This window comes from Chiloscyllium punctatum, chromosome 6, assembly GCF_047496795.1.
Source record: "Chiloscyllium punctatum isolate Juve2018m chromosome 6, sChiPun1.3, whole genome shotgun sequence".
NCBI classification, from domain to species: domain Eukaryota; kingdom Metazoa; phylum Chordata; class Chondrichthyes; order Orectolobiformes; family Hemiscylliidae; genus Chiloscyllium; species Chiloscyllium punctatum.
In genome coordinates, this window is record NC_092744.1 from 84,934,401 (window position 1) to 85,006,489 (window position 72,089).

Below are 72,089 nucleotides of genomic sequence, written 5' to 3' on the forward strand. Positions count from 1 at the left end.
TTCCTGGCTGATACTCAGACCCTCCGTAGAGTAACCCACCCAGACCCATTCCCATACCCTGACTCATGTACCTGATTCTCAGACAATATGTCCCTCCAAAGTTGAGAGTGTTGAAATGTCCCCTATGGTAATCCCCTTCCCACTCCTCCAGGCTGATGTATCCATGGATATGGGACAGACAGTGTGTTTGATTGCTTACCCCCTCCTTGCAGGACATCATTACAAGACACGGATACAGTGGGGTCCAGGGCCCAGTCAGGTCACTGTCACCCCCACTAATCTCATGCTCAATGACCTACACTGTCTCCTGGTCCAGCACCCCCTAAAAATAAATTTCTTCTGTTTTCATTCCCCTGTGGCTTTGCTCTCTGTACCACTACAACCTCCTGCTGCACCTAAACCTTCCGGGGAATCCGTGCTTATCCACTCTGAACTCCTCCACATTTCTGATTGGAACTGCCCTGCCATTGGAGACCAAGCCTTTAGCTGCTCTGGAATTCCTGCAGTATTCCTCACTGTCACTCTTACTGGCTCTGGTCCTTGAAGACACTTGTGTAAATCTATTTCTTTCTAGACTAGTCTTAATATCTCCTTATGGGGTTTGGTGTCAAGGTTTGTTTGGTTTTGCTCCAGTGAAGAACATTGTGGGCAGCACGGTGGCACAGTGGTTAGCACTGCTGCCTCACAGCGCCAGAGACCTGGGTTCAATTCCCGCCTCAGGTGACTGACTGTGTGGAGTTTGCACGTTCTCCCCGTGTCTGCGTGGGTTTGCTCCGGGTGCTCCGGTTTCCTCCCACAGTCCAAAGATGTGCAGGTCAGGTGAATTGGCCATGCTAAATTGCCCGTAGTGTTAGGTAAGGGGTAGATGTAGATGTAGGGGTATGGGTGGGTTACGCTTCGGTGGGGCGGTGTGGACTTGTTGGGCCGAAGGGCCTGTTTCCACACTGTAAGTAATCTAATTGTGCAGTTTTTACTCTGTGTGAATCTCTCCATAAATGCCAAAGTCTTATTTTGGCCATTTTTTCACCTTAATTCCAGTTCAGTGGGTAATGGAGCAGAGTCAAGGGAACATTGGTCAGACCCTGGCCCCCAAGAATTCTGCAGGATCGTCCTGTGTTCAGTCCAAATCTTCCAGATTGTGTGATTGGTGGTGGTTTGGGAGTGAGGGGGACAGACAGGAACATAAGGTCTCTGGGAAACACCCAGTGATCGCGCGTCAGAGAACAGCCCTTTAAGAAAAACATGCGGGAAATGTTAACTCTCAGCTCGAACCCCCTGACTTAATCCAGTACAGAGACGAATAAAATCAGCAACAAATTCAACCCTTTCCAAACCAGGTTACTGTGTCAAAATCATCAGCAGAGATTTTTATGTACATACACACACCATCTAGAATATTGAAACCCTGCAGCGATTTAAAAATAGATCTATCTTGTTCTAACAGATTAATCAAAGTACACAGGGAGGAATCAAACTTTTACATCAGTTTTATGATCCATCAGGAAACAGAAATAAACTGTGAATGATTTCAACAAAAATAAACCCATCAAGATATACATGATTAAAATATACTAACAAAAAATATCTTACAAAGAATATGTCAGATCAAAGTGACTTTCAGATTCCCGTTTTCAGTGTCAGCTATAAAATTATTGCGCATATAGGTAGCATCACTGACATTAAAACCCTCACTAACCAGAGACAGGGTGATGGGGAACACAATGATTGAGAGAAAGAAAAAGGATTCCAGAAATATCCCTAGGATCTTAAAATATGGAGGATGAATGATTAATTATCCCTGAACCGAATACAGTAATCCCAGTTCCCAATATCCCCCCGACATCTCTCCCACTTTCCTATAGGACAGCTAGTTGCATGGAAACCCAGTCCTCACTGTGACCCAGCTGCCTCACAGAGAGCAGAAAGATACAGGGAAAGGTACAATGAGGTGGGCCAACTGGGACCAATTGGTACTAGCTGATGATCAGTTTGATTAACAATTATTTTGCCATTATTAATTTTCAATAGAAATTTTACACATCATCACTCAAATAAATATTAATTTGACAGAGTTCCATATGTGCTTGGACAATATTTCTGGTAGAAATATTCTATTAATGATTGGCTTCCTTTAATATCATATTTCTGACGACCACTCAGAAAATTCCAGACATGGACTGCATTTGACTTTGAGAATTCCTTTTCGACAGCATCATTACTATTGTTCCATCTGTATTTTTCAAAATACTGTTTCCAATCTGTGTGTGGGATTGGGAAGAACAAGTAGTTGGGCACGTACTCAATCCCTTTGCATTCTTTGTTAAGAAATTGATCGAGATTATCAGTCCCACACCACTTCTTCAAGTTTCTGGTTATCAGTGTAGGACCCTGTTGGCCCCAAACTGCTCCATTATATTTCTCAACAAAATCAGTCAGGCAGTTCTCCAAAAAGGGATGAGAACGGTTAAATCCTAAAATTCCGTTACTTGCATAGTTTGCTGACTGTGCAACAATGAAGTTTTGGAACTTCAAGGGTTTGAGTGAAATGGTATCCGTGTCCAGGTAGATGCCTCCATACTTCCACAGCAAGGCTAGCCGACAGCCGTCAGAGAGCACATGAATCCAATATTCTTCCTTGCTGGGATCCACCTGTAACAGAATAAAAGGTTTATCACTTATATCTTTTGATATTTTAAATGATCCTTCTCTCCAAATGCAGTCCGCTCCCTCCACACAATACTCATTGGTTGAGCACTAATTCCTGAGAGCACTTTGTAATGGGCTGCAAGGTGGGCCTTGAGGAGAGGAGAACCTGGGCTGGTTCAGTCGTAAACCAGCACGGTCTTTCAATGGACAAAAGCTGCAGCCAATTTCCCCATTGCCCCCAGCACAGTCTCCAACTTCAACCACAAGAGCCAGTGTCCTGGGAACCACACCACAGCATATGTCAAATGAAGCATTGAAACATACTCAAAAACAACCCTTCGTGTCTTCAAATCGAGAGAGTATTTCTGAACACATTCCTTACACTGTTCAGTGGCTCAAGTTGAAATATTGATGTGCAAAAGAAATGTAGATCTGTTTGAAATTGAAAGGTGAGTGATCACAAGACTGAGTCACTGGATGAGTTGTATATTACATGCTCAATCATTCAGCCTGCTTTCGTGCACCTGTCTGCCTTGGGGATATATCGTAAGTCACAAGAGACAACAGAGATGTTCAGCTACAACCTGATAGTTTTGTAACTATAAAGTTTGGAGTTTCCCATGGAGACCAATGCTTGGAAAACAATATTCAAACTTCAAGCTAAAACTGAAAGGATCAAGCTTTCATATTGTAAGACACTTACAGTAACAAATAATTGGAAGTATTATTCATTGAACAAATCTTTGATGACAAATTATACTATAAAAACACAGAATTGAATAGTATCTCTTCATTTTCTTGACACAACGGAAAATAAAACTACCCATTGTCCTTTGTGTGTAGATTTTCAATATTAGCGAGTTTTGGGGAGATTTGTAGCTCAGGTTGAGGTTCTGGATGTAGGTTTTGCTCGCTGAGCTGGAAGGTTCGTTTTCAGACATTTCTTCACCATACTAGGTAACATCGTCAGTGAGTCTTCGAATGAAGCACTGGTGGTGTAGCCCGCTTTCGATTTATGTGTTTGGGCTTCCTTGGTTTGGTTATGTCATTTCCTGTGATGACATCATTTCCAAAGGTGATGTCATTTCCTGTTCTTTTTCTCAGAGGGACGGTAAATAGGATCCAATTCAATGTGTTTGTTAATAAGAGTTCTGGTTGGAATGCCATGCTTCTCGGAATTCTCATACGTGTCTATGTTTGTCTTGCCCTAGGAGGGGATGTGTTGTCCCACTCAAAGTGGTGTCCTTTCTCATCTATGTGCAAAGATACTAGTGAGAGTGGGTCATGTCTTTTTGTGGTTAGTTGACGGTCATGTGGTCGTGTATCCTGGTGGCTAGACTTTAGCCTGTTTGTCAAATGTAGTGTTTGTTACAGTTCTTGCAAGGTATTTTGTAGATGACATTAGCTTTGCTTGTTGTCTGTATAGGGTCTTTCAAGTTCATTTGCTGCTGTTTTAGTGTGTTGGTGGGTTTGTGGGCTACCGTGATGCCAAGGGGTCTGAGTAGTCTGGCAGTCATTTCCAAGATGTCTTTGATGTAGAGGAGAGTGGTTAGGGTTTCTGAATGTGTTTTGCCTGCTTTTTGGGGTTTGTTGCTGAGAAATTGGTGGACTATGTTCATAAGGTACCCGTTCTTTTTGAATACAATGTAGAGGTGATTTTCCTCTGCTGTATGTAGTCCCTCTGTGCTGCAGTGTCTAGCGGCTCATTGAAATAATGTTCTAATGCAAACAAGCAGACAAAACACGTCCAGAAACCCTAGCCACTCTCCCCTACATCAATGACATCTTGGAAATGACTGCCAGACTACTCAGACCCCTTGGCATCATGATCCCATTGACCACCCAAAAAGAACAGGAATTAACTTCACCATAGGAAATTATGTCACCACAGGAAATGACAACACCAACCCAAGGAACCCCAAACACGTAAATAGAAAGTGGACTACACCACCACTGCTTCATCCGGTGGCTCTCTGATGGTGTTACCTAGTATGGTGACGAAACGTCTGAAACAAAATCTTCCAGCTCAGTGAACAAACCTATATCCAGACTTTCAATATTCCAATGTCAAACCAAAGTTATTCTTAGTTCCCAAAGCAGCTGATTTTTGTTCATTTCTTTTCCAAGGCTGGTAACCTTAAAGACGAGAACTATCTTTCCCAGTGAGATTTTCATTTTTGCCCCAGAGTGCCACCCTCCAGCTGAAGCTAAGTGACAGTTTGAGCCTTGTTTCAACTCCCCATAAATCTGGCCTTTCTGATGAGTGCACAGGCTTTCACCAACAGGCCTGCACATCTTGGTCTCAAGCTTCAGCCTCTCTTGGACCCAGACAGATTCAAAACTGTATTCATGATATTCTGTGATGTTTGGAAAATCCAGGAGATTTTCCAGGTGATCCTGAACCATAACAGTCTTGTATCCAGGTACAAACATGAAGTAATGTCCTGGAGAGCTGTACTCTCTTTTTCCTCGCAATGAAAAGGACAGTTTGAAACAACATTCTCAACTCTTTTGGAAACTCTGTCTCCACTCTTAAATAAAAAAAAGGTTCCTCCTATTGTCTAAAACCATTCCTCACTTTTAAGTTGCAATCTGCAGCCCCATGGTCCAGCATATTCCCCACTCAACTATTACCATCAAGCCAGGAGACCAACCCTGGTTCAATGGAGAGTGCAGGAGCAGCACGAAGGATACTTAAAAATGAGGGGTCAACCTGGTGAATCTACCAAACAGAACGACCTGCACGGCAAACATCATAAGCAGCAAGTGATGGACAGAGCTAAGTGATCCCTCAAGCAATGGATCATATCTAAGCTCTGCAGGACTGCCACATCTACATGTGAATTGTGGTGGATGATTAAATAACTCACTGGAGGAGGTGGTTCCACAAATATCCCGATCCCCAATAATGGAGGAGCCTAGCAACTCGGTGTAAAAGAAAATACTGAAGCATTTGAAACAAACTTCAGCTATCTTCAGCTAAATTCAACCAGAAATTCCAAGGGGATGATCCATTTTGGCCTCCTCCAGTGGTCCCTTGCTTCACAGATATCACGATTTAACCAATCCGATTCACTCCACGTGATATTAAGAAGCAGCAGGAGGCACTGGATGCTGTAATGGTTATGGGCACTGACAACATTCCCACAATAGGACTGAAGACCTGTGCTCCAGAGTTTGTTGCTCCTCTAGCCAAGCTGTCCAGTCCAGCTGCAACATTGGTATTTACCTGACAATGTGGAAAATTGCCCAGGTAGGATCATTAACAAAAACAGGACAAATCCAACCTGGTCAAACCTACTCCATCAGTCTATTCTCGACCTTCAGTAAAGTGATGTCAGGTGTGTTGCTGGAAAAGCACCGTAGGTCAGGCAGCATCTGAGGAACAGGAAAATTCCTCATGAAGGGCTCTGGCCCAAAACGTCGATTTTCTTGCTCCTCGGATGTTGCCTGACCTGCTGTACTTTTCCAGCAACACATTCTCAACTCTGATCTCCAGCATCTGCAGACTTCACTGTCTCCAAAGTGATGGCAGGTGTCAGCAACAGTGCTATTAAACAGCACCTGCTCAGCAATAACCTGCTCGGTGACGCCCAGTTTGGGTTCCACCAGGGCCACTCAGCTCCTGACCTCATCACACCCTTGTTTTGAAACATGGACAACAGAGCTCATTTCCAGAGGTGCGGTGGGAGTGACAGTCCTTGACATCAAGGTGGATTTCCACTGAGTGTGGCCTCAAGGAACCCAACCAAAACAGGAATCAATGGGAATAAGGGACTACACCCCTACCTCCCCACTGGTCAGAGTCATACCTGGAACACAGGAAGATGGTTATGGTTGTTTGAGGTCACTTGTCTCAGCTCCAGGGCAACTCTTTAGCAGTTTTTCAGGGTAATGTCCTGGGCCCAAGCATTTTCAGCTGCTTCATCAATGGCATTCTCAAAATCATAAGGTCAGTAATGGGGATGTTCATCAATGATTGCATCGTGTTCAGAACAATTCATAACACCTCAGATAATGAAGAAATCCATGGTCAAAAGCTGCAAGACCTGGACAATATTCAGTCTTTTGTTGAAAGCAACATTCACACCACACAAATGTTTGGCAATGACCATCTCCAATAAGAGACAATCTAACCACCATCCCTTGATGTGCAGTGGTGTTATCATCACTGAATCCTCTACTATCAATATCCTAGGGATTACCATTGACTAGAAAGTGCACGGATCGGCCAATGGTGTGAAATTGCTCCTGGCTGCATTTCCAAGCCCCTCACGTTTACAGCAGGGGGTAAGAAGCCAGTGTTTTGTCAGATTTACAGAACCTGAGAGTCTGGAGTCAATCGTCTATCCAAAGTATCATTCGCAATATCTCCAGGTGAACATCTTCCAGGTGTAAACCTGCCAAGCTTGAGGAACTGTTGGAAATGCTCCATATTACATGGGAAGGGGAAGTGGCATCAGAGCTCATCTTAGGACATGGTCATTGTGTTCCCAGGGAGAAAGAGTGAGGCTGAGAGATAAACCAGACAAATGAGATGGAATTCAATGGAGGCAGAGCAGGAACCTCCTGAGATATCCGAAATAATCCTGATGGATTTACAGGGAAAGATATCAATAATGGAGATGGCAGAGGTAACTTCCACAAAGAAGATCATGGGGAAAGTCACTGCATTGTGGTATAGCCAGATGGGAAACAGTCTCTACAGACAGAATTAAATAGAACTTCTGTTTGTACAAGAGACAATGTTCCTTGCAGCCACAACTGGCACCCAAATGGTATTTGGTTTTGCCAATTTGTATTCACTGAACTGACTGAGTCTCGAGCCCTCTCTCACTCATAAACTGACTGCAGACTTTGACTCTGTGTTCAACTGATAAAGAAAAGATTTGTTCATGGTTATCCTCCAGCCCTGTAACAGAGATTAACTAGTGAAGTCACCAAATAAAACTGCTGCCAGCCTCCTGGGAATGGTTTCTTGACATCTCCAGTCTAAGCCTCACCCTCTGGGCTTAAATGCATGAAATCATTTCAACATTGTACAGGTGTGAAATTGATTGGTATTTACAGACAATCCCCATTTTCTCAAAATAACATGTTAGAAACACAAAGCAAAATGTTAATCTAAGTTTTGCTGGATAAAGATTGAATTAATATTCTCTGGGATGTTTCCAAATTAATATCCCCATTCACAAATGGATAAAGTGTAGACTGAATAATTGAGATAAATTCTGATTTTGATCAAGAAAATAATTCTGATTTTCTTTCAGATTCTGCAAATGGTTTGTCTGGACCCGAAACTGAACTTCAATCCAAAACCCACAGGACTTCCAATTCAGCACGATCTGTCATTGTATACGTATCGAAACTGGGATTCAGCTTGTCAGTAAAGTTAATTATTTCATGTCAGACTAATGTCGAAAAGCAAGTTTAACCATACACAGTTCCTTACCTTCTCATACCATCCAGCCAAGGGCGTGTTGTTGAACAATTCATTAAAATTCAAGGGCAAGATGAACACATTCTTGAATGAAGAAAGCAGAGGGATGCCTTTGTACTCAGGTTCTCGATATGCAGATACATTCCCAGTGAATGCTTTCATGAAGAAATAAACAGGTTTATTTGGGTTTAGTCTTGCTGCTGATTCGATGCTGCACATGACCAATGGTTTAGGATTTAGTTCACTGGAACTCTGTAAAAAAATAATTCCGGGCTCTGTGGTTGGGTGTGGGCCTTTCGCAATCATTGTGTTTGCAGGGGAGACCTGGCCAGGTATCACCCATTTCAATTGGCCGTCATAGATTTGCAACATTTTTCTAAACTCAGGTAAGTTGAAGTATCCTTTATTCAAAGAGGAATTTAACAAAGTGTGGGTGACAATGATAGTTACTGAAATGAGGATAATTATGAATGTTTTGTGACTCCTGATCATGCTGGAGATTGTTGTTTGATGATTTCTATGAAAAGAAAGAATGATTAACATGAATATAAAACAGTCCCTTTATATTATCGTACAACTATACCTGTGCCAACACCAATTATGAGGTCAAATGCCAAGCATTAGTCACTGGAAATTGAAATAATAATAGAAAATGCTAGGACTACTCAGTAGGTTTGGTAGCATCAGTGGAGGGACAGGCAGAGTTAATGGGTGGAACATCCATTCGACAAGGTTATGGTGCATCAGAAACCCATCACCTCCAATCTCCACCATTGACAATCTGGGAGGTCAGGCCCAAGCTCATCTTTCCCACTCAGTTGACCCCCTCAAATTGGCAAATTAATAACTACCATGGGAACACTTCATGGCCTATTCCCAACTGGGCTGCAATTCTCTCAGTTGCAGGAGAAGACACTTAATGGGAAGATCAATGTAATCAAGCTTTCAGTTGTGGGCTGGACCCTTGGTCTACACTCATTTGTGGTCAGATTGGACGTAGAAAAGGGTTGGGTTGGGATGGTAGGGGAAGGTGGAATGGAGGGGGAGTGTCAGTCTGAGAGCCACACCCACTCTGAGCCACAGTGTCACAGAGGTCAACAGCATGAGAAAAGGCCCTTCGACCCAATTTATACATGTTGTCCAGTTTTCATAATTAATCTTGTCCCATTTGCCTGCATTTGCTCTGTGTCCCTCCATACCTATCCCATCCATGTACATGTCCAAATGTTTCTTAAATTACAAAATTGGATTCACTTCCATCACTACCTCTGTCAGCCTGTTCCAGACACTCACCAAGCTCTGTGTGATAAGTTGCCTCTCTGGACCCTCTCTCACCTTAAATCAATGGCTTCTTGTTTTAGACTCCCAAACCACAGGGAAAGGCTGACGGCTATCTACCTTATTTATGCCTCTCATGATTTTACAGACTCCTATAAGGTGACCCCTCAGTCTCTTCAGCTTCAAGGAAAAAGTCCCAGCGTATCTAACCTCTCAAACCTTCCAATCCTGGTAAACCTTTTTTGCACTCTTTCAAGTTTATTGATATCCTTTTGTTACAACACAAAGTAAACTCTCCTATCTAATTTAAAACTAGCAACACAGAAAAGACTTCTCCTGTACAATAATTTGTGAACATTTGATAGGGCAAGAGCTAGTTTAAGAAAAATTACCAGCTTTACTTCTTGAGGTATAACAGAGAATAATTAATTAACAACTATTTACAACTCCTTCCTCTAACCTATCTTTTACCTTCCCTTCTGCAAGATTAGTCGGATAAAAGTCCCAATTATGATTTAAAAACAACACTTCTTATCTCAAAACCAGGCAGCTTTAGCTTCTCCTCTGTATTTTGGTCTTTTCTTCTTCTTGGGTGTTCTGCTTCACAGGTTACTGATCGATAAAGGTACCTTTAAGAGAGCTATTTCTCATGCAGTCTTTTTACATGCTGGTAGCTTGGCAGTTCTCCTCTCAACTGTTCAATTTTCCCTAGCCTTATACCCCCCAGAGCATCAGATTGTGTCATTGGCTTTTAAGATTGTCAATATACTAAATTCAAACTGGATTGGAGTTTGGCATTTTTCAGGGTATAATTTAAACTGATTGGCCTAATTCAAATCTGTTTTGTCGTTTTCAGGCAACCAGATAATTTGGCTTTAACCAAGTGTTACATTGTTACCTTATTGAGAACACTTGGTGCTGTCAAGTAGCTGTACCAGCTTTTAACTCTCTTAAAGGTACAGTACACCTACAGCTTCAGAACACTTTCTCCATAGAGCAGCTGGAACTGTATACAGTACTCCAAATGAGGTTTACCTACATCTTGTACAGCTGCAACAAGATGTCCCATAGCCTATACTCAGTGCTCTGATGGATGGAAGCCAGCATGTCAAAAGCCTTCTACACCGCGCTGTCCATCTGTGACTCCCCTTTCATGGAGCTATGAATCTAGAACCTGTATCCCTAGATCTTTTGTTCTATAACACTCCCCAGGGCCTTACCATTGACTGTGTAAGTCCTGCCTTGGTTTGCCCTGCCAAGATTCAACACCTCGCAACTATCTAAATTAAACTCCATCTGCAGTTCCTCAGCTCATTGGTCTAGTTGGTCAAGAGCTCACTGTATTCCCAGATAACCTTCTTCACTGCCCACAAAACCACCAATCTTTGTGTCATCCACAAACTTACTAACCATGCCTCTTAAATTCTCATCTCAGTCATTTACATAAATGACAAGAAACAGTTGGACCAATCACTAATCCCTGGGGCACACCGCTGGTCACAGGCCTCCAGTCTGAAAAACAACCCTCTCCCACCACTCACTGTCCTCTACTGTCAAGCCAATTTTTTTATCCAACTGGTCAGCTCTCCTTGGATCCTGTGAGATTTAACCTTACTTAACAACCTACCATGTGGTACCTAGTCAAAAGCTTTGTGGATAATGTTTAATGCCCTCTTTTACTGCCTTGGTCACACCTTCAAAAACTCAATCAAATTCATGAGACATGATTTCCTAAGCACAAAGACATGCTGACAATCTGAAATGAATCCCTCCCTCTTCAAATGCCTGTAGATCCTGTCTCTCAGAATCCCCTCTAACAACTTACCCCCCAAGATGTTAGACTCACTGGTCTTTTGTTCCCAGCCATTTCCCTTTAGCCTTTTTTAAATAATGGCACAACATTAGCCATCCTCTAATCTTCAAGTATGTCACACACGGCTGTCGTGATACAAATTCCTCCAGTAGGGGCCCTGCAATTTCCTCTTGAACCTCCCACAAAGTCCTGGGAAACACTAAATCAGATCTTGGCAATTTTGCCCTCTGTGTGGAGAAATGCATTCATAATGTCATTGACATCTCATAGTCATATGACCTCTGGTGTAAATACTTTGTTTTTGACATTGTCACCATTAAAAGCTACACCTGAAATACAGTGAAGAGTGGGGTGCTGGAAATGCACAGCAGGTCAGGCAGCATCCAAGGAGCAGGAGAATCGACGTTTCGGGCATAAGCCCTTCACACGGTGTTCGATGTGTACAACTGAAATGATGTGGATTCTGAGAACTGCAAGAGAGACGGCTGCTGTAAGAAACAGCAAGGAGTAAGGAGGAATAAAGTCTACAACTTTACACCACTGGCTGAGACAGGATTGCTTTGAATGTGCCAGTCACTGTTGTCATCGAGATGAAAGGTGATAAGCAAAAGAATTCAGTCTCAGTGGCAAAATTATGAAGTGTCCACAAGGTGAAGCAGAAAACCCGAACAATGACAGGAGTAACTCTGCTGTTGACATCACCGTGGTAAGAGTTACAAGTAACACTGCAACCAAGAGCTCTCAGAGGAACATTAAATTCAGACTAAAGATAAACTGATGTCATAGAGTTGGAGTCATAGAGTTGTACACATGGAAACAGACCGGTCGGTCAAACTCGTCCATGTCGACCAGATATCCCAACCCAATCTAGTCCCACCTGCTAGCACCCGGCCCATATTGCTCCAAACCCTACCTATTCATATACCCATCCGAATGCCTTTTAAATGTTGCACTTAAGTAGCCTCCACCACTTCCTCTGGCAGCTAGCTCCATACACGTACTACCCTCTGTATGAAAAGGTTACCCTGATGTCTCTTTTATATCTTTCCCCTCTCACTCTAAACCAATGCCCTCTAGTTCTGGATTCCCCACTCAGGGAAATGACTTTGTCTATTTACCCTATCCATGCCCCTCACGATTTTATAAACCTGTATAAGGTCACACCTCAGCCTCTGACGCTCCAGGGAAACCATCCTTAGCCTATTCAACCTCTCCCTATAGCTCAAATCCTCCAACCCTGGTAACATCCTTGTAAGCTTTTCTGAACTCTTCAAGTTTCACAATATCTTTCCAATATGAAGGAGACCAGAATATTCCAACAGTGGCCTAACCAACGTCCTGTATAGATGCAACATGACTCCTGTCCTCAATATTCCGACCAATAAAGGAAAACATACCAAATGTCTCCTTCACTACCCTGTCAACCTACAACTTCACTTTTATGGAGCTATGAACCTGCACTCCAAGGTCTCTTTGTTCAGCAACACACCCTAGGACTTTACCTTTAAGTGTAGGAGTCCTGTTAAGATTTGCTTTCCCAAAATGCAGCACCTCACATTTATCTAAATTAGACACCATCTGCCACTTCTCAGCCCATTGGCCCATCTGATCAAGATCCTGTTGTAACCTGAGATAACCTTCTTTGCTGTCCACTATACCTCCAAATGTGGTGTTATCTGCAAATTTACTAACTATACTCTTTTGCTCACATCGAAATCATTTATATAAATGACAAAAAGTAGACGGCCCAGCACCGATCCTTGTGGCACACCACTGGTCACAGGCCTCCAGTCTGAAAAACAACCCTCCACCACCACCACCCTCTGTCTTCTACCTTTAAGCTAATTCTGGATCCAAATGGCTAGTTCTCTCTGTATTCCATGAGATCTAACCTTGCTTACCGGTCTCCCATGGGGAACCTTGTCAAACGCCTTACTGAAGTCACATCTACCACTCTGCCCTCATCAATCTTCTTTGTTACTTCTTCAAAAATGTAATCATGTTTGTGAGACATGATTTCCCACTCACAAAGCCATGTTGACTATCCCTAATCAGTCCTTGCCTTTCAAAATACATGTACATCCTCTCCCTCAGGATTCCCTCCAACAACTTGCCCACCACTGAGGTCACTCTCACCGGTCTATAGTTCCCTGGCTTGTCCTTATCACCCTTCTTAAACAGTGGCACCACCTTAACCAACCACCAGTCTTCTGGCACCTCACCTGTGACTATCAATGATACAAATATCTCAGCAAGAGGCCCAGCAATCACTTGCCTAGATTCCCACAGAGTTCTAGGGTACATCTGATCAGGTCCTGGGGATTTATCCACTTTTATGCATTTCAAGACAAGCACTTCCTCCTCTGTAATCTGGACATTTTTCAAGATGTCACCATCTATTTCCCTACATTCTCTATTTTCCATATCCTTTTTCCACAGTAAATACTGATGCAAAATATTCATTTAGTACCTCCCTGTCTCCTGCAGCTCCACACAAAGGCCACTTTGCTGATTTTTGAGGGGCCCTATTCTCTCCCTAGTTACCCTTTTGTCCTTAATATATTTGTAAAAACCCTTTGGATTCTCTTTAACTCTATTTGCCAAAGCTGTCTCATTGCCCTCCTGATTTCTCTCTTTAGTATCGTCCTAATGCCTTTATACTCTTCAAAGGATTCACTCGACCTGACATATGCTTCCTTATTTTTCTTAAACCCTCATCCAGCATTCCCAATACCTACCAGCCTTCCCTTTCACCCTGACAGGAATATGCTTTCTCTGGACTCTCATTATCTCATTTCTGAAGGCTTCCCATTTTCCTTTGCATGCAACATCTGCCCACAATCAGCTTTTGAAAGTTCTTGCCTAATACTGTCAAAATTGGCTTTTCTCTAATTTAGAACTTCAACTTTTAGATCTGGTCTATCCTTTTCCATCACTATTTTAAACTAATACAATTATGGTCGCTGGTCCCAAAGTTCTCCCCCACTGTCACCTCAGTCACTTGCCCTGTCACTCTTATTTCCCAAGAGTAGGTTAGGTTTTGTACCTTCTCCAGTAGGTACATCCACATACTGAATCAGAACATTTTCTTGTACGCACTTAACAAATTCCTCTCCATCTAAACCCTTAACACTATGGCAATCCCAGTCAATGTTTAGAAAGTTAAAATCCTCTGTCATAACCACCTTATTATTCTTACAGATAACTGATATCTTACAAGTTTGTTTCTCAATTTCCCTCTGACTATTTGGGAGTCTATAATACAATCCCAATAAGGTGATCGTCCCTTTCTTATTTCTCAGTTCCACCCAAATAATTTCCCTCGATGTATTTCGGGAATATCCTCCCTCAGTACAACTGTAATGCTATTCCTTATCAAAAACACCATTCCCCCTCCTCTCTTGCCTCCCTTTTTAACCTTCCTGTAGTGTTTGTATCCTGGAACATTAAGCTGCCAGCCCTGCCCATCCCTGAGCCATGTTTCTGTAATTGCTATGATATCCCAGTCCCATGTTCCTAACCATGCCCTGAGTTCATCTGCCTTCCCTGTTAGGCCCCTTGCTTTGAAATAAATGCAGTTTAATTTATTAGTCCTACCTTGTTCTCTGCTTTGTCCCTGCTTGCCCGGACTGTTTGACTCGCCTTTGTTCTCAACTGTACCAGTCTCAGATTGAAATCTTTCCTCACTACCTTCCTGAGTAACCCCGCCTCACGAGTTTAAATCCTCCCGAGCAGCTCTAGCAAATCTCCCTGCCAGTATATTATTTCTCTTCCAATTTAGATGCAATCCATCCTTCTTGAACAGATCACTTCTACCCCAAAAGAGCTTCCAATGATCCAAAAATGTGAATCCTTCTCCCATACACCAGCTCCTCAGCCATGCATTCATCTGCTCCATCCTCCTATTCTTACCCTCACTAGCTCGTAGCACTGGGAGTAATCCAGGTATTACTACTCTCGAGGACCTCCTTTTTCAATTTCTGCCTAACTCTGTAATCTCCCTTCAGAATCTCAACCTTTTCTCTTCCTGTGTGTCACTGGTTGCAATGTGTACCATGACCTCATGCTGGCCCCTCTCCCTCTTGAGAACATTTTGCACCCTCTCTGAGTTATCCTTGATCCTGGCACCAGGGAAGCAACACACCATTCTGATTTTTCGCTGCTGGCCACAAACGTCTGTCTGTGCCTCGGACTAGAGAGTCCCCTAACACAATCGATCTCATGAAACAGGATGTATGCCTCATTGCATTAGAACCAGTCTCAATACCAGAAACATAGCTGTTCATGCTACGATCACCTGGAAATCCATCACCCCCTACATTTTCCAAAACAGCATAATTGTTTGAAATGGAGATAGCCACAGAAGATCCCTGCATGAACTGTCTACCTCTCTCACCTTTCCTGGAGTTAACCCATCTCTGTGACTGTATCTGTGACTTTTCCCCCTTCTTATAACTGCCATCCATCACATCTCCTTATTCTTGTAACTACCTCTTTGCCTCGAACTGTCTCTCCAACCGATCCATTCGATATAATAGGATTTGCAACCAACAGCATTTATTGCAGATATAACCCTCTCCCTAAACTCCCACATCAGACAAGAAGAGCATATCACTCTACTAAAGGCTATTTTTGTTTCTTTCAGTCTACAGACCCAGAAAATAGCAGTGTCTTATTCCTCGACAAAACACTGCTCCAGGTTAAATTAATACTTATGGCTTATATTTTAAGTTTAATCAAGAGACATATCTCAATAAAACATATAATCAAGAACGAACCCAATCTGCTCACTACTGCAGACTTACTGTAAGGCCAAGCTTAAAATATCCACTTATCTGTTTCTGTGCTGTGACCTCTCCCAAACAGGTTCCTCCAATATCAGTTTTGAATTTCACTGTTTGCCAATATTCCCAGATGCACTCCGATGTCTAGCGATACATGAATCCAACAGCAACTGTGCAGGTTCACTGCCCTGTCAGTCAGCAATATGGGTTCTCTCTCTCTCTCTCTCTCTCTCTCCTGCACTGACCTCACCATGTGCTGCCTTTGTCTGTTTCTCTCCCTTTTAAAACTGTTGCTGTTTTGACTTTTTTTCTCCAATGTTCCAAACAATACAACAGCATATAAAACAGTAATTGCTGTTTCTGGAATTCGAGGAAATCATCTCCAACACATAAAATTCCTCAAAAAAGAAGCAGCTGTTACAGCCAGAAATGATTCCCGTCCTCCATCTTGAACTACCCAGAATCCTTTTGGCCAACAGGTTTATTTGGAAACCTGTTGCTCCTTCGTCAGGTTGTTGGAGCAGCGCTCTGAAAGCTAGCGCTTTCAAATAAACCTGTTGGACTATAACCTGGGGTGTGAGTTTTAACTTTGTACAAGTCAAGCAAGAACAATATCGTGGAGGAAAGGAAGAAATGTTTTCAAAAACGATCAATAACTAATTGAGGCCAGAGTGTAGGGTATAAAAATTATTGTGGAGGACACCACAAGAAAGAAATGTAAACATGCCCAGCCTGGGGAAAGCAATGCTCTTCTCCTTTGGTTCTCCTGTGGGATGTGGGCATCATTGGCAATGCCAGCAGTTTTTGCCCATCGCTAAATGCCTTGAACTGAGCGGCTGTTGGATCATTCCAGCAGCCATTTAAGAATTAACAACATTACAGTTGAGAGAAAGTGAGGACTGCAGATGCTAGAGATCAGAGTCAAGATCAGAGTGGTGATGGAAAAGGACAACAGGTCAGGCAGCATCTGAGGAGCAGGAAGATCGACGTTTCGGGCAGGAGCCCTTCATCAGGATTCATTCCAGTAGATCTCAAGTCACACATAGGCCAGACCAGGCAATCATGCAGAGCTGCCTTCCTTAATGTCACCAGTGAACCAGTGAGCTTTACAACAATCAGTTTTCATTTCATGGTCAAGAAGACGGAGATTAATTTTCAATTCCACACTTTAGTCATTGAATGTAAATTCCACCAGGTGTTGTGGTAAGATTTGAGCTGTGTCCCTACATTTCCCTGTGCTTCTCAATTACTAGTCCCCTGGCATTACTTCCACACCACGGAACTTGACCTACCCTTGAGAAATAATGCAGGACAGGGGATGGAGGTGGCAGTGGAGGAGCACTTTGGGACCAGTGACCATAGTTGAGTTACTTTTAAAATAGTTATGGAGAGGGACAAAACTGGTCCACAGATTCAAGTTCTAAACTGGGGCAAGACAAAGTTTTATGGAATTACCCAGCCTGTCATCAGAATGGAAAAACTCTGTTCCCAGCAAAATCCTGATAAATCTCTCCTGTGCCCTCTCCAGCTTAATAATATCCTTCCTATAACAGGGCAACTAGAACTGGATGCAGAAGAGGCCTCACCAACAAAGGAACAAATCCAGCAGATACATACAAGGTATTTCTCGGATGGAGGAGCAAAACTATTGAAGCATGGAGAATAGTCCAGTACAAAGACTGATATCATTCATGCACAAACAACTCTCCCAATAGCAAAAGGATGAGTGAACTCAGAAGTAGTGACAAAACCACGATGAAATGGCAGAAAATCACATTTCATTTTGATGTGAGCACTGCAGGAACTGAGCATCAGACAGTCAGTCAGGGTACAAATGCTGAGCACTCTCATTAAGAGTCAGCCCAAATGGCACTTTGGGACTTTATGGATCCATTGTCACCAAGATGATGAAATAATGGGATTCAACAACGAGATACACTGTCATATCTGCACTACTGGAGAAGCTGGTCTCAACTGGATGTGGCCAATCAGGGAGATATGAAGTCACCATTGGCACAGTCCACAGATCAACCAACAGGCTCCAAGGCCCACAACAACCCAACAAGAAATGGATAACCAAAAGCTGGCACAGCAACAAAGTAATATACATGGGAATGACACTCCATGTGGAACTCTAACACTAACCCTAATATTATCCCTAGCCTAACCCTAGCCCTAACCTTTATTACTAGGGAAGAGATTGAGGTGTCTTTGGCAATGATCTTCGCATCCTCACTGTCTGCTGGAGTAGTGCCAGATGATTGGAGAGTGGCAAATGTTAATCCCTTCTTCAAGAAAGAGATTAGGGATAATCCTGGGGATGACAGACCTGTCAGGCTTACATCTGTAGTGGGCAAAGTATTGGAGAGGATTCTGAGAGACAGGATTTATGATTACTTGGAAAACCACAGTTTGATTAGAGATAGTTCGATTGGTTTTGTTCAGGGCAGGTCATACCTCACAAACCTAATTGAATTCTTTGAGGATATGACAAAACACATTGATGAGGGTACAGCAGTGGATATGGTAGACATGGATTTTAGCAAGGCATTTGATAAGGTTCTCCATGATAGGCTCATTCAGAAAGTATGGAGGCATGGGGTAGAGAGACATCTGGCTGTCTGGATACAGAATTGGCTGGCTCATAGAAGACTGGGAGTAGTAGTAGATGGAAAATATCCAGTCTGGAGCTTGATGACCAGTGGTATTCCATAGGGATTGGTTCTGGGACCTCTGCTCTTTGTGATTTTTAGAAATGACTTGGATGAAGAAGTAGAAGGGTGGGTTAGCAAGTTTTCGGATGACATGAAGATTGGTGGAGTAGTGGATAATGTGGACCACTTTTGTAGATTGCAACTGGACATTGATAAGATGCAGAATTGGGCTGAGAAGTGGCAGATTGAGTTCAATCTGGAAAAGTGTCAGGTGATTCACTTTGGAAGTTCAAACTTGAATGCAGAATACAGGTTTCTTGGCAGTGTGGAGGAACAGAGGGATCTTGTGGTCCATGTCCATAGATCCCTCAACTTTGCTACCCAAGTTGATAGGTTTGGTAAGAAGGTGTATGGTGTGTTGACTCTCACTAGCAGGCAGATTGCATTCAAGAATTGTGAGGTTATGCTGCAGCTCTATGGAGTCCTGGGTAGACCACACTTGGAATATTGTGTTCAGTTCAGATCCTCTCATTATAGGTAAGATTTGGAAGCTTCAGAGAAGGTGCAGAGAAGATTACCAGGGTGCTGCCTGGACTGGAGTTTCTTCTGAAGCAAAGCTGAGGGAGCGAGGGCTTTTCTCATTGGTGTAAAGGAGAATTAACGGTGACTTGATAGAGGTGTACAAGATGCTGAGAGGCATTGATAGCCAGAGACGTTTCCCCATGACAGAAATATCTATCATGAGGGGGCATAACTTTAAGGTGATTGGAGGAAGGTTTAGGGGAAATATCAGAGGTAAGTTCTTTACACAGAGAGTGGTGGGTGCATGGAATGCACTGCCAGCAGTGGTAGCAGAATCAGATACTTGAGGGACACTTAAGTGACATAGGTGCATGGAAGATAGTAAAATGAAGGATATGTTGGTTAGTCTGATCATAGAGTGAATAAGGGATCAGCACAACACTGAGGACTGAAGGGCCTGTACTGTGCTGTACTGTACAGTTCTATGTTTGATTTCCTATTCTGAACTCTCCTGCATCTGAATGATGGAACCACATTCAACCCTGCTCATCTCCTCCTTTTTAAACATACTACAAAAGCTGGTACAGGTAGAAGATCCTTTATCCGAACATCCAAAAACCAAAAAACTCCGAAATCCAAAGGTTTTTTGTGAAGTTTTTGTCGTTAACAAGGTTAGCCCAAGTCAACACCCACTTGATGTGTGTCACTCACATGTGACATGGGGGGGGCGTGGCCAAGCATGTTCTTCGTTAGAAGTCTGCTTCTCTGGTAAGATTTTTAAAAATGTCACCATTAAACTGTCACTATTTTGAAAACCGAAAAATTCAGAATTCCGAAAAATAGCTGGTCCTGTGCATTTCGGATAAAGGATCTTCTACCTGTATAATCTACTTTTTATGTTACTTGCTATTTTAAATTCATATTACATTCTTTTTCTTCATCAATATATTCATGCTGGAGTCCTAGAGTCACCAAGTCAGACCTCTCAGTCCAACTCCTCAATTCTGACCAGGTTTCCCAAACTTAACTAATCCCATTTGCCTGCTTTTGGCCCAAATCTCTCTGAACCTTTCCTACCAATCTACCTGTCCAAATGTCTTTAAAATGTTGTATTTTTACTTGGCTCCACCACTTCCTCTGGTAGCTCTTTCCATATGTACCCCACCCTCTGTGTGAAAAGGTTGCCCCTCAGGTTCCTATTCAATCTTTCCTCTCTTATCTTAAACCAAATCCCCTGAGTTTTGAACTCCCCTACCCCAGGCAAAGACTATAGCTATTTGCTTTTTCTCTGCATGTCATGTTGTAAATCTGTATAAGGTCATCCCTCAGCCTCCTTAGCCTATCCCACTTCTCCTTGTAAGTCAACCCTTTCAGTCTCGGTGACATTTTTGTCAATCTGTTTGCACCCTTTCCAGTTTAATAACATCCTTCCTATTGCAGGGTGACCAGAATTGTACACAGAACTCCAAATGTGGCCTTACCAATGCCTTGTACTGCTGTAATAAGACATCCCAACCCTGTACAATGTTCTGATTGATGAAGGCAAGTGTGCCAAATGCCTTCTTGATATGGAGATGCTGGTGTTGGACTGGGATGGACAAAGGTAAAAATCACACCACACCAGGTAATAGTCCAATGGGTTTATTTGGAAGCACTAGCTTTCAGAGCGCTGCTCCTTCATCAGGTGGTTGTGGAGCAGGATCCTCAGACACAGAATTTCTAACAAAGATTAGTGTTACGCAACTGAAATGATATATTGACAAACAAATTGTTTCAGTTGCATGACACTATAATCTTTTGCTGTATCTTCTGTATGTTATGATCCTGCTCCACAGCTACTTGATGAAGGAGCAGCGCTCCGAAAACTAGTGCTTCCAAATAGACCTGTTGGACTATAACTTGGTGTTGCGTGATTTTTAAAAATGCCTTTGTCACCACCCTGTCTACCTGCGATGCCAATTTCCAAGAATTATATACCTGCACCCCTAGATCTCTCTCTGTTCAACAACATTCCACAGAGCACTACCATTAATTGTTTAAGTCCTGCCCTGGTCTGCCTTCCCAAAATGCAACACCGAGCTTTTATTGAAATTAAACTCCACCTGTCATTCCTTGGCACACTGGCCCAGTTGATCAAAGCTGCACTGTACTCTTAGTTAACCTTCTTCACTATCCACTGTACTATCAATTTTTGTGTCATTTGCAAACTTACTGATCATACCTCCTATATTCTCATTTAAATCATTTGTATAAATGATGAGCAACATTGCTCCCTGCACTAATCCTTGTGGCACACCACTGGTCACAGGCCTCCTGTTCGAAGAACAACCCTCTACCACAACCCTCTGTCTCCTACCGAAAGCCATTTTTGTATTCAATTGACAATCTCACTCTGGATCCAATGTGATCTAACCTTACTGAACAGTCTACCATGCAGAAGCCTGTGGAAGGCCTTATGAAAGTTCAAGGAGACAACGCCTACTACTCTACCTCTATCTGTCTTCTTGCTACCTCTTCAAAAAACTTAATCAAATTTGTGAGACATGATTTCCCATATACAAAGCCATGCAGACTATCCCAAATAAGCCCTTCCCTTTTGAAATGCATGTAGGTCCTGTCTCTCAGAATCCCTTCCAACAACTTGCCCATCATTGACATCAGGCCCACTGGTCTCTGGTTCCCTAGCTTTTCCACCCAGTCTTTCTTATAAATGGCACAAAATCAGCTACCCTCCAGTCTTCCTGCATCTCACCCATGGCTGTGGATATTACAAATATCTCTGCTTGATATCTCACCCCACAATTTCTTCCTTAGCCTCACACAATGTCCTCAGATACACTTAGAGTCACAGAGTCATAGAGATGTACAGCATCGAAACAGACCCTTCAGTCCAACCTGGCCACGCCGACCAGATATCCCAACTCAATCTAGTCCCACCTGCCAGCACCTGGCCCATATCCCTCCAAACCCTTCCTATTCATATACCCATCCAAATGCCTCTTAAATGTTGCAATTGTACCAGCCTCAACCTCATCCTCTAGCAGCTCATTCCATACACGTACCACCCTCTGTGTGAAAAACTTGCCCCTTAGGTCTCTTTTATATCTTTCCCCTCTCACCCTAAACCTATACCCTCTAGTTCTGGACTCCCCGACCCCAGGGAAAAGACTTTGTCTATTTGTCCTATCCATGCCCCTCATAATTTTGTAAACATCTATAAGGTCACCCCTCAGCCTCCGATGCTCCAGGGAAAACAGCCCCAGCCTGTTCAGCCTCTCCCTATAGCTCAAATCCTCCAACCCTGGCAACATCTTTGTAAATCTTTTCTTAACCCTTTCAAGTTTCACAAATTCTTTCTGACAGAAGGAGACCAGAATTACATGCAATATTCCAACAGTGGCCTCACTAATGTCCTGTACAGCTGCAACATGACCTCCCAACTCCTGTACTCAATACTCTGACCAATAAAGGAAAGCATACCAAACGCCTTCTTCAATATCCTATCTACCTGCGACAGAATCCCCTAACACAATTGGTCTCTTGGAAGCCGACATACCCCTCATTGCATTGGAGCCAGTCTCAATACCAGAAACTTGGCTGTTTGTGCTACGTTCCCCTGAGAATCCATCATCCCCACATTTTCCAAAACAGCATACTTGTTTGAAATTGGTATATCCACAAAAGACTCTGCACTCGCTACCTACCTGGAGATAACCCATCTATGTGACTGTATCTGAGACTTTTCCCCCTTCCTATAACTGCCATCCATCACATACTGTTGCTGTTGCAAATTCCTCATCGCTTCTATCTGTCTCTCCAACCGATCCACTCGATCTGATAAGATTCGCATCGAACAGCATTTATGGCAGATATAATCCGCAGTAACCCTTAAACTCTCTTTAAACTCCCACATCTGACAAGAAGTACATAGCACTGCAATGGCCATTTTTGCTCCTTCACAATCTACAGACCCAGAAAATAACACCATCTTATTCCTCTACAAAACACTGCCCCAGGTTAAATTAATAGTTATGGCTTATATGTTAAGTTTAATCAAGAGACTTACCTCTGAAAACATATAATCAAGAAAGAACCCACTGTACTCACTAATACAGCCTTTCTCTTGGACAGACTTAAAACAACAATTATCTGATTCTGTGCTGTGAACTTCGCCCAACAGTTCCTCCAAGATTAGTTGTGAATTTCACTGTTTGTTAATTTTTCCAGACGCACTCCGATGTCCAGTGACACATGAATTCAAAAACAGCAAAGGCAGTAACTGTGCAGGTTCTCTCTCTCTCTCTCTCTCTCTCTCCTGCACTGTTCTCACCATGTGCTTCCTTTGTCTGCTCTTCTCCCTTTTAAAACTGCTGTTGTTTTTGACTTTTTTTTCCAAAGTTCCAAAACAATGCAACAGCATATAAAACAGTAATTGCTGCTCCTGGACTTCGAGGAAATCACCTCCAATACCTTAAATACATAAAAAAAAGGAGCAGCTGTTACAGCCAGAAATTTTTCCCGTCCTCCATCTTGGATCACCCAGAATCATCAGGTTCTGGGGATTTATCTACCTTTAAGACCTCCTGCATCTCCTCTTCTATGATAGAGTCGCCTAGCGTCCATGTCTGTCACCACAGTAAATGCTAATGCAAAATAATCATTTGGGATCTCACCTATAGTTCCACGCATAGGTGGCCTCATTGACCTTTAAGGGGCCCTATTCTCTCCCTAGTTACTCTGTTGCCCTTAACAAACTTATAGAATCTCTTTGGATTTTCCTTAATCTTATTTGCCAAAGTTTTCTCATGTCCCCATTTTGCCCTCCTGATTTCCCTCTCAGTCTACTCGTACCTTCTCCTACTCCTCAAGGGATTCACTTGATCCCAGCTGTCTATACTTGATATATGCCTTCTTCTTTTTCTTGACCAGATTCTCAGTATCTTTAGTCATCCAGTGTTCCTTATTCCTGCCAGTTTTGCCCTTCACACTGATAGGAACATACTGTCCATTATCATTATGAAAGCCTCCCACTTGCCAGACAACCCTTTTCCTACAAACAGTCTCCCCAAGTCAACTTTTAAAAGTTCCTGTCTGATACCATCTAAATTGGCCTTTCCCCAGTTTGGAACATTTTTACTTACAGACCAGCCTTTCCCTTTTCCATAAACATTTTAAAACAAATAGAATTGTTGTCACTGGCCCTAAGGTGCTCCACCATTAACACCTCAGTCGCTTGCCCTGCCTTCTTTCCCAAGAGGAGATTGAGTTTTGCCCCTTCTCTGGCAGGGCAACCTACATATTCATAGAGGATATTTTCTTGAAAACACTTAAACTATGGCAGTGCCAGTCAATGTTTGTCAAGCTAACCTCACCGACTGTTCAAACTCTATTATTCTTACAGATGTCGTGATCTCACAAGAGGTTTGCTTCTCAATTATTGGGGTGGTTATAGTACAATACCTCCTTATTTTTCACGTCCACCCATACAGCCACACTAGATAATCCCATAGGAATGCCCCCTCAAAGTTCTGCTGCGATATTTTCTCTGATCAAAAACACCAGGCTCACTCATCCCCTTCTAGCCTTCCTCCAGCATCTGTCCCCTGGAACATTGAGCTTCCAATCCTGTCCCTCCCTCAGCCATGTGTCTCTAGTACTTATGATGTCATACTCCCATGTTCTCATCCATGCCCAGAATTCATCTATCTCACCTCAGGCCTCTTGCATTGAAATAAATTGATGTATTTGTCAGTCTTTCCACATTCCTTACTGTCCTCTTGCCTGCCTCATCTACTTAACTTGCTGTCTTTAACTTCCACACAGCCTCAACCTTCTCTCTTGTATAAGTTTTGCTTAAACTCTCACTCTTCTGCTAGTTTAGTTTGAACTGTCCAAAATAGCTCTGGAAAATCTTCCTCTCAGGATTTTGGTCCCCATCCAGTTCAGGTATAACCCATCCCCTTGTACACCTCTGGCCCAGCAGGAATCCCAATGATCTAAAGATCTGAATCCCTGTCCCCTGCACCAACCCCTCAGAAACATATTCATGTGTCCTATCCTCCTATTCCTACTCTCACTAGCACATGGCACCAGGAGTAATCCAGAGATTACCATCCTAAAGTCCTGCTTTTTAAACTCCTGCCTAACTCCCCCATATTCACTCTTCAGGACCTTATCCCTTTTCCTTCCTATGTCATTGGTACCAATCTGTACAATGACCTGTGGCTGCTCATGCACCCCTTTGAGAATTTGATGCAACCACTCTGAGACATCCTTGATTCTGGCAACAGGGAGGTAACATACCATCATAGATTCTCACTCACGACCATAGAAATACCTGTCTGTGCCCTTGACTAGAAAGTCCTCTAACACAATGGCTCACTTGGATTTTGCCATACCCTGTTTTACAGCTGAGCCAGTCACGGTGCCACAGACCTGGCTGCTGCTGCTGTTTTCCCCTGAGACTCCCACTCCCTCCCCCAACACTTATCCAAATTGGTTTACCTGTTTGAGAGGGGGATAGCCACAACAGACTCCTGCACTACCTGCCTGTACTCGCAGTCACCCATCTACCTGACTGTACCTGAGATGCACTTACCTGAAACTCCTATTTATCATAGTTGCTGTCTCCTTTATGCTCCTCAGTGCTTCCAACTCTCCCTCCAACTGATCCATGCAATCTGAGGGGAGCTGCAGCCATGTCTTGCAGATGCAGTCACCAGGGACAGTCGACTGCCCCTTAATCACCCACATTCAATGGGAGGAGCATTCCATTCCACTGACTGCCACCTGGGCACCTTGAATAACTACTGGACTTAGGGGAAAAACAGGTCTCGCACCTTACCTTGCTGCTGCTTGCCCTTTTTATCAAAGCTTGATATTCACCTCAGCTTGGTCTTTGATCTAGCCACTAGCACCTCGAGTACAAAGCAGTTCTTTACAAAGATGGGGCCGGAACTAGTCACAGCAATGCCTCCCCCTGCCACTTACAGGAATTCTCATACTTAGCTCAACTCCCAACATTTGCACACTCTCATTGGTTGCACTCTTTCAATACTATTTTATTGATCTCTGAAATTCTGACAATTCTTCAGCTTACACTTTTTAGCAACTTTACAAACCTTTCCTTTTATGTTAAACCTCTCTAACTCCCCTTGTTAGCTTTGGTTCTCTCACTTTTCATGTTGGGTATTTCTGCCTTACAGATGATGGATGTTTCTTTAAATCCAAACATTTAAATAGTAACTACTCCAGTTTTCTCCTCATCTTCATAATTGCCTTTGTTTAGATTTAACATCCTTGTTTCAGATTGAATTCCATCTTTTTTAAATTGAATGGAAAATGTTATCATGAAGGTTAATCTTAAAATGATGTTTAATTCATCCTTTTCTGTTACAGAAATCCAGATGTGGTATGGGCCCGTGTTGGTTCCTCAACATAACGGTGCAGAAAATTAGCTTGAACACATATCTAGAGATTTTCCTCCACAACATTGATGCTCAGTAGGTTTATCCAGTCATTATGTGGGCTGAAATCATCCATAATTACTGCAATGCCCTGGTTACATGCACCTTCAATTTCCTTATTTATTCCATACCCTACATTACCACTAATATTTGGAGACCGATAAAAATCACACTGGTCAATGTTTGATGTCCCTTGTTGTTTCTCCATCTGAACAAACGTTATATCACGGTCTTCTATTGAGAGCTTCTCTCACTTACACCATCCTTTAGTATCAGCAGTGTCACATCTCTTTTTCCTTTTGTCTATTCCTCCCTCAATGTCCCAGTCCTAGTCAAGTCTCCATCATGACAATGAAATCTACTCTTTTCCTCTCCATCACTGTCAATTCACCCACCTTGTTGCAATTGCTGTGCATATTCAGTTGGAGATTTTCTAACACTTTCCTGTAATTTGACCCTGGTCATGTTGTTTCTACTGCTTTCCACTTTCGTTTCCAGCTTTTCTACTTTCTGTCACCAGTGTGGTTTCTCTCATTCCTGAATTTCCTCTCAGATTCCTCTGATGACCACATTCAAACCCAGTCAACAGCAGAAGCAGATCCCCCCAAGAGCAAACCAGAACCAGCCAGATTTGTTCAAGGGAAACCTGAGCCCAGCTGGCACAGAACTGGTGCCAAAGCTCCAGAAATTTAAGGCCCTCTTCCTGTACCATTTTCGAGAAATGCATTCACATTTTCACACGAACCTGCAGAAACACTCTGTCTTTTAAAACACTGAAAGGACAAGTTTAATAAATACGATAAAGGGTGCTGAACACATTTTCCCCTGACTGCACATGTCCTGGGGACCAGAACAAACCCTTCAAAGTATTTTGTAGAGATAGTCTTGACCCTAACTTTTATGTTATATTAACAGACAAGTTCCAGATATGATTCTATTGGTCCAACACTAAGCTTTAATCTTAGGATCCAGTTAAAATATAAGAAAAAGAAGAATTGGCACAACATTCACTCTCTCAAAGTGCTTATCAAGATAATGTATCATTTCACCACTAATCATCAACCATTCCCAGTTAGGAAGGGGAGGAGAATATGCACTTCCTGGTAGTATCCTATTGGAGGTGGTGGAAAGGGCAGCTATTGCTTCTCTGGATGTGGCTAACGGTAGGTGAGGACCGGGGGTGTGTGTCCCTATCTGTGTTGTGGGAGGGGGGAAATGGGGGTGAGGGCTGAAGTGCGTGAGTTGGGTTGGACCTGGCTGAGGGCCCTGTCAACTACGGTGCTGAGCTCATCCTCACTCTGAGCAACCTCTCTTTAAATCCTTTCACTTTCTTCAGGTCCAAGGTGTCACCATGGGCGTACATATGGGCCCCAGGTTTGACTGTCACTTTGTGAGGAATGTGGAACATTCCTTGATCCAGTCCTACTCCTGCTTCTTAAGTATATCAATGACATCATCAATGCTGCCTCCTTCTCTCATCCTGAATTGGAAAAGTTTATCAATTTCAGTTCCAATTTCCACCTGCTCTCACCTTCACCCTGACTCCTCCCTTCTCTTCCTTGACATCTCTGTTTCCATTTCAGGGGATAGACTGACCATCAATATCCACTACAAACCCAACAACACCCAAAATTACTGGGATTATATATCCTCACACCATGTTTCCTGTAAAGACTCTCTTCCATTCTGCAAGGTGCTCTGTCTCCTGTTTTGATAGCTCCAACTTCGACAGGGGAGTCTCTGAAATATCCAACATCTTCCTCAACTGAGGATTCCCTCGCACTGTCAGTGACAGGGCCCTCAGCTGGGTCCCACAGTTGGCCTGTACTTCGGCCTTCATCCCCTCTTCCCTCCCACACAATACCGATATGCTCCCTTTTGTCCTCACATTTCATCCGTGAGGCTAGGAACAGAGATCGAGTGCAGGTGAGCACGTGGCTACGGGGCTGCTTCTGATATAGAATCAGAGAGTCATAGATGTACAGCACGGAAGTAGATTCTTTGCTCCAACTCGTCAATGTCGACTAGATAGCCCAACCCAATCCAGTCTTACCTGCCAGTACTCGGCCCATATCCCTCCAAACCCTTCCTATTCATATACCCATCCAGATGCCAGATGTTGTAATTGTACCAGCCTCCACCACATCCTCTGGCAGCTCATTCCATACACGTACCACCCACTGTGTGAAAAGGCTGCCCCTTAGGTCTCTTTTATATCTTTCCCCTCTCACCCTGAACCTAAGCCCTCTAGTTCTGGACTCCCCGACCCTATCCATGCCCCTCATGATTTTGTAAATCTCTATAAAGTCATGCCTCAGCCTCCGACGCTCCAGGGAAAACAGCCCCAGCCTGCTCAGCCTCTCCCTGTAGCTCAAATCCTCCAACCCTGGCAACATCCTTGTAAATCTTTTCTTAATCCTTCCAAGTTTCACAACATCCTTTTGATAGGAAAGAGACCAGAATTGCACACAGTATTCTAATAGTGGCCTCACCAATGTCCTGTACAGCCGCAACATGACCTCCCAACCTCTGTACTCAATACTCTGACCAGTAAAAGAAAGCATACCAAACACCTTCTTCACTATCCTATCTACCTGCGACTCTACTTTCAAGGAGCTATGAACCTGCACTCCAAGGTCTCTTTGTTTAGTAACACTCCCTAGGACCTTACCATTAAGTGTATAAGTCCTGCTAAGATTTGCTTTCCCAAAATGCAGCACCTTGCATTTATCTGAATTAAACTTCATCTACTACTTCTCAGCCCATTGGCCCATCTGGTCCAGATCCTGTTTTAATCTGAGGTAACCTTCTTCGCTGTCCACTACACCTACAATTTTGCTGTCACCTGCAAACTTACTAACTGTACCTCATGCTCACATCCAACCTCCGCTCCCTTGTTAGCCTTTCGCAGGGATTGTTCCCTCTGGGATACCCTAATCCATTCCTCATTCACTTCCAACTACCCCCTACAACCTCATGGCAGCTATCCCTGCAACCACAGAAGGTGTAACAACTTCCTGTTTACGAGCTCCCTCCTCACTATCCAAGGGCCCAAACACGCCTTCCTGCAGTCCACACAATCTAGTCTCCCGCATTCACTGTTCACAGTGTAGTCTCCTGTACATTGAGTAGACAAAGCATAGACTGGGTGTCCGCTTCACAGAACACCTATGTTCTGCTGCAAAATTGACCCTGAGCTTCCAGTTGCCTGTCACTTCAACAAACCATCGTGTTCCCTGGCCAACATCTCTGTCAGGCTTGCTATAGCGCTCCAGCACAAGCTGGAAGAACAGCACCTCATTTTGCACTTGGGGATATTGAAGCTTTCTGGACTTAATACCAAATTCAAACATTTTGAGGCCATGTCCTTACTCCCACATCCCCTAAACCATCTCCTCCAACCCCCCGACACCCACAACACACAGACACACACCTACACACATGTACACACACACGTACGCGCGCACACACGTGTACACACACGTATATACGCATGCACACACACATGTATACACGCAAACACGTACACACACACATACGCACACGTACGCACACACACGCACACGTACGTACACACACATATATACACACACATGTATATACACCCACATGTATATACACACACACGTACACACACACATACGCACACGTACGCACACACACGCACACGTACGTACACACACATATATACACACACATGTATATACACACACACGCACACTCACCCAGCCTTGTCATCAGGGTCTGCTCCCACACACAGTCCATTTGGGACACTCTCCCTCTCTCTCCCTCACCTCGCTCCCTCACCTCCTCACCTCCCCACCCAATCTTCTGTACAAATGCCAACCCTTATCAAGCTACCTTCAATTCCAAAGGAGGATCACTGGACCTGAAACATTAACTCTGGTTTCTCTCCATGGATGTTGCTGGAGCTGCACAGTTTTTCCAACAGTTTCTTTTTTTTTCAGTTTGTGACCAAATCCAAACCTGACGATTGATATGAAATTCTTCAACCCACATTGTCACCATCCAGAGTGATGTGGGAAAAACTGAAATGGGAAGAAAAGATCCTAATGTTTGGAATGGATTTTATACATTGTTGTCAACTCTCCTGTGGGAACAGATCTGTGATCCAAGGTTGTACACAGTGAGTAAAGATGGCTGGGTCAGGTGTTGTTTGTTTCCACATTCAGGATACACAGGATCTGTGAGCAATGAGGCAAACAGCAAAGTCCAACAGAGGACCCAAAGGTCAATCATAATGTAAATACAAACAGGAAGACCAATCTTCATGAATTTGTTGGAAATGCAAAGGGATTGACAAAGCAGGCGCAGGTGCCTATGATGAGAAATCACAGTCTAACATTCCAGAATTACAGCTAATGTTGCAAATCCTTCAAAAAAGTTGTAATGAGGAGAAATGAAAATTGACCAGTTTGGAAGATAATATGAGGGAAGGTTATAACCAGAAATGCTTGGATAGGCAATTGAGATTAGGAAGAAAGTTCTTGTGAGACAGAGACAAAGCGAGAGAGAGAGTCAGAGAGGGGGGTCAGAGACAGAGACAAAGAGAGTCAGTGGCAGAGAGATGGATGGACAGAGAGAAGAGAAAGACAGGCAGAGATAGTCCCAAGACAGAAAAACAGAGACAGTGTGAGAGAAAGTCAAAGACGAAGAGAGATTGAAACAAAATGAGCTTGGGATAGAGAGAGAATCCAACAGAATTCAGAGAGTCAGAGAGCTAGACAGAGAGTCAGAGACAGAGAGTGAGTCAGAGAGCCAGACAGAGAGTCAGAGACAGAGAGAGAGTCAGAGCCAGACAGAGAGTCAGAGGCAGAGAGAGAGAGTCAGAGAGCCAGACAGAGAGTCAGAGAAAGAGAGTGAGTCAGAGCCAGACAGAGAGTCAGAGGCAGAGAGAGAGAGTCAGAGAGCCAGACAGAGAGTCAGAGACAGAGAGAGAGTCAGAGAACCAGACAGAGAGTCAGAGACAGAGAGAGAGTCAGAGAGGCGGGTCAGAGACAGAGACAAAGAGACCATAAGACCATAAGACCAGAAGACATAGGAGTGGAAGTAAGGCCATTCGGCCCATCGAGTCCACTCCGCCATTCAATCATGGCTGATGGGCACTTCAACTCCATTTACCCGCATTCTCCCCGTAGCCCCTTAATTCCCCGAGACAACAAGAATCTATCAATCTCTGCCTTGAAGACATTTAGCATCCCGGCCTCCACTGCACTCTGCGGCAATGAATTCCACAGGCCCACCACTCTCTGGTTGAAGAAATGTCTCCGCATTTCTGTTCTGAATTTACCCCCTCTAATTCTAAGGTTGTGTCCACGGGTCCTAGTCTCCTCACCTAACAGAAACAATTTCCTAGCATCCACCCTTTCCAAGCCATGTATTACCTTGTACGTCTCTATTAAGTCTCCCTTTAATCTTCTAAAGTCCAATGAATACAATCCCAGGATCCTCAGCCGTTCCTCATATGTTAGACCTACCATTCCAGGAATCATCCGTGTGAATCTCCGCTGGACACGTTCCAGTGCCAGTATGTCCTTCCAGAGGTGTGGGGACCAAAACTGGACACAGTACTCCAAATGGGGCCTAACCAGAGCTTTATAAAGTCTCAGTAGCACAATGGTGTTTTTATATTCCAACCCTCTTGAGATAAGTGACAACAGACAGAGAGTCAGAGAAACAGAGAGAGTCAGAGACAGACAGAGAATCAGAGAACGAGACAGAGAGTCAGAGACAGAGAGAGAGTCAGAGCACCAGACAGAGAGTCAGAGGCAGAGAGAGAGTCAGAGAACCAGATAGAGAGACAGAGGCAGAGAGAGAGTCAGAGAGACAGAGAGAGAGTCAGAGAGCGAGTCAGAGAACCAGACGGAGAGTCAGAGAGCCAGACAGAAAGTCAGAGACAGAGAGAGAGTCAGAGAACCAGATAGAGAGTCAGAGGTAGACAGAGAGTCAGAGAACCAGACAGAGTCAGAGACAGAGAGAGAGTCAGAGAACCAGACAGAGAGTCAGAGGCAGAGAGAGAGTCAGAGAAACAGACAGAGAGTCAGAGGCAGAGAGAGAGTCAGAGAAACAGACAGAGAGTCAGAGGCAGACAGAGAGTCAGAGAACCAGACAGAGAGTCAGAGACAGAGAGAGAGTCAGAGACAGAGAGAGAGTGAGAGAAACAGACAGAGAGTCAGAGACAGACAGAGTCAGAGAGCCAGACAGAGAGTCAGAGACAGAGCGAGAGTCAGAGAGCGAGTCAAAGAACCAGATAGAGAGTCAGAGGCAGAGAGAGAGTCAGACAAACAGACAGAGATCAGAGGCAGAGAGAGTCAGGGAAACAGACAGTCAGAGACAGAGAGAGAGTCAGAGAACCAGACAAGGTCAGAGACAGAGAGAGAGTCAGAGAACCAGATAGAGAGTCAGAGAGCCAGACAGAGAGTCAGAGACAGACAGAGAGTCAGAGAGCCAGACAGAGAGTCAAAGGCAGAGAGAGAGTCAGAGAAACAGACAGAGAGTCAGAGACAGACAGTCAGAGAACCAGACAGAGAGTCAGAGGCAGACAGAGAGTCAGAGAACCAGACAGAGTCAGAGACAGAGAGAGAGTCAGAGAACCAGACAGAGAGTCAGAGACAGAGAGAGAGTCAGAGAAACAGACAGAGAGTCAGAGACAGAGAGTGAGTCAGAGAACCAGACAGAGAGTCAGAGACAGAGAGAGAGTCAGAGAGCGAGTCAGAGAGTCAGAGGCAGAGAGAGAGTAAGAGAAACAGACAGAGTCAGAGGCAGAGTGAGAGTCAGAGAGCCAGACAGAGAGTCAGAGATAGAGAGAGAGTCAGAAAAACAGTCAGAGTCAGAGACAGAGATAGAGTCAGAGGCAGAGGGAGAGTCAGAGGCAGACAGAGAGTCAGAGAACCAGACAGAGAGTCAGAGGCAGAGAGAGAATCAGAGGACCAGACAGAGAGTCAGAGACAGACAGAGAGTCAGAGAGCCAGACAGAGAGTCAGAGACAGACAGAGAATCAGAGACAGAGAGAGAGTCAGAGAGCCAGACAGAGAGTCAGAGACAGAGAGAGAGTCAGAGAACCAGACAGAGAATCAGAGGCAGAGAGAGAGAGTCAGAGAAACAGACAGAGTAGAAGACAGAGAGACTCAGAGACCCAAACAGACAGTCAAAGACAGAGACAGAGTCAGAGAGCCAGACAGAGAGTCAGAGACCGAGAGTCCGAGAGCCAGACAGAGAGTCAGAGGCAGGGAGAGAGTCAGAGAACCAGACAGAGAGTCAGAGACAGAGAGAGAGTCAGAGAGCCAGACAGAGAGTCAGAGGCAGAGAGAGATTCAGAGACCGAGAGAGAGTCAGAGACAGAGAGAGAGTCAGAGAACCAGATAGAGAGTCAGAGAGCCAGACAGAGAGTCAGAGGCAGAGAGAGATTCAGAGACCGAGAGAGAGTCAGAGACAGAGAGAGAGTCAGAGAACCAGACAGAGAGTCAGAGATGGAGAGAGAGTCAGAGACAGACAGAGAATCGGAGAACAAGACAGAGTCAGAGACAGAGAGAGAGTCAGAGAACCGGATAGAGAGTCAGAGGCAGACAGAGAATCACAGAACCAGACAGAGAGTCAGAGACAGAGAGAGAGTCAGAGAGCCAGACAGAGAGTCAGAGGCAGAGAGAGAGTCAGAGAGCCAGACAGAGAGTCAGAGACAGAGAGAGAGTCAGAGAGCCAGACAGAGAGTCAGAGGCAGAGAGAGAGTCAGAGAGCCAGACAGAGAGTCAGAGACAGGGAGAGAGTCAGAGAAACAGACAGAGAGTCACAGACAGAGAGAGTCAGAGAAACAGACAGAGAGTCAGAGGCAGAGAGAGAATCAGAGAAACAGACAGAGTGTCAGAGGAAGACATAGAGTCAGGGAGCCAGACAGAGAGTCAGAGACAGAGAGAGAGTTAGAGAACCGGATAGAGAGTCAGAGGCAGACAGAGAATCACAGAACCAGACAGAGAGTCAGAGGCAGACAGAGAATCACAGAACCAGACAGAGAGTCAGAGGCAGAGTGAGAGTCAGAGAGCCAGACAGAGAGTCAGAGACAGAGAGAGAGTCAGAGAGTGGGTCAGAGAGACAGAGAGAGTCAGAGAGCGAGTCAGAGAATCAGACAGAGAGTCAGGGACAGAGAGAGAGTCAGAGAGCCAGACAGAGAGTCAGAGACAGACAGAGAATCAGAGACAGAGAGAGAGTGAGAGAAACAGACAGAGAGTCAGAGACAGAGAGAGTCAGAGAGCGAGTCAGAGAACCAGACAGAGAGTCAGAGACAGAGAGAGAGTCAGAGAGCCAGACAGAGAGTTAGAGACAGAGAGAGAGTCAGAGAGCCAGACAGAGAGTCAGAGACAGAGAGAGAGTAAGAGAAACAGACAGAGAGTCAGAGACAGAGAGAGAGTAAGAGAAACAGACAGAGAGAGAGTCAGAGAAACAGACAGAGAGTCAGAGGCAGAGAGAGAATCAGAGAAACAGACAGAGAGTCAGAGGCAGACAGAGAGTCAGAGAGCCAGACAGAGAGTCAGAGACAGAGAGAGAGTTAGAGAACCAGACAGAGAGACAGAGGCAGACAGAGAGCCAGAGAGTCAGAGAGTCAGACAGAGAGTCAGGGACTGAGGGAGAGTCAGAATGCCAGACAGCGAGTCAGCGACAGAGAGAGTCAGAGAGCCAGACAGAGAGTCAGAGACAGAGAGAGAGAGAGTCAGAGAACCAGACAGACAGACAGAGACATAGAGAGAGTCAGAGAGCCAGACAGAGAGTCAGAGAACCAGACAGAGAGTCAGAGAGAGACAGAGAGTCAGAGAAGCAGACAGAGTGTCAGAGACAGAGAGAGAGTCAGAGAGCCAGACAGAGAGTCAGAGACAGAGAGAGAGTCAGAGAAACAGAGAGTCAGAGACAGACAGAGAGTCAGAGACAGAGAGAGTCAGAGAGCCAGACAGAGAGTCAGAGACAGAGACAGAGTCTGAGAAACAGACAGAGAGTCAGAGACAGACAGAGAGTCAGAGACAGAGAGAGAGTCAGAGAGCGAGTCAGAGAACCAGACAGAGAGTCAGAGACAGAGAGAGAGTCAGAGAAACAGACAGAGAGTCAGAGGCAGAGAGAGAGTCAGAGAAACAGACAGTCAGAGAGAGAGAGAGAGTCAGAGACCCAGAGAATCAGAGACAGAGAGAGAGTCAGAGAGACAGACAGAGAGTCAGAGACAGAGAAAGAGTCAGAGAGCCAGACAGAGAGTCAGAGACAGAGAGAGAGTCAGAGAACCAGACAGAGAATCAGAGGCAGAGAGAGAGTCAGAGAAACAGATAGAGTCAGAGACAGAGAGACTCAGAGACCCAAACAGACAGTCAAAGACAGAGAGAGAGTCAGAGAGCCAGACAGAGAGTCAGAGACCGAGAGAGAGTCAGAGAGCGAGTCAGAGAGTCAGGGGTAGAGAGAGAGTCAGAGAAACAGACACAGTCAGAGGCAGAGAGAGAGTCAGAGAGCCAGACAGAGTGTCAGAGACAGAGAGAGAGTCAGAGAGCCAGACAGAGAGTCAGAGATAGAGAGAGAGTCAGAGACAGAGAGAGAGTCAGAAAAACAGTCAGAGTCAGAGACAGAGATAGAGTCAGAGGCAGAGGGAGAGTCAGAGGCAGACAGAGAGTCAGAGAACCAGACAGAGAGTCAGAGGCAGAGAGAGAATCAGAGGACCAGACAGAGAGTCAGAGGCAGAGAGAGAGTCAGAGAGCCAGACAGAGTCAAAGACAGAGAGAGAGTCAGAGAGCCAGACAGAGAGTCAGAGACAGAGAGAGAGAGTCAGAGAACCAGACAGAGAGTCAGAGACAGACAGAGAGTCAGAGAGCCAGACAGAGAATCAGAGACAGAGAGTGAGTCAGAGACAGAGAGAGAGTCAGAGACAGACAGAGAGTCAGAGAACCAGACAGAGAGTCAGAGACAGAGAGAGAGTCAGAGAGCGAGTCAGAGAGTCAGGGGTAGAGAGAGAGTCAGAGAAACAGACACAGTCAGAGGCAGAGAGAGAGTCAGAGAGCCAGACAGAGAGTCAGAGACAGAGAGAGAGTCAGAGAGCCAGACAGAGAGCCAGAGATAGAGAGAGAGTCAGAGACAGAGATAGAGTCAGAGGCAGAGGGAGAGTCAGAGGCAGAGAGAGAATCAGAGGACCAGAGAGAGAGTCAGAGGCAGAGAGAGAGTCAGAGAGCCAGACAGAGAGTCAGAGGCAGAGAGAGAGTCAGAGAGCGAGTCAGAGAGTCAGAGACAGACAGAGAATCAGAGACAGAGAGAGAGTGAGAGAAACAGACAGAGAGTCAGAGACAGAGAGAGTCAGAGAGCGAGTCAGAGAACCAGACAGAGAGTCAGAGACAGAGAGAGAGTCAGAGAGCCAGACAGAGTCAGAGACAGAGAGAGAGTCAGAGAGCCAGACAGAGAGTCAGAGGCAGACAGAGAGTCAGAGAGCCAGACAGAGAGTCAGAGACAGAGAGAGTCAGAGAGCCAGACAGAGAGTCAGAGACAGAGAGAGAGTCAGAGAACCAGACAGACAGACAGAGACATAGAGAGAGTCAGAGAGCCAGACAGAGAGTCAGAGAACCAGACAGAGAGTCAGAGAGAGACAGAGAGTCAGAGAACCAGACAGAGTGTCAGAGACAGAGAGAGAGTCAGAGAGCCAGACAGAGAATCAGAGACAGAGAGAGAGTCAGAGAAACAGACAGAGTGTCAGAGACAATGACAGAGTCTGAGAACCAGACAGAGAGTCAGAGACAGACAGAGAGTCAGAGACAGAGAGAGAGTCAGAGAGCCAGACAGAGAGTCAGAGACAGAGAGAGAGAGTCAGAGAGCGAGTCAGAGAACCAGACAGAGAGTCAGAGACAGAGAGAGAGTCAGAGAAACAGACAGAGAGTCAGAGGCAGAGAGAGAGTCAGAGAAACAGACAGTCAGAGAGAGAGAGAGAGTCAGAGACCCAGAGAATCAGAGACAGAGAGAGATTCAGAGAGACAGACAGAGAGTCAGAGACAGAGAGAGAGTCAGAGAAACAGACAGAGAGTCAGAGACAGAGAAAGAGTCAGAGAGCCAGACAGAGAGTCAGAGACAGAGAGAGAGTCAGAGAACCAGACAGAGAATCAGAGGCAGAGAGAGAGTCAGAGAAACAGATAGAGTCAGAGACAGACAGAGAGACTCAGAGACCCAAACAGACAGTCAAAGACAGAGAGAGAGTCAGAGAGCCAGACAGAGAGTCAGAGACCGAGAGTCCGAGAGCCAGACAGAGAGTCAGAGGCAGGGAGAGAGTCAGAGAACCAGACAGAGAGTCACAGACAGAGAGAGAGTCAGAGATCCAGACAGAGAGTCAGAGACAGAGAGAGAGTCAGAGAGCCAGACAGAGAGTCAGAGGCAGAGAGAGAGTCAGAGAGCCAGACAGAGAGTCAGAGGCAGAGAGAGATTCAGAGACCGAGAGAGAGTCAGAGACAGAGAGAGAGTCAGAGAACCAGATAGAGAGTCAGAGGCAGAGAGAGAGTCAGAGACAGACAGAGAGTCAGAGAACCAGACAAGGTCAGAGACAGAGAGAGAGTCAGAGAACCAGATAGAGAGTCAGAGGCAGAGAGAGAATCAGAGACAGAGAGTCAGAGAAACAGACAGAGTCAGAGACAGAGAGAGAGTCAGAGGCAGAGGGAGAGTCAGACATCCAGACAGAGAGTCAGAGGCAGAGAGAGAGTCAGAGAGCCAGCCAGAGAGTCAGAGACAGAGAGAGAGTCAGAGAGCCAGACAGAGAGTCAGAGACAGAGAGTCCAAGAGCCAGACAGAGTCAGAGGCAGAGAGAGAGTCAGACATCCAGACAGAGAGTCAGAGGCAGAGAGAGAGTCAGAGAAACAGATAGAGAGTCAGAGACAGAGAGAGAGTCAGAGAGCCAGACAGAGAGTCAGAGACAGACAGAGAGTCAGAGAGCCAGACAGAGAGTCAGAGACAGAGAGAGAGTCAGAGAAAGAGAGAGAGTCAGAGAAACAGACAGAGAGTCAGAGACAGAGAGAGAGTCAGAGAGCCAGACAGAGAGTCAGAGACAGAGAGAGTCAGAGAAAGAGAGAGAGTCAGAGAGCCAGACATAGAGTCTGAGACAGACAGAGAGTCAGAGAGCGAGTCAGAGGATCAGACAGAGAGTCAGAGACAGAGAGAGAGTCAGAGAGCCAGACAGAGAGTCAGAGACAGAGAGAGTCAGAGAAAGAGAGAGAGTCAGAGAGCCAGACAGAGAGTCAGAGACAGACAGAGAGTCAGAGAGCAAGTCAGAGGATCAGACAGAGAGTCAGAGACAGAGAGAGAGTCAGAGAACCACACAGACAGAGACAGAGAGAGATTCAGAGAGCCAGATAGAGAGTCAGAGACAGACAGAGAGTTAGAGAGACAGACAGAGAGTCAGAGGCAGAGAGAGAGTCAGAGAACCAGACAGAGAGTCAGAGACAGAGAGAGAGTCAGAGACATAGAGAGAATCAGAGAACCACACAGACAGACAGAGAGAGAGAGAGAGTCAGAGAGCCAGACAGAGAGTCAGAGACACAGAGAGAGTCAGAGAACCAGACAGAGAGTCAGAGACAGAGAGAGAGTCAGAGACATAGAGAGAATCAGAGAACCACACAGACAGACAGAGAGAGAGAGAGAGTCAGAGAGCCAGACAGAGAGTCAGAGACACAGAGAGAGTCAGAGAACCAGACAGAGAGTCAGAGGCAGAGAGAGAGTCAGAGAGTCAGACAGAGAGTCAGAGACAGACAGAGAGTCAGAGAGCCAGACAGAGAGTCAGAGGCAGACAGAGAGAGTCAGAGAATGAGACAGAGAGTCAGAGACAGACAGAGAGTCAGAGAGCCAGACAGAGAGTGAGAGACAGAGAGAAGGTTAGAGACAGAGAGAGAGTCAGAGAACCAGACAGAGAGTCGGAGAGACAGAGAGAGCGACAGAGAGCCAGACAGAGAGTCAGAGACAGAGAGAGAGTCAGAGAACCAGATAGAGAGTCAGAGACAATGAGAGAGTCCGAGAACCATACAGAGAGTCAGAGATAGACAGAGAGAGAGTCAGAGAGCCAGACAGAGAGTCAGAGACAGAGAGAGAGTCAGAGAAACAGACAGAGAGTCAGAGACAGAGAGAGAGTCAGAGGGCCAGACAGAGAGTCAGGGACAGAGAGAGAGTCAGAGAGCCAGACAGAGTGTCAGAGACAGAGAGTCCGAGAGCCAGACAGAGAGTCAGAGGCAGAGAGAGAGTCAGACATCCAGACAGAGAGTCAGAGACAGAGAGAGAGTCAGAGACAGAGAGTCAGAGAAACAGACAGAGTCAGAGACAGAGAGAGAGTCAGAGGCAGAGAGAGAGTCAGACATCCAGACAGAGAGTCAGAGGCAGAGAGAGAGTCAGAGAGCCAGCCAGAGAGTCAGAGACAGAGAGAGAGTCAGAGAGCCAGACAGAGAGTCAGAGACAGAGAGTCCAAGAGCCAGACAGAGTCAGAGGCAGAGAGAGAGTCAGACATCCAGACAGAGAGTCAGAGACAGAGAGAGAGTCAGAGACAGAGAGTCAGAGAAACAGACAGAGTCAGAGACAGAGAGAGAGTCAGAGGCAGAGAGAGAGTCAGACATCCAGACAGAGAGTCAGAGGCAGAGAGAGAGTCAGAGGCAGAGAGAGAGTCAGAGAAACAGACAGAGAGTCAGAGAAAGAGAGAGAGTCAGAGACAGACAGAGAGACAGAGAACCAGACAGAGAGTCAGAGGCAGAGAGAGAGTCAGACATCCAGACAGAAAGTCAGAGGCAGAGAGAGAGTCAGAGACAGAGAGTCAGAGAAACAGACAGAGTCAGAGACAGAGAGAGAGTCAGAGGCAGAGAGAGTGTCAGACATGCAGACAGAGAGTCAGAGGCAGAGAGAGAGTCAGAGGCAGAGAGAGAGTCAGAGAAACAGACAGAGAGTCAGAGAAAGAGAGAGAGTCAGAGACAGACAGAGAGACAGAGAACCAGACAGAGAGTCAGAGACAGAGCGAGAGTCAGACAACCAGATAGAGAGTCACAGGCAAAGAGAGAGTCAGAGAAACAGACAGAAAGTCAGAGACAGACAGTGAGGCAGAGACAGAGAGAGAGTGACAGACAGAGAGAGAGTCAGAACCAGACAGAGAGTCAGAGGCAGAGAGAGAGTCAGAGAGCCAGACAGAGAGTGACAGACAGAGAGAGAGTCAGAACCAGACAGAGAGTCAGAGGCAGAGAGAGACTCAGAGACAGACAGAGAGTCAGAGAAACAGACAGAGTCAGAGACAGAGAGAGAGTCAGAGAAACAGACAGAGTCAGAGACAGAGAGACTCAGAGACCCAAACAGAGAGTCAAAGACAGAGAGAGAGTCAGAGAGCCAGACGGAGAGTCAGAGACAGAGAGAGAGAGAGAGTCGGAGAACCAGACAGAGTCAGAGACAGAGACAGAGTCAGAGAACCAGATAGAGAGTCAGAGACAGAGAGAGAGTCAGAGAAACAGATAGAGAGTCAGAGACAGAGAGAGAGTCAGAGGACCAGACAGAGAGTCAGAGAGCCAGACCGAGATTCAGAGAGCAAGACAGAGTCAGAGACAGGGAGAGAGTCAGAATCAAAGACGCAAAGAGAAAGAAAGTCAGACAGATAGAGGGAGAGTGAAAGAGAGGGACAGACACAGAGTCAGAAACAGGCAAACAGAGATGGCAGGATTGATGTATGAGGATTGTTAGGACTATATTCACTGAAGTTCTGACAAATGAGCAGGGAATCTCACTGAAACCTCAAAAATGCTAACAGAAATAGACAGGGAAATTGAAGGAAGGATGTTCCTGAAGACCAGGGAATGCAGACGTGGCAGTCACAGTCTAAAGATATGGGATAAACCATTTAGGACTGAGGTGAAGAGACATTTCTTGACCCAGAGAACAGTAAGCCTGTGAAATTCTCTGCTACAGACAATTATTGTCGTCAAAACATTGAATATTTCAAAGAAAGAGTCCTGAGTTTTATAGGACTAAAGGGATTAATGGAAAGCAGGAACAGGGTATGGAATTGTATGATCAGCTGTGATCACACTGAATGGCAGAGCAGGATTGATGGGCTGAATGGCCTGTTCCTGTTCCTATTTCCCATGTTTCTCTGTTTAACCAATCTGTTGTCGATGTGTCTGTCCATGACAGTATTGGTAGGAGGAAACAGTGGAAACAGCCTGTGAGAGAGAATAGACGATCCCACAGCCAACTATCTGAAATGTCACATTGCTCCCATGAATGGTGGTGGCCAGTTGAACAAGTAATTCGAGGAGGAATCTCCAGTACTCAACACAAAGGTCAATGATGGGTGAGCCCAGCACATCAATGCACAGGACAAAGTGAAAGCATTCATCACCATCTACAGCCTGAGGTTTCGAGTGAATGATCCATTTCAGCCTCCTCCTGAAGAATTCAGACTCACAGCTTCCAGTCTTCAGCCATTTGCGATCACTCCACAGGATCTCGACAAACAGCCGAGTGCACTGGCCACAGCAAGGCGCTCTATGCCATCCCGAACAAACTAACTGGTACCAACTTGAACTCTCTGACAACACCTCTATCGGTGTGCCTTGGCTGCTGTACCATTTACAAACTATGCCGCAGCAATATACGAAGCTTCCAAATCTGTGACCACAACCAACACAAAGGACATGGGAACTCCACCAGCTGCACGTTTCTCACCAATAGACACCGTCCCAACTTGGAATCCTCTGGCAGCATCTGTGAAGAGAAATTAAAGTTAACATTTTGGGTTCGGTGACTGGGGTCGTTGTCAGCAAGAGTCACCACACCCGAAATGTTAGCTCTGATTTCTCCTCACATATGCTATTAGACCTGCTGAGCTTTTCCAGCAACTTCTGTTTTTGGTTCTGATTGAGAGCATTCACAGTTCTTTTGGTTTTTATTTGGACCCCTCACTGTTCCTTTGTTGGTTCAAAATACCGGAGTCCCTTCCTCCCAGGACTCCAGCACACAGACTGCAGCTGACCATAAAGCAAGAGCAAAGATGCTAGACTCATAATCCAGAACCCCAGGTTAATGTTGTGGGGTCATGGGTTCAAAACCCATCAAAGCAGATACTGAAATTTGAATTCAATAAAAAAAAGGAATTAAAAACTAGCCAAATGACAACCATGTAAACATTGTCAATTGTCATAAGGATTACTTGGTTCATTAATGTCTTTCAGTGCTGCCCTTCCCAGATCTGGCCTGTGTGTGACTCCAGAGCCACAGCAATGTATTTGACTCTTACCTGCCCTCTGAAGTGGCTCTAACAAGCCACTCAAAGAACAATTAGGAGTGGGCAATAAATGCTGGCCCAACCAGCAACTCCGCCAATCCATGAATGAACAGACAAAAGATCAAAAATCATTCCAGCAACATTACAATTCCTGATACGGGTGAATGGATATAAAATAAACCATTCACTTCAGCAGCTGAAAGCTGCTTTTCAAATACAATCCTCAAATATAAGTAAAGTACAGCAGATGGTGAAGATTGCAAATCAAAACCGGAAGTGACAGAGAAACTCAGCAGGTCAGGCAGCAACATGGAAGATACAGAGTTAATGTTTGTAGTCCGGTCTGACTCTTGTTCAGAGCTGCAAAAGGCTGGAAAGTGCTGCGGTATTTAATTGACTGACAAAGGGGAGAGAGGCCCACTCTGTGACCCCCTCAGCACCTCGCCCACTCGCCCCTCCTTCCCTTTGCCAACAACAGAATTCCATCATTTCTCAACCCCCTTCAGTTCCAAAGAAGGGTCACGGGACTCAGTGCCTCTCTCGTCATGAGAAGCTGTTTGACTTGCTGGGTTTCTTCAGCACTTTTTATTTTAATTTTAAATGGAATCCTTCCATTCTCCTTTTCTTTTGTGATCAGTCAACGACTGGAAATGCCAGATTCTCCCATCTCCTGCAGTTTCTCAGCCTGTGCTGTTCCCTTCTACTCTGCCTAAATCAGTTTCACTTTCAGGGAAATCTCAGTCAGAAATTAATTGTTTAGTTTTAAAGAAAACAACATTGAAAACTGTTCTCTGTTTCTCTAATCAAATCACACGCATTTAACACGACGTTGTACTGACTCAACAATCAGTGTGATGATGATCTTATGGTTCTGACCAGTTGAACAACACCTACCATTTACATTTAGTGAAAGGCTGAAAGAACAATCACACCAATATTGGTAAAGACATTTTCTCTGCCTGAACGCATCTAATCTATATTGATCCCATTATTAATCTGAATAAAAAATAAAAAGGGACAATTCCCTTTCCAATATAACAGGAATATCCTGACGATGTGACAGAGGAAGAATTTTAAAGCCATTCTCACCTATCGGATGAATCCAATCTGTGAACCAGACAATGAGCTGATTTGTGTCATGAACTGATCAGCAATAAATTGCTTTCACAATCAGGAGCCGAATGGGTGTGCAGGTGTAGATGGAAAGGTTCACATCAGATGTGTCACGATATCAGGAAGTTCTGCAGTAAAAGCTTTTCAGATTAAAGGAACAGCAGAACTTTGGACAGTTTTTTTTTCACTTTTGCGATGCAGTGACGGCAAATTTTTTCATTCATTCATGGGATGAGAGCACCACTGGCCTGCATTTATGAGGGAGGCACTGACCAGGCCAGCATTTATTGCCCATCCTTAATTGCCCAGAGGGCAGTTTAGAGGCTACCAAATTTCTGTGGGTCTGGAGTCACATATAGGCCAGACCAGGGAAAAATGGCATTTTCTCTCCCTCAGGGATATTAGTGAAACAGATGGGCTTTTCCCTCAATAATTGACAATGGATTCATGGTCATCATTAGAGTCTTAATTTTCGAGTTTTATTGAAGGTACATTTCACCGTTACCATGGCAAGACACAAATCGAGGTTGCCAGAATATTATTGGGGTCTCTTGTTTAACAGTTGAAAAGTGTGGCGCTGGGAAAGCACAGCAGGTCAGGCAACATTCGAGGAGCTAGAGTGTTGACATTTTGGGCAGAAGCCCTTCATCAGGAATGTCGGGGCGGATAAAGAGGGCTGAGAGGTAAATAGGATAGTGGGGGTAGGGGTGAGGGGAAGGTAGCTGGAAGGTCTAAGGTAAATTCAGATGGGGTATGATGTGACAGGTTAGAGTGGAGGGTGGAGCGAATAGGTGGGGAGGAAGGTGGGCAGCTAGGACATTTCAAGATGGCAGTGCCAAGTTAGAGAGTTGGTTCTCAAATGAGGTGGGGGAGGGGGGGGGAGAGATAAGGAAACTGATGAACAAGATGTTGATGTCATGTGGCTGAACAGTCCCAAGGCGGAAGATGAGGTGTTCTTCCTCCAGGCGTCGGGTGGTCTGGATTTGGCGGCGGAGAGGGCCCAGGACTTGCATGTCCTCTGCAGAGTGGGAGAGAGAGTCAAAGTGGTTGGTCACAGGGCAGTGGGGTTATTTGGTGCGTGTGTCCCACAGATGTTCCCTGAAAGGCGAGTTGGCGTCCTGTCTCCCCAATGAAGAGGAGACCACATCAAGAGCAACAGACACAATAGATAAGGTGTTGGATGTGCACGAAAATCTCTGCCGATGTGAAAAAATCCTTTGGGGCCTTGGATGGAGGTGAGGGGCGAGGTTTGGGCACAGGTTTTACACCTCTTGTGGTGGCAATGGAAGGTGCTGGGAGTGGAGGGTGGTTTGGTGGATGGTGTGGACCAATGACGGAGTCACATAGGGAATGGTTTCTGCGGAATGCCGATAGAGATGGGGTGGGAAAAATATCTCTGGTCTGACTGTAGGTGGTGGAAATGGGAGAGGATGATGCATTGTATCTGGAGATTAGTGGGGTTCAAGGTGAGGTGTAGGGGAGTTCTATCCTTGTTGCGGTTGGAGGGGTGGGGTTCAAAGGTGAAGGTGCGGAAGTAGAGGAGATGCACTGAAGAGCTTTGTTGACCACGTGGGAAGGAAAATTGTGGTTGTTGTAAAAGGAGACCATCTGGGATGTCTTGGAGTGGAATTGCACTCCCTGGGAGCAGGTATGGCAGAGGCAGAGGAATTGGGAGAAAGGACTGTGTTTTTACAAGAGGGAGTGTGGGACGAGGAGTAATCCAGGTAGTTGTGGGAGTGGGTGGGTTTGAAGTGAATGTCCATGTTGAGATGGTATTCGGAGATGGAGATGGAGAGGTCCAGGAAGGGGAGGGAGGTGTCTGAGATGGTCCAGGTGAACTTAAGGTCAGTGTGGAAGGTGTTAGTGAAGTTGATGAACTGTTCAATCTCCTTGTGGGAACATGAGTTGGCCCCAATTCATGAACAGTTCATCAACTTCACTTTGACCTTTCCACCTGGATCTACCTATTGCCTTCCCAGTTACCATGCCCCCAGCCTCATCCCACCCTCCTATTTATCTCTCAGCCCCCTCTCCCCCGCCAACATTCCTGATGAACGGTGTATAAAATCAAAAATCACACAACACCAGGTTATAGTCCAACAGGTTTAATCGGAAGCACTGGCTTTCGGAGCGCCGCTCCTTCATCAGGTGGTTGTGTGATTTGCTGCAGGAATTTGGAATAGCATCATTAGGTTGTGATAGTCTGTTGGGTTTTCAGATAGGTTAAGTTATTCAGTATTCGGATTCCTTTTGTTTGTGTTTCATTCGGTAATCTTATGAATAAATTCTGTTTTGTTTAAAACTAAGTGTTTTGACCAACTGCATCTCTCCTGGAATATCCACTGTACACCTACTTAAAACAACTCGGAAAGTTAGGGCCTGGGCTATTTTCTTGAAATGTTTTGAAGGGGCCTGGTCTGGTCCATAACAAGTATTCCCCCATCTCCTGCCGTTCCACACAAAGGCTGCCTTGCTGATCTCTGAGGGATCCTATTCTCTCCTTCGTTACCTTTTTGTCCTTAATATTTTTAATAAAATCCGATGGAATCTCCTTAAACCTATTTGCCAAAGTTATCTCATGTCCTCTTTCTGCTGTTCTGATTTCCTTCCTCAGTATACTCCTACTGCCTTTATACTCTTCAAAGGATTCACTCGATCTCTGCTATCTCTACCCAACATATGCTTCCTTCATTTCCTTGACCAAAACCTCAATTTCTCTAGTCATCCAGCATTCCCTACAACTACCAGACTTGCCTTTTATCCTAACAGGAACATCCTGTCTCTGGACTCTCATTATCTCATTTGAAAGCTTCCCATTTTCCATCTATCCCTTTTCCTGCAAACATCTTCACCCAATCAACCTTTAAAGTTCTTGTCTAATTCCGTCAAAATTAGCCTTCCTCCAATTTAGAACTTTAGCGTAGAGATTCTGTCTATCCTTTTCCATCACTATTTTAAAACTAATAGAGGTTGCACTCATGGACCCCTTGCAGTCCTCAGTCAGGCACCCCTCCTGTTTGCAGTTCCTGCACAGGGTCACTTTTCAGTCCACCGTCATGTCCCCTGACCTCCCCAGGTTTGGCACTCTCTTGGCTGCCCCACATATTTCAGGTGGTCACGGCTCCCTCCGATCGCATAACTATTGTCCACCTTCAGCATCACCCTGACCTGCTGCTTGCTGGTCCAGATTCTGAAGGGGTTCACTACATCGATGTTGCCTCCTTTATGTTGTATGTACCTTTGCAGGAAGGTCAGGTCAACTGCAGTCGGGATGGTGGAGTTGTACAACTGGGCTCCTCTGTGCCGGGAGAATGAGCAAAGGTGCTGCAGGCAGAATGGAGAGGATACCCTCACCTCCTTTCTCCTTCAGGAGACACTCACATTGCTTCATCCTGAAGGTCATGTCCCCTCTGGGTATATACATCTTAGACACATTATCTTCAAGAATGGCTGGGCTGTGTTGGACATGGCATGCTTCCTGAGGCTGGTCACTGTCAGAATTGTGATAATGGTCTCTGAGACTGATCCCACAGGTTAGGGACTGAAATGAAACTCACACTGTGTCAGTAACTTTTGTATGGTTCTCCTGCACCTTTCCCCAACCCCTCCCCCCACCCCACCCACCCCCGATCCCCAACAATCCCCAGCGTTGGGAACGAGTTACAGCGACATGGCGATTGTTGCTGCAATGTGCACATCTCATTGGTATCGAGTGTCAGATGTCTGTCCCACTCCATATTTGGATCTGTTTTTACCATGTTCAGTTATGTGGGTGTTTTAACGTCTGCAATCATCTGTGTGAAATGTTCATGCAAGATGTCAGTCCATTAGCATTCCTTTGCAATGCATTTAGCTCTCATAAAATACAATGTCAAACTCGCCTAATGTCGTCATTCTAGAGATTGACATTTGCTCCTGCTCACACCCCCAGTATTTGCTGAATGGGAAACTGTATAACACCTGATCTAGCCATTATCACACACACAGCTCATGATTCCTGGATCCCGGACGTATTCCAACAAGTAGCTGATGGCGATTTTTAAATCCCTACCCTTGCCAAATTGGGAATGATCTTTGCTCAGTCTCATCCCATTTGTAATGTTCCTCTTACTGGAGACTGTCTTTGAATAATGAGAAACAGATTTGTTCTGATTGGTGAGACAGCAGTAATTATATTTCTCAGACTTATTCTTTCCGTTTTTAAGAAGATATGAAGTAAGCATCTCTTGGACAGGTCAGAACAAGTCATAAACTTATCCAAGAGTCTAGCCAGAGGGAGGAACTGAAATAAATTAGGTAGGAGGTAAAAACAATGACTGCGGATGCTGGAAACCAGATTCTGGATTAGTGGTGCTGGAAGAGCACAGCAGTTCAGGCAGCATCCAAGTAGCTTCGAAATCGACTTTTTGGTCCTGATGAAATAAATTAGTCCCAGTCAGTGAGCTGTTTTGGAGAAATTAATGGGACAGAAAACTGACAAACCCCAGGAACCTGATAACATCTCCTCTTGAGTTTTGAAGGAGATTGCTATAGAGGTATTGAAAGTATTGGTGATCAGCTTTAAAACCTCTGTTCCTGTTGAATGAGTGGGCAATAATCTGGCAGAGTATAACATAACGTATAACGAGTGAAGCTGTTCCCTTGGCAGGCAGAATGATAAGTATTAATTAAGAAGAGAAGGATGCTGAAATCTGAGGTAACAATGCTTTGTCTTCAATCAGACCTTGACAATGCTTTGTGGTAAAGAATTGCACAGATTCATTGCCCAGTGACAGAAGAAAGTTACTCTCCATCTCTGTTTCCAATGGGAGCTGTATGAAGGATACAGAGATTGCTGTGATTTTAGAGAGGCATAATCTAATTAAAGATAGTCTGCATATTTTTGTGCATAGGAAACTGTGTCTCACAAACTTGAAGATAAGACTAAAAAGATGGATGAGGGCAGAGCGGCATGTACTTTTGTGAAACTTTTGACAAGATTTTGCATGGTAGACGGATTAGCAAAGCTAGATCATGTGGGACACAGGGAGAGCTTGACAATTGGATAAAAAAATTAGCTTGGTAATAGGAGGCAGAGGATAGTGGTGGAGGGTTGTTTTTCAGACTGGAGGCCTGTGTACAGGGTAGGTACTGGGTCCACTGTTGTTTGTCATTTATAAAAACAATTTGAATGAGATTTTAGGAGGCATGGTTTGTAAGTTTTCAGATGACACCAAAATTGGTGGCATGGTCGAGAGTAAAGAAGCTTATCTAAGATTACAAAGGAATCTTGATCAAATGGGCCAATGGGTTGAGGTGTTTAATTTTGATAAATGCAGGTTATTACATTTATGAATGTAAAATGAATAAGGGCAGGGCTTGCACAGTTAATGGTATGGCCCTGGGTAGAGGTGTCAGACAGACTGACCGAGGCATTCAGGTATAAAGTTCTTTTAATGTTGCCTCACAGATAGACAGTGTGCTTATGAAGGCGTATAGCATATTTGCCTTCATTGCTCAAGCCACTGAATACAGGTGTTGGGACATTATCTTAAGTTGTACAAGACATTTGTAAGGCTACGTTTTGATTTTTTTGTACAGTTCTGATCACCGTATTGTAGGAAGAATATTATTAAATTGGAGAGGGTTTAGAAACGATTTACTGCGATGTTGCTGTGAGTGGAGGGTTTGAGTTATAAGGAGAGCCTGTTTGGATGGGTCATTTTCACTAGAGCATAAAGGGCTGATGGGGGACCTTACAGAGGTTTATAAAATCATGAAAGGCATAGATAAGGTAAGTAGCAAAGGTCCTTTCTCTAGGCTGGGAGTGTTTAAAACTAGAGGGTATATTTTTAATGTGAGAAGTGAAAGATTTTAAAGGTGCAAAGTTTTCACACATTGGATGGAATGAACTGCCAGAGGAAATGGTAGGTGCATGGACAGCAACAGCATTTAAATGATAACTAGACAGGTGTATGAATAGGAAAGGTTTACAAGGATATGGGCAAAATGAAGGCAAGTGGGACTAGTTTAGTTTAGGGAACTTGGTCAGCATGGACAAGTTGGACCAAAAGGTCTGTTTCTGTGCTGTACGACTCAATGACTCAAAATTTATTTCCTCACTTTTTATTATTTTTTGGTCATCTTTTATTGACTTTAAAAACTCTTCCAATCTTCTTGCTTATCACTAATCCTTGTCATATTGTACATTCTTTTTCATTCAATCTAATGCCTTAATATGTCTGTGAACCATAGTTGGGTTACCCCCTTCCTAAAATAGAACATAGAACATAGAACATAGAAAATGCTACTTTCTTACTGGAATCTTTGCTATGAATCATGAACTATTTTCGTAAACATCTGCCATTGTTCTTCAACCATCTTTGTTGCTAAACTCCTTTCCAAGTCCATTCCAGCTAGTCCTACACTCTCCTGCATAGGGGAAACAACCTCAGTGCATCTACCCTGTCAAGTCCCCTCAGAATCTTATATATTCAATAAGGTTGCCTCTAAATGTTCTCCAATAAGTACAGGGACAATTGACTTGATGCTTTCTCGTAGAAAATCAAGCTGATAAATAATTTCTACTCTCTTGCTGACGTGACTATATCGTTCCTTAAATGAGGGAATCAAGATTGTTCAATGTATTCTAGGTGTAGTCTAATTTGTGTCTTGGTTTAGTTTTTGTGCCCAGAGCTGTGCCTAAGTTGAAGTAACATCTTTTAATTAAATTTATCTTCTAAATTGGCCAACTTTCCATTTGTCTTTCCTGTTACCTGCTGAACTTGTACACTCGCTGTTTCTGTCCTAAACACAAGGACCTGCAAATACATCCACGTGCAGCTTTTAGGAGTCCTTCCCCATATAAACAGTACACAGCTCTATGTTGTTCCTGCTAAAGTGCACAACCTCACATTTCCCCACATTAAATTCCATCTGTCAAGTTTTTGCCCACTCCATCAGCTGTCTGTATCCCTCTGTAGAGTCTATCTACCTTCCTCACCATTAGCCTTCTCATCTATCATAATGTCATCACAAACTTGGCTTTGTTCATTCAAAACTACTCACACAAGCCATTGATATATCCTGCAAAGAGTTGTGGCCAGAGCACTGGGGCCTGTGGTACTGCACTATTCAGAGGTTTCCATCCTGAAAATACCCCTTATCACAACTCTCTCCCTTCTATTCGTTATCCAAGCTGACAGACCATTTCCAACACCGTGGGTTCTTATCATCATAAGTAACCTAATGTGTGGTACCTTATCAAATGCCTTCTGAATATCCAGTTATATTACATCTACTGCTTCCCCTTTATCTATCCTGCTTGTCACCTTCTGAAAAAGTTCTAGTAAATAGTCAGTTAGACTCGAAACGTTAGCTCTTTTCTCTCCTTACAGAAGCTGCCAGACCTCCTGAGATTTTCCAGCATTTTCTCTTTTGGTCTCTTCGTCTCTACCTCTGGTGACTGACTAACCACAGACATCTGCTACAAACCCACAGACTCCCACAGCTACCTTGATTACCTCTCCTCCTATCATGCCTCCTGTAAAAATGCCATCCCTTATTCCCAATTCCACCGTAGAAAATCTCAGATTGCCTCCTTCTTCAAAGACGGCAATTTCTCCAACACATCTCCTCTAATTCCCACACCTCTGCCCTCGAACCCCACTTCTCCCAATACAACAAGGACAGAACCACTCTGGTCCTCACCTTCCACACCCCACCAACGATGCATCATTCTCCACCACATCCGCCACCTAAAAACAGCTGGGAATTGGTGTTGCAGACGTTTTGTCCCCTGTCTAGGTGACATCCTCAGTGCTTGGGAGCCTCCTGTGAAGCGCCTCTGTGATATTATAGTGATTTGTATCTGCCACTTCGGATTGTCAGTTCCAGCTGTCCGCTGCAGTGGCCGGTATATTGGGTCCAGGTCGATGTGTTTGTTGATTGAATCTGTGGATGAATGCCATGCCTCTAGGAATTCCCTGGCTGTTCTCTGTTTGGCTTGTCCTATAATAGTAGTGTTGTCCCAGTTGAACTCATGTTGCTTGTCATCTGTGTGTGTGGCTACTAAGGATAGCTGGTCGTGTCGTTTCGTGGCTAGTTGGTGTTCATGGATGCAGACCATTAGCTGTCTTCCTGTTTGTCCGATGTAGTGTTTTGTGCAGTCCTTGCATGGGATTTTGTACACTACATTGGTTTTGCTCATGTTGGGTATCGGGTCCTTCATCCTGATGAGTTGTTGTCTGAGGGTGGCTGTTGGTTTGTGTGCTGTTATGAGTCCTAGTGGTCGCAGTAGTCTGGCTGTCAGTTCAGAAATGTTTTTGATGTATGGTAGTGCAGCTAGTCCTTTGGGTTGCGGCATGTCCTGGTTCCGTTGTCTTTCCCTTAGGCATCTGTTGATGAAATTGCGGGGCTATCCGTTTTTGGCGAATACATTGTATAAGTGTTCTTCTTCCTCTTTTTGCAGTTCTGGTGTGCTGCAGTGTGTTGTGGCCCTTTTGAAGTGTCTTGATGCAACTTCTTTTGTGTGTGTTGGAGTGGTTGCTTTCGTAGTTCAGGACTTGGTCTGTGTGTGTGGTTTTCCTGTATACCTTTGTGGTGAATTCTCCATCACGTCTAGGAATGGGAGTTGGTTGTCCTTTTCTTCCTCTCTAGTGAATCGGATTCCTGTGAGGGTGGCGTTGATGATCCGGGGTGTGTTCTCTATTTCTGTGCTTTTAATGATTACAAAGGTGTCATCCACATATCTGACCCAGAGTTTGGGTTGAATTTGCGGTAAGACTGTTTGTTCTAATCTTTGCATTACAGCTTCTGGTATGAGTCCAGAGATGGGTTAGTCCATGGGTGTGCCATTGATTTGTTCATATATTTGCTTGTTGAATGTGAAGTGTGTTGTGAGGTACATCTTTTTGGATGTAGTCTGCTTTGTCCAGGATGACCGTCATTCTGCCTTTGTCTGCTGGTAGTATGATTATGTTCTTATCGTTTCTTAGTGCTTTTAGTGCTTCCCTCTCCTTGGTGTTGAGGTTATGTGTTTGTCTTTTCCTTGTTATCAGGGGTACGATACTTTGTCTCACTGTTTATTGTGTCGCTTCTGTTCGTCCATTGTTTCTGAGTGTGCATTCTAGTGCTGCTAGGAAGTCTGCTGTCTTGGCGTCCCTGTGGTTGTAGTTGAGTCCCACAAAGGTATACCGGAAAGCCACACACACAGACCAAATCCTAAACTACGAAAGCAACCACCCAACACACACAAAAGAAGTTGCATCAAGACACTGTTCAAAAGGGCCACAACACCCTGCAGCACACCAGAACTGCAAAAAGAGGAAGAAGAACACTTATACAATGTATTCGCCAAAAACGGATACCCTCGCAATTTCATCAACAGATGCCTAAGGGAAAGACAACAGAATGAGGACATGCCACAACCCAAAGGACTAGCCACACTACCATACGTCAAAAACATTTCTGAACTGACAGCCAGACTACTGCAACCACTAGGACTCATAACAGCACACAAACCAACAGCCACTCTCAGAAAACAACTCACCAGGACGAAGGACCCGATACCCAGCATGAGCAAAACCAATGTAGTGTACAAAATCCCATGCAAGGACTGCACAAAACACTACATCGGACAAACAGGAAGACAGCTAATGGTCTGCATCCATGAACACCAACTAGCCACGAAACGACATGACCAGCTATCCTTAGTAGCCACACACTCAGATGACAAGCAACATGAGTTCGACTGGGACAACACTACTATTATAGGACAAGCCAAACAGAGAACAGCCAGGGAATTCCTAGAGGCATGGCACTCATCCACAGATTCACTCAATAAGCACATCGACCTGGACCCAATATACCGGCCACTGCAGCAGACAGCTGGAACTGACAATCCGAAGTGGCAGGTACAAATCACTATAAATGCCAGAGGAAAGATCACAGAAGCGCTTCACAGGAGACTCCCAAGCACTGAGGATGTCGCCTAGACAGGGGACAAAACGTTTGCAACACAAATTCCCAGCTCGGCGAACAGAACCACAACAACGAGCATCCGAGCTACAAATCTTCTCCCAAACTTTGAACCTACAAGCAGACCCTACCACTAGTGATATATTTCCCTCCCCACTCCTATCAGTGTTTCGGAGAGATGATTCCCTCCATGACTCCTTTGTCAGATTCACGTCCTCCACCAGAACTCACCCCACTCCTGGCATCTTCCCCTGCATCTTAGGAAATGCAAAACCTACACCCACACCACTCTCCTCACCTCCATCCAAAGCCCCACCAATGTCATCTACTGTTTCCATTCCACCTGATGTGGTCTCCTCTACATTGGGGAGACAGGACGCCAACTTGCGGATTGTTTCTGAGAACATCTTTGGAACACTGCACCCACCAACCCCACTGCCCCATGGCTGAACACTTCAACTCCCCCTCCCACACTGTCAAGAAGCCCCCTCCCCCGTCGTCAAACCCGAACCACTGCCAATTTGCTTTTCCCAATCTACACAAAGATCAAAGTCACCTATGATTTGTCAGATACCTTCATTATCTCTTGAGTTATTTTCTGTTCCACCAAACAGCTCATGTTATCAGGCCTGGAGACTACTCCGGCTTGTGTCTTCATCATTTTATTCCTTATTTCCAACCATCCAAGGTTGTCCCTTGCTGTTGTGCGCATTCCATCTTGTACCAACAAAGCTTTCAAACCATCCTCTCCCAACTTGACTGTCCCTTCATAAAGTTGCATCTCCCTGAATACTTCCTTCCCAGCTTTGATCTTGTTGTAGCCATGTCTTCATAATGATTATAAGAACATGTCAGCTATCCTCTATTTGTACCATTTATTCATTTATCTTGTTTCACAGATTATGTGCATTCAAGTACAGAGCCATTAGTTTACCTTTTTCTGAATGTTTCCCCCTGAATTGACACTATTTACTGCAGCCTCTCTAGTTTGTGTTTGCTGAACCTTCCTATCCCACTCTGAGTATTTTTACCCAAATAGCTGCCCTGTAATACTGCCATATCCTTTTCCTTTGTATGCTTACATTGCTCCTTTCCCAAACCCTACCCCCTCTAATTAGTTCCATGCCCTCTCTACAGCCCCGGTTATATAAATCACCAGGACACTGCTCTCAGGTTCATGTGAAGACAATCCCAGCAGAACAGCTCCATTCTATCCCAGTACTGGTGCCAGTGCACACCATGATCTGAAACCCATTCCTCCCACACCAATCTTTGAGCCATGCACATAACTTCTTAACTTTATTTACCCTTTACCAGTTTGCACATGACTCAGGTAATAAACCTGAGATTATTACCTTGGAAGTTCTGCTGTTTAATTGAACTCCAAACTGTTCAGAATCTTTCAGCAGAACCTCCTTACTCATTCTATGATTGTCCCTGCCACCAATGTGGGTGGCAACAAATTGGATCCCTCCCGGCCCTCTCTATGATCTTCTCCTGTTGTGCGGAGATGTCCTTAACCCTGGCTCCGGGTAGGAACCACATCCTTAATGATTCATGCTCACAATTACAGACAGGAGTATCCATCCCCCTGATTACATTGCCCCAGCCTGACCCTGAAGTTGGGAGACAGGAAATTGGTAAAAATGTTTCTGTACACTAATTTAGGTTTATGACAGTGAGCCTGACCATTTGTCCAGTAATGGAATAGCGCCCCCAACCTCTGAAATGTTCGTTCACTGTTGGTACAAAAACACGATGACAACAATCTTGAAAAGACCTTCTCCTGTTGTTGTTTGTAAATCACAAGAAATCATGTAACAGCTGTAAATACCCTCTGACTTCTCAACGGTCAAAAGCTTTCTGTGTGCATGTACCATTCGCACACTTTCAGGTTGTATTTCTGTCTTTAATGTGTGTTCAACCAGTAAGAACAGCTTCCCTCATACTTACCGGAGAGAATTCAGCATTTGATATTCCATCAGGTACCCAGCAGTGCTCCATTTTCATCTTGAAGGGTCCGTGCATGTATTTGACTCCTTAGAAAAAGCAAAGAACGTTTTGGACACTTTGAAATAGACCGGATGGTCCAAAGAACATGAACAATAATGGTCTCCTTTCCTTTTCCCTTTTTTTCTCGACCTCGTGTACCTCTCCTTTTTCTTTATTATTTTATTACATGACAGAAAGTGTTTTTTTTTACAGTGATAATTGAGATCAATGCTCGGTTGGGATGGGTGAAGTGTCCACTTTGAATTTCATTGTCCATAATACCTATTTTTGTTCTTTATTGTTCGTCTGAGTTTGGCGCATAGCTTAAGCTCGGAGTTCCAGAGGTGTATGCGGGTAATGTAGGGCTGGGGGGATAATCTCCCATCAAGTTTTCTTTTTGTGTTGTAATTGGTTTAGTTTGTTGGTTTTTAGTAGAGGTAGTTTTTGAAAGTTTTTTTAAGGTATTTTTAGTGTGTGCATTTTTTAGATTCTATGAATCTTTATTTCATTATCCTCAGCACATTGTGAGTAGGGTTCTTCCTCTTGGGGGTTCAAGAGTTGTTATAGAGGAATATGGCGAAGTGTATTCTCAAATAGTGCACTGGAAATATTTAGGGGAGTCACTCGTCGGTCAAGAGAAAAATAGTATTTTCAAGTCTCAGGAAGGAGAGGGTTGATGTTGCGCTGTTGCAAGAAACCCATCGTGATGATTTGGAGTACCTTAAATTGCAGCAGGCTGGGTTTGATAAGGTGTTTTCTCACTTGTCCAGAAGAGTCTCCCATTTAAATGATTAGATTAAGTTAAAGATGAATTTGGGTGGTTTGTAATGCTAAAAGCTTTAATACATGGTGAAGAGTTTGGCATTCTAAATGTCTACTGTGCCCTGGCACACCCTCTCAGATTCCTGACTGATGCACTTTCTAAGTTGATTGCCCTTGGAACGTGACACACAATCATACAGGGAGATTTTAATTGCCCCATGGACCCCACAGTGGATAGAATGCCCAAAGATCCCCCGAATACCTCTCTACAATCCAAGCATTTGGTTGATTTATGGAATTGGGGCTGGTGGATGTCTGGAGATGTGTCCACCCTACAAGTAGGGACTTCACCAGTTTCTCTAATCCACAGAAGTGTCACACCAGGATTGACCTTTTGCGAGCACCCTTGGTTTTTATGGATTCAGTGATGTCCTGTAACATTGGAAACACAGCCATTTCTGATCATGCAGCAGTGAATTTGGAAGATGAGATTAAGGGCAACGGAACAGGTTCACAGCATTGGCAAATGGATCCTTTTATCCTCAAAGACAGTAAGTTTGTCAAATACTTCTTGAGTGAGTTTAAAGCGTTCTTGGCTATCAATTTGGATACAGTTAATAACCCTTCAATACTCTGGGACACTGCTAAGGCCTACACTGGAGGGGGGGTAATTATCCCTTATTCGGCTAGCTGCTCAAGGTATGCTGGAAGGCAGCCGAGACAGCATATTTTGATAGGCCATCAGTGACTAAATTGCAGCGGATCACAGCTCTCCAGGTTACTTTGAACTCCATGCTCACTCAGACAGTGAAGAGAGAACTCTCTTTCACAAAACAAAGGTTGTTTGAGCATGGCGATAGGCAGGCAAATACCAGGCAAATCTGGCCAAGAAAAAGCGTACCCTCCAATCCATTACATCAGCTGAAGAAGGCACTGGGATTCTTATATGTGACTCTGAAAGGATCAATGCGGCATTTTGGAATGTTTTTATTCTGAACTATATTGGTCGGAATGCTGCGAGGATCGGTGGGCTAAGATGGAGTCTTTTTTTAAGAACCTGGACCTTCAAGACTTGACCTTGGAACAGGAGTCTCTTCTTAACGCCCCCTTGACAGTGCAAGAGATACAGGAGGCAGTAAGACAGCTCCAAAGAGGAAAGGTAGCCGGCGTTGATGATCTCCTGAGTGAATGGATGCTGGACATGTACAATTATTCGTACAGTCATGACTGCGTCCCACCCTCCTTGAGACAGGCTAACAACTATGTCATTCTCAAGAAAGGAAATAGGCCAATTTTGCTGTTAAATTCGGACTGTAAAATTTTATCCAAGACACTTGCATTATGATTGGGGAATGTGTCGCCCTGCATTGTTAAGGAGGACCAGACAGGTCTTATAAAGGGCTGTAGGTCCTCCAATAATACTAGAAGATTACTGAATATGATCCAAGTGTGTCAGCAATGATTCGTTCAGGATTTGGTGATCTCTTTAGACTTGGTGAAGTGGCCATATCTTTATTATACTCTGGAACAATTCAGTCTAGGTGAGGTCATAGTCAGATGGGTGGAGGGTGTAAGGTCAGTAACTTCAGTGTCTGTACTGTTTATGTCAGGGATTGAGCCGTTGGCAGAGGCGATCTGTAGGGACCCTAAAATAGCTAACCCAGCAGTGGGAGCAAGAGCGCATAAGGTTACGTTAAATGCAGATAATGTTCTCTCCTTCACAAACTAACAGTTTCTGTGCCCCATTTACCACAATGTATTAACTTATTTGATTCTTTTTCGGGAGATTTTGCAAAGTCAGAGGCTATGCCCTTGGGCGGGTGATATCAAAGGTGAATTACGATTCCCCTTTAAATGGTCGCGGAAATTCTCTTTACTTAGGTATTTTTGCTACTCCCACTTTGGATCAATTATATAAGGCTAGCTTAGCTCATTTGCTTGACAAGATTAGACAAGATCTTCAAGAATGGGAGGCCCTTCCAATCTCCTGGTTAGGTTGAATAGCCTTTATCAAAATGAATGTACTTCCTTGTCTGTTAAGTCCTATGCGAATGCTCCCTCTGATGTGTCCCCGGCAAACCTTGCAGAGACTCTCTGGTTGGTTTAGTTCTTCTATTTGGCGTCACAGGTGGCTGCTCATTAAGCTTGCCAAATCGCAGTTACCTCAAGGGTCGGAGGGGTGGGGGTTGACTTTCCGGATATTAAGAGATACAAACTAAGCTCCCTTCTGTCCTTCGTGAGTGACTGGGCCTGTGAGGAACCAAGGTCATTATGGTTGGATATCGAGGTCTCCCAGGCAAAGTGCCCCTTCCTTGTCTGTTGTTCATGGATAAGACAAGGACAGTTATGGAATGCTGACAGAATCCAATCATTATTAATATGGCCAAAGCATGGAGAGCAAGGTGACAGTGCGAGGGTGGTTTATCTAAAACTTTGTTTCTTACCCCGATAGTTGGTACGCAGGGATTCTGGTCAAGGATGTTGGAGCCTGGATTTAAACTGTGGGCGAGTCTCCTGTTTGTGGACCTGTTTGAAGGGGAGGTCATAATGTCCTTTGACCAAATGAGCCACAGGTATGGGCTGCCCAGCAGGGATCTTCATTGTTATTTTCAGGTTAGGGACTTTATCCAAAAAAGGACAATGCTTTTGACCAATCTCTAGAGGTCGGACACAGAGAGGAAAGTGCTTCATGCCACAAGCACTCTCTTGGTTAATAACTCTCTATCACTTACTGGGGGACGGTACCTCTAACAACATTGAGCGACTATGTGAGGTCTGGGAGCAAGAGTTGGAAGTGGAGATCCTCTCAGAGACGTGGGAGGACATTTGGGAGAATGCGAGAAAGATCTCGATCTGTAACAGAACACGCGCCTGCAGTTAAAGTTTCTCCATAGGGTTCATTTGGCGCCAGATCATCTTGAGAAATTCAAAAAGGGAGCATCTCCAATGTGCCCCAAGTGCAAAATATTTATGGGTATCCTCACCCATTGTTTGTGGTTATGCCACAAGCTTTATAGGTTGTGGAGCCCTGTGGCAGGAATAAAAGAGAGGGCCCTGGAGACGGAAGTGAAGGTAGACCCGGTCTCTCTTCCCTTGGGCTTGTCGAATTTATCTTCCTTAGACACACATGGGAAAAAAGCTATCTAATATTCCCACTTACTGCGCGAGGAAGAACATTTTGATGAGGTGGGTGTCTGACAACTCTCCAGGCCTGTTGGGTTGGTGTTTGGATTTCCTCACAAACACGGTGCACCATAAAATGAAAGTCGTTTACAAGACATGGCAGCTCTTTCTGAATTACCTGGGAAGGAACACCCAGGACATCAGTGCAAAAGTCAAGGCTGAGACCTGAGACTCTCACAACAATCTTTAGGCAGATGTGGTCTTCATTTTGTCAGCAGCAGTTGGAGTGGGAGAAATGACAGCGAGGACCAGAGGCCGGATGGGAAAATAAATTTTAAAACATATGGAAGATATAAAAGCTTATATCGTGTATAGGCGGAGCGCACTCTGAGCATGAGCAAACACGGGACTGCTGGGTAAATGAGGCTTCTTATTTGGGTGGTTGCTTTACCCGAAATACTACTCGGGTAATGTCTCCCACCTGTCCTCCTCCTGTGACCAAATAAAAACGTTCTGTGCACTGGATTGATAAGGTGACATTTTTCTTTTTTTTAAGGTTTTTCAGTCATCTCATTAGGAATTTAGAATGGTTGGAATGGAGGTTACGGCAGTTGAATGTTCCTCCTGCAGAATGTGGGAGGTAAGGTTCATTGCAAGCGCCCTTGCCGACATCATCTGTGGGAAGTGCATCCAACTCCAGCTCCTTGAAAACCACGTTAGGGAACTGGAGTTGGAGCTGAATGAACTTCGGATCATTTGGGAGGCAGAGGGTGATATTAAGAGAGTTACAGGGATGTAGTCATACCTCAGATAAAGGAAGAAGGTAGATGGGTTACTATCAGGGGACAGAAAGGGAATCGGCAGGCAATGCAGGAACCCCTGTGGTCATTCCCTTCAACAACAAGTACACTGTTTTGGATGCAGTTGGGCGGGGACGACTTATCAGGGGTAAACAATGAGGCACAGGTCTCTGGCACAGGGTCTGTCCCTGTTGCTCAGAAGGGAAGGGGGAAGAGGAGCAAAGCATTAGTCATTGGGGACTCATAGTTAGGGGGATTGATAGGAGGTTCTGTTGGAATGAGAGAATGGTTGGTGTGTTGCCTCCCAGGTCCCGGAGTCGTGCTGTCTCTGAGTTTTCAGGATCCTTGAGTCATGATCCACATAGGCACCAACGACATAGGTAGGAAGAGAGATGGGGCTTTAAAGCAAAAATTTAGGGAGTAGGCTAGAAGCTGAGTGCTAGAACAGACCTAGTTGTTGTCTCTGGTTTGTTATCCATGCCACGTGCAAGCAAGGTGAGGAATAGGGCGAGAGAGGAGTTGAACACGTGGCTATAGGGATGGTGCAGGAGGGAGGGTTTTGGATTCCTAGATAATTGGGGATAGTCTTCACCTGAACCAGAAGGGTACCAATATCCGAGAGGGGCGATTTGCTAATGCTCTTTAGGTGGATTTAAATTAATTCAGCAGGGGATGGAAACTGAAATTGTTGTTTAAGTGTACAGGAGGTTGACAGTAGTGAAGGCAGAACTAAGATTTTAAGATTGCAAGAAAGCACCAGAAAGCAAGAAATTGGTTTGAAGAGCGAATACTTCAACTTCAGGAGCATCGAGAATATGGTGAGTGAACCTGCAGCATGGATTGGTACCTGGGATTTCAATGTTGTGGCTATTTCAGAGACATGGGTAGAGCAGCGACAGGAATGGGTATGACAGGTTCTGGGATTTAGATGTTTCAGTAAGAACAGAGAAGATGGTAAAAGAGGGAGAGGTGTGGCATTATTAGTCAAGGACAGTATTACGGTGGCAGAAAGGACTTTTGAGGGCTCGTCTACTGAGGTACTATGGGCTGTTAGAAACAGGAAAAGAGAGGTCACCCTATTGGGAGTTTTCTATCAGCCTCCAAATAGTTCCAGAGATGTAGAGGATCAGATAGCAAAGCTGACTCTTGATAGGAGCGAGGGTGACAGGGTAGTTGTTATGAGAGACTTTAACTTTCCAAATATTGACTGCGAATACTATAGCTTGAGTACTTTAGATGGGTCAGTTTTGTCCAATGTGTGAGGGTGGTTTCCTGACACAATAAGTAGACAAGCCAACAAAGTGCGAGGCCACATTAGATTTAGGACTGAGTAATGAACCTGGCCAGGTGTTAGATTTGGAGGTAGGTGAGCACTTGGTGATAGTTACCACAATTCGGTTATGTTTACATTAGTGATGGAAAGAGATTGGTATACACCGCAGGACAAAAGCTATAGTTGAGGGAAAGGCAGTTACAATGCGATTAGGCAAGATTTAGGATGCATAGGATGGGGAAGGAAACTGCAGGGGATGGGCACAGTTGAATTGTGGAGCTTATTCAAGCAACAGCTACTGCGTGTCCTTGATAAGTATGTACCTGTCAGGTAGGGAGGAAGTGGTTGAGTGAGGGACCCGTGGTTTACTAAAGAAGTTGAATCTCTTGTCAAGGGAAAGAAGAAGGATTATGTTAGGAAGAGATGTGATGACTCAATTAGGGTGCTACGCGTTCTCCAGGAAAGGTCTAAAGAGAGTGTGGATGAGTGGATGATCCATCTCGGCCTCCTCCAGTGGTCCCCAGAATGACTGATGTCATTGTTCAAAAGGTGTGACACTGGAAAAGCACAGCAGGTCAGGCAGCACCTGAGGAACAGGATAGTCAATGTTTCAGGCATAAGCTCCTCATCAGGAATGTCACAGGAACATCCTCTTGAAGAGCTTATGCCAAAACATTGACACTCCTGCTCCTCAGATGCTGCCTGACCTGCTGTGCTTTTCCAGTGCCACACCTTTTGACTCCGATCTCCAGCATCTGCAGTCCTCACTTCCTCCTGATGTCAGTGTTCAGCCAATCAGATTCACTCCACGTGATAACAACCATCATTTGGAGGCAATGGATACTGCAAAGGCTGTGGATCCTGACAACACTCCAGCAACAATACTGAAAGATTGTGCTCCAGAACTTGCCACTCCCCTCAGTTTGGGTTCTGCCATCTCCTGAATTCAGTCAAACATTGGCTCAAACATTGAAAGCAGAATTGCAGAAGAGAGGTGGAAGTGACAATTCTTGACATCAAGGCTAGAGTCGACCGATGGTAATATCAAGGAGTCCTCACACACCTGGAGTCAATGTATATCAAGGGGCAAACTCCTTGCAAAGCAGGCCCTTTGGCCCAACAAGTCCACACCGACCCGCAACCCACCCATACCCCTAACCTAACACTATGGAAACTTAGCATGGCCAATTCACCTGACCTGCACATCTTTGTGACTGTGGGAGGAAACCGGAGCACCCGGAGGAAACCCACGCAGACACGGGGAGAACGTACAAACTCCACACAGTCAGTCGCCCGAGGTGGGAATTGAACCCAAGTCTCTGGCACTGTGAGGCAGCAGTGCTAACCACTGTGCCACCGTGCCGCCCACCAGGTTTATTTTTCATTTCCAAACTTGTAAAGTGGAGCTGATGTAAACTCTAGACAATAATTTCATTCTGCTCCTGCAGATCGAAAATGTGGAGGATAAAAACAGCATTTTTACTCTGTCCTTAATCATTCTTTTCTCAGGAATCATTGATCAAGCAACATCGATAATGAGGATGTGTTAAACCTTTTCATTATTTTCCCTCGCACTAGTATTTTCCATCACTGTATATTTATTTTAAACCCCTCTTTGAATAAGATGTTATTAATAACAAATGAGTTTGCATTCATACTGGCAAACTACTCAGTCAAACTAACCTGCAGTGACCTAATGTCTGGTCAGGTCACTGCTGAGAACACGGTGATTGTGAAACACCCACACCCAACCACAGAGCCCGGAATTATGTTTTTACAGAGCTCCAGTGGACTAAACCCTTCCCCACTGACCATCTGCAGCATCGAATCAGGAGCTAGACTAAACCCAAACAAACCAGTTTATTACTTCATGAAAGTATTCACTGGGAATGTATCTGCATATCGAGAACCTGAGTACAAAGGCATCCCTCTGCTTTCTTCATTCAAGAATGTCATTGTCTTGCCCTTGAATCCTAAAGAATTGTTCAACAACACACCCTTGGCTGAATGGTATGAGAAGATAAAGAATTGTACAGAGCTAGCTGCTTGATTTGTGGATGATAAAAGCTTCTATTGGTCACCAATTTGAAAAAGAAAATAATGTTGATAAGATTTTAACTTTGGGAATTGTGTGTTTAAAATTCAAGATAAGTTGAAATGTGTCGTATGACCATTACTGCAGTCTTTCAGTGAATATGGGTTGATATTGTTAAAAATCACACAACACCAGTTTATAGTCCAACAGGTTTAATTGGAAGCACATTAGGTTTCGGAGCGACACTCCTTCATCAGGTGATAGTGGAGGGCTCGATCGTAACACAGAATTTATAGCAAACATTTGCAGTGTGATGTAACTGAAATTATACATTGAAAAATTGATTGTCTGTTCAGCCTTTCATCTGTTAGAATACAGTGATAGTTTCACTTCTTTCATGTGTAAATCACACAACCCTTTTTTTTAAAAGTTCCATTCTTGGGTCAGCTGTTAACAATGGTGATAGCGAGACAATATGTTGAAGGTGTTGGTCCCCTGTGTTCTCTGTCTATGACCTGATGTTTAGATTGATTCTAATCTAAAAAGTGAGATAATAGAGTTTTACATAAGTTCATGCAGTTTTTGAGCTTAGAGTTCTACATGAATGTATGCAGTTTTTGAGCAAAATGCAAGTTACATATACTTTCAAGGAGCTATGAACCTGCACTCCAAGGTCTCTTTGTTCAGCAACACTCTCTCGGACCTTACCATTAAGTGTATAAGTCCTGCTAAGATTTGCTTTCCCAAAATGCAGCATCTCGCATTTATCTGAATTAAACTCCATCTGCTACTTCTCAGCCCTTTGGCCCATCAGGTCAAGATCCTGTTGTAATCCGAGGTAACCCTCTTCGCTGTCCACTACACCTCCAATTTTGGTATCATCTGCAAACTTACTAACTGTACCTCTTATGCTCGCATCCAAATCATTTATGTAAATGACAAAAAGTAGAGGACCCAGCACCAATCCTTGTGGCACTCCACTGGTCACAGGCCTCCAGTCTGAAAAACAACCCTCCACCACCACCCTCTGTCTTCTACCTTTGAGCTAGTTCTGTATCCAAATGGCTAGTTCTCCCTGTATTCCATGAGATCTAACCTTGCTAATCAGTCTCCCATGGGGAACCTTGTCGAATGCCTTACTGAAGTCCATATAGATCACATCTATTGCTCTGCCCTCATCAATCTTCTTTGTTACTTCATCAAAAAACTCAATCAAGTTTGTGAGACATCATTTCCCACGCGCAAAGCCATGCTGACTCTCCCGAATCAGTCCTTGCCTTTCCAAACACATGTACATCCTGTCCCTCAGGATTCCCTCCAACAACTTGCCCACCACCAAGATCAGGCTCACTGGTCTATAATTCCCTGGCTTCTTAAACAGTGGCACCGCTTTTGCAAACCTCCAGTCTTCTGGCACCTATATTGTAACGATTCCTGGCTGTGCTAAAACATTTTGGGCGATGTAGGCTGTATGAATTATAAATAATTTAACAATGATTAATTAATTCACTCCCCTCTTAGAGATGGTAGATCATGTGATGTGTAGTGTTTGCTGAATGAGGGTTGTTTCTGAATATCGGGCTGTTCCAGGGCACACATATTTGAGGGATGGACTTGCTGCAGCAGGAACCTCAGTTCAGAATTTCTGAGCTGGAGGCACTGTGGCACATCAGGGAGGAGGACAGTTTATTCCAGGAGGTTCTCACACACATATGGACAGGCTCTTCAAATTTGGAGGTTGGTCAATGACAGAGAATATGACCAGGAGTAACGCATGTTGCCCCATAGGACAAGAGCCCAGGAGCCTTAACCTTTGTAATTGTCCAAACTGCTTAAGATTTGCCTCTTGTATGGATGAGAATAAAGAATGTAGGGTGATGAGCTCAGTGGTCGTAGTACAGCAAGCCACTCAACTGAGGAATGTCAGAAGGAATGTGGGGGTGGTAGGGGATAACATAGTGAGGGGAACAGTGAAAGGGAGAGTCCATGTGGCCTATGTTGTCTGCTTAAAAGCTGGTGTTATATTTCCGAGTCAGGATGGTGAGTGACTTGGAGGGAAAGTTGCAGGTTACATGCAACAAGCATGTGTTAGTCTTAGAGAAGGATAAGACTGTCAGCTCAACGTTCCAGCTTTCAGATGTTACAGACAAGATACAGAGAGATGGAAAAGGGGTGAGGGAGGTGCATTACTGATTAAGGAACTGTCATAGCTATACTCTGAGAATGGTATCTTAGAGGGCTCATCTAGCAAGACAATGTACATAGACCTCAGGAATAAGAAATGTGCAATCACTATGTAACCTTTGTTCCCCTTACTTATCAAGCACCTATTTACCTCTGTCTTCAATACACTCAATGATTTGGCCATCACAGCTTTCTGCAGTAATGAGTTCTACAGATGCACCACTCTCGGGCTGAACAAACTCTTCTCATCTCAGCACTAATGGATCGTCCCATCACTTTGAGATGTGCCTTTTGGTCCTAGCCAAAACTGTCAATTTTTGGCTTTACAGATTAGTTGAAATCTTTTTGTCCTGTTTCTATCTGATGAAGATGGCTTCTAGCACTGAGAGAAAAAGACACCTTCCTGTCCAGGTCCCTCCTAACTGGTTTGCGCTCTCACTGGATGTTAGCACTCAGAACAAGAGAGACTATCACCTGCAATTCAGGGTTGACTTATGGACAGTTCCTTCACTGTGACCTTCACAACACACTAGTGCATGAAACCAGGTTAGCACATGAGTACCTCAACCCACTGGTCACATAAGAACTTCATCTCACAAGCACACCTTCCTCCACTTGTCCATTCAGACCAGGGTCCTTCTGGCTCTTACTGCCTATTCGTATCCATTCTTGAAAAGGGAGAGATACAAATCATGTCACTTGCCAAGAATGCTGTTAATTTTCCTATGATGCTCACAGTCTGAGATAGATCCCAAGAGGTCACAGTTCAGTTTGTCACAAAATTTCTCTTGTTTACGTCGATCCCTTTGAAGCTTCCTTGAAACATCATTGGATCTGACATTTGAGGGTCTTTCTCTTTCCAGGTGGTTCTGAATTTACAGCCACAGGCATTTGGGTGGATTGTTCCTCAATAAAAACCCAGACTGGAATTAAAGTCAGCATAGCAGCAGGTAATCAGAGGTTATCAGTGCTCATGACAGTAGGATTGTCAACCCTGATGGCATGTTATCCTGGAAGTTTGACTATACAATATCTAATCATATAACACATGCCTATGGTTTACAAATATCATCACATGCCCCACATTTCCTTCAGGCTGCTCACACTATTCTACATTGAGCTGTCTGTTTGATTCTACTCATGACATTCCTGGCCTCAATGAAACATCCCACAAAGTTCTCAAAAGGACCAATCAACAATCTTTTACTCTTACTGGCTAGCTTTCTTTTGCTATATCCTTATAGACCATAGCTCCAGGGAAAATCACATTGTTTCAATCCTCACACATCCACTGTATCCTGAATGTTGAAACATACTGACACACAACACATTGCAGCACAAACGCCTTTCAATGCAATCAGTAACAATGATTTATTTGGAAGATTTTTCGGATCCTTCCTTCCACCTCCAATTTTTCCCACAGGAAATCATCACAATGTGGGTCGATCAACTTCCTGTCGATTACCTTTTTTGGATTTGAGTGATTTTTTTTTCAGTGAACTTCCTTCACGGATTACACTCTTGCCATTTGTCCAGGCTGGGTTACACTGATCCTGGCAGTAACTAAAGCTGCCAGACTTGCAACTTGGAACAAACATAATCAACCTTTGATACACACCTTTGGTAAATATTCTTATCAAGGGGAGAAATGTATTTGTTCAGTTCCATCCTAGTATTCTGAGTTTTTTTTATCAGAACACAGTATCTGGTGTAATATAACTTGATGCAATAATAATAAATGTTTTGCAAGTGCATACTTTCAGTGTTTTACAAGCTATAAACAGTGAGTGATAGTGAGCGGACTCACTATTCAGTTTAAAACAAGAGAGTTGACCCCTGAAAGTGCAGTGAGCAGCTGAGTCTGACAGAGCTAAAGAGCAAAGTTAAAAATCACACAGCACCAGGTTATATCCAACAAGTTTGTTGGAAAGTACAAGATTTTGGAGTGCTGCTCCTTCAGCAGGCAGCCAGTGGCTCAGGATGACAGGACACAGAATTTATAGTAAAAGATCAAACTGTCATGCAATGTATTGAAAAAACCCTAGACTGATGTTAAGTCTTAAATCATTGAGAATGGTGATGTAGATTTCAGTTGATTAATATATAAATCCCTGAATTTCTTTCAAGTCACAGCCCTGAGATAACTTAAGGTTTTATCAATCTATAGAAAAAGGTGATATCTCAGCTCAGACAATGCATTAAAGGTGTGAGGTTAGTCTGTCTGTATCCCAACCTTGAGTCAGACTGATTTTATTTCAGACTGAAAGTGTGTGTGTGCATATAGTGTGTTAGAGTCACCTGTGGTGTGTCATAAACCCAAGATCCTGGTTGAGGCTGTGCTCATGGATGCTGAACCTGGCTATCAGCCCCTGCTCAGTGACTCTGCATTGTTGCATATACTGAATTCTGCCTTGCAGGATGGTCACCCGAAGCCAAATGTCCTGGACTGCTGAAGTACTCCCCCACTGGGAGGGAGCATTCTTGTCTAGCGATTGTTGTGCAATGTCCAATCATCCATTGTCATAACGTCTGCTTGGTTTGCCAATATCCCATGCCTCTGAGCATCCTTGCCTGCAGCATATGTGATAGACAATATTGGCTAATTCACATGAATATCTGCCATATGTGTGGTGGGTGGTGTCCCCATGTGTAATGGTAGTGTCCATGTGGACACTCTGAAGTTATTGACGTGACAAGGTTGTACGGTGTTGTGGTCGATGTTGTCCTGGAGGCTGGGCAGTTTGCTGTGAACAATGGTCTGTTTAAGGCTTGGCAGTTGTTTAAGGATGAGAAGTGGAGGTGTAGTGGAAGATCTTGGTGAGGTGCTCATCCTCATCGATAGTGTGTTGCAGGCTCTATCACAATTGCGTACACACTCTATCAAGCACACACACACACGAACACAGACATTCTCACAGGCACACACGCTTGCACACACACACACACGCTCTCTCTTTCTCTCCCTCTCTCCCACATACACACACACTCTGTCTGTCTGTCTGTCTGTGTCTCTCTCTCTCACACATGCACTTGTTTTTCCTCTCCCTCAGACACACACACACACACACACACACGCATGTACACATACCTTTGAGTTTATGGGGTGAATTTGCATGTGCAAATTGTACTTTCCAATAAACCTGTTGGACTATAACCTGGTGTTGTGGGATTTGTTTAACATTGTCTATCCCAGCCAAACATCGGCAGCTGTACATCAGGGCAGAAGGGAGGACCACTGGCTGAGAAATTGGTTAAACCGGAAGGGTGTGTTTATCACTTTCCACCATACCCTACCTCTCCCCCAACCTCATTCCCACTCCCATAGCTGAATCCACAGAAATGATTCTATTGAAATATGAAGCATTCATTTGAAAAGATTTCAGCTGAAACAAAGTACTTTATGGCTAATAAAGGCTTTTACAGCTTTTATTTTCTCGATTCATTTGTAGACTGTGAAGACTGTCGAAGATAATGTTTCTGAAAGAGTTAATGTTGAAGACTTCATTCTGCTCCAACCTGATCTGATGATTCATGCTGTTTTGGATTAGATTAGATTCCCTACAGTACGGAAACAGGCATTACGGAGGCTTAGTGGTTAGCACTGCTGCCTCACAGCGCCAGGAACCCGGGTTCAATTCCCACCTTGGGCAACTGTCTGTTTGGAGTTTGCACATTCTGTGTCTGCATGGGTTTCCTCCGGTTGCTCTGGTTTGCAACCACAATGCAAATATTTGCAGGTTAGGTGAAATGGCCAAGCTAAATTGCCTGTAGTGTCAGATGCAATAGCCAGGGGTAAATGTGGGGGAATGTGTCTGGGTGTGTTGCTCTTCGGAGGGTTGGTGTGGACATGTTGGGCCGAAGGGCCTGCTTCCACACTGTAGGGAATCTAATCTACAGCACTATGAACTCACACCTGGTCCTTCCTAGAGCACTGTGACCTCACTCCAGATTCTTCATAAAGCACTGTGACCTCACTCCTGGTTCTTTTGATAGCACTGTGAACTCACTCCTGGTCCTTCCCAGCACTGACACCTCACTCCAGGTTCTTCTGATAGCAGAGTGAATTCACTCCTGGTTCTTCCTAGAGCACTGTGACCTCAGTCCTGGCCCTTCCGAGAGCACAGTGGCTTCACTCCTGGCCCTTCCTATAGCACAGTGGCTTCACTCCTGGTTCTTCCTATAGCACTGTGACTTCACTCCAGGTTCTTCCTACAGCACTGTGACCTCACTCCTGATTCTTCACATATCTCTGTGACCTCACTGCTGGTCCTTCCTACCGCACTGTGAACTCACTCCTGAATCTTCATATATCACTGTGACCTCACTTCTGGTTGTTCATATCGCACTGTGACCTCACTCCTGATTCTTCATACATCACTGTGACCTTACTCCTGGTTCTTCCTACAGCGCTGGCACCTCACTCCTGGTTCTTCCTATAGCACTGAGACCTCAGTCCTGGTTCATCCTACAGCACAGTGATCTCTCTGCTGGTTCTTCCTACAGCACTGTGATCTCACTCCAGGTCCTTCCCATGGCACTGTCACCTCACTCCAGGTTCTTCCTATAGCACTGTCACCTCACTCCTGGTTCTTCCTACAGCACTGTGACCTCAGTCCAGATCCTTCCCATAGCACTGTAAACACACACCTAGTTCTTCCTATAGCACTGTGACCTCACCGCTGGTCCTTCCTGTGACACTGTGGCCTCACTCCAGGTTCTTTCCATACCACTGAGAACTCACTCCTGATCCTTGCCATAGCACTCTGAACTCACTCCTAGCCCTTCCTATAGCACAGTGACGTCACTGCTGGTTCTTCACATAGCACTGTGACCTTACTCCTGGTCCTTCCTATAGCACTGTGACCTCACTCCAGGTTCTTCCTACAGCACTGTGGCCTTACTCCAGGTTCTTCCTACAGCACTGTGAACTCACTCCTGATTCTTCCTATATCACTGTGACCTCACTCCAGGTCTTTCCGATAGCACTGTGAATTCACTCCAGATTCTTTGTACAGCACTGGGACCTCATTCCTGGTTCTTCCTACAACACTGTGACCTCACTCCTGGTTCATCCTATTGCACTGTGACCTCACTCCAGGTCCTTCCGATAGCACTGTGAACTCACTCCTGATTCTTCGTATATCACTGTGATCTCACTCCTGGTTCTTCCTATAGCACTGTGACCTCATTCCTGGTTCTTCCTACAGCACTGTGACCTCCCTCCAGGTTCTTCCCACAGCACTGTGAACTCACTCCTGATTCTTCGTATATCACTGGGACCTCATTCCTGGTTCTTCCTACAGCATTGTGACCTCACTCATGGTTCATCCTATAGCACTGTGACCTCACTCCTGGTTATTGAAATAGTACTGTGAACTCACTCCTGGTCCTTCCTATAGCACTGTGACCTCACTCCAGGTCCTTCCGATAGCAATGTGACCTCACTCCTGGTTCTTCCTATTGCACTGTGACCTCACTCCTGGTTCTTCCTATAGCACTGTGAACTCACTCCTGGTTCTTCCTATAGCAGTGTGACCTCACTCCAGGTTCTTCCTACAACACTGTGAACTCACTCCTGATTCTTCATATATTACTGTGACCTCACTCCTGGTCCTTCCTATAGCACTGTGACCTCACTCCAGGTTCTTCCTACAGCACTGTGAACTCACTCCTGATTCTTCATATATCACTGTGACCTCACTCCTGGTTCTTCCTATTGCACTGTGACCTCATTCCTGGTTCTTCCTACAGCACTGTGACCTCATTCCTGGTTCATCCTATAGCACTGTGACCTCACTCCAGGTCCTTCCGATAGCACTGTGAAATCACTCCAGATTCTTCATATAGCACTGTGATCTCACTCCTGGTTCTTCCTATAGAACTGTGACCTCACTCCTGGTTGTTCCTATACCACTGTAACCTCATTCCTGGTTCTTCCTATAGCACTGTGGCCTCACTCCTGATTTTTCATATATCACTGTCACCTCACTCC

The 72,089-nt window shown here is 44.7% G+C and overlaps 1 protein-coding gene across 1 annotated transcript; it reads right to left on the bottom strand.

Annotated features, from left to right (window-relative positions):
- Positions 1-1,472: 1,472 nt before the first annotated feature.
- On the bottom strand, positions 1,473-23,241 carry LOC140479176 (lactosylceramide 4-alpha-galactosyltransferase-like). Its single transcript, XM_072573181.1, has 3 exons — positions 23,204-23,241; positions 8,099-8,603; positions 1,473-2,649 (listed from the first exon to the last, which is right to left on the bottom strand). The coding sequence occupies exons 2-3, from the start codon at positions 8,576-8,578 to the stop codon at positions 2,059-2,061; spliced, it is 1,071 nt and encodes a 356-aa protein (XP_072429282.1). The 5' UTR covers positions 8,579-8,603; positions 23,204-23,241; the 3' UTR covers positions 1,473-2,058.
- Between the last annotated feature and the right edge of the window lie 48,848 nt (positions 23,242-72,089).

What these genes read in the sequence shown, in the direction of transcription:
- LOC140479176 (XM_072573181.1), bottom strand. Translation starts at nt 8,578, where the DNA reads ATGATCAGGAGTCACAAAACATTCATAATTATCCTCATTTCAGTAACT. An exon ending in TGGCTGGATGGTATGAGAAG is followed by an intron (nt 2,650 to 8,098) that starts GTAAGGAACTGT and finishes ATTCTGTTACAG; the next exon opens with GTGGATCCCAGCAAGGAAGA.